Genomic DNA, 71,729 nt, shown 5'->3' with positions numbered 1-71,729 from the left:
AGCTGAGTGAGATGATTCCTGCCCTGGGGAACCTGAATTCCTTAGGATAATGGATAATTATCCTTGCTGGAAGTTGTTCACATCTCTGGGCATAGGTCTTGTAGTGGGTTCTCAATGTGTAGCTGGAGTTACAGGGTTTGCAGCTTTTTATTTTCATACTCTCATCCATTACTCAGGAATTCCTGCTCATCATAGAATGGTTTGGGTTGGAAACCTTAAAGCTCATCCAGTTCCAACCCCCTGCCATGAGCAGGGACACCTTCCACTAGACCAGGTTGCTCCAAACCCCATCCAACCTGACCTTGAACACTGCCAGGGATGGGGCAGCCACAGCTTCTCTGGGCACCCTGTGCCAGCAGCTGGGACTCACAGGAGTGCCAAGCATGAGATGAGTGGCACTGGGTGAATCCAGCAAGCGATGGGATAAAGCACAGGATACCAGGAGGTTCAGCCAGCGTGGCACTGAACTGCCACCCTAAACCTTGGTGGCAGAGCCTGCTTCTGAAATACTCTTTCACAGTAGACGCCAGGATTGCTCACAGTGAGATTTTAGTAAGCACACACATTTAGATACCCATATGTGGAAGAAACAAATGTGTCTTTGGACCTGCTCTATCCACGTCATTCACTGGTCCTTTTTTGACATTCTCCACCTCATTTTTTTCAGGTTTCCTATGCTTTTAGAAAGCTTTTCCTTACATCAGATGACTTTTTCCACTTCCTTGTATAAATTTCACCCTTGTCTCTAGTCTTGAAGTATTTATAGCTCAATGGCACACATAACCATTAGGCATACCATAATTTCTCTTTGAATGCTTTCCATATCTCTCCTGTGTGCTTTTCCACCCACACGTGTTCCATTGCCTTATCCTGAAGGATGTCTTTATTGCTCCTTTATACCTTTGGTTTCTCTATTGGGTTTTTTTCATGCCTTTCTTTTTGACGGGTTGGGTGTTATTGCACATCACACAGCTGGAAAAAATGTTCCCTTCAGACTCTTTCATTGAACCAAATGCTATTCATCCGATATGCACACAGACTGAAAATCAATCCTGAGTAAAAGAGCAACCTACTTGCTGCAGGGAGCCTATTTTGGAAGAAGTTTTGGGACAAAGGCCTCAGATTGGCCTCCGGAGAGGACTTAACCCACAAAAGAGCCCCACTGGCCCAGCACAGTCATGACCTCTAGGGTTGTAATTGTATACAGATATTGTTGTTGTTGTCACTTTCTTTCCTGTGGTTTTTTTGCTGAAATCCTATTTCTTTTTGTCATTGTTTTTTTTTGATGGAAAAGTTAGAATAATGGTGATTCAAATTGTGCTGGTTTTATTTAGCCCTGTAAGGTAATACAAAGTGAATAGCTATATGTGGCAAGCATGTAGCTTTCTTGTCGTGATGGACTAATAGGGAGTCATGCTTCAAAGGACAAAGCTGGGAAGGTAAGCTCCCAGCACTGAAAGCAATGACTCTGAACAAGACTTTAAGAGTCACAGTTAAGTAGTTACAGTACTGTAGTTAGAAGGAATACAATTGGGGATATTAAGTTGTATTACTTGTGTTATTTGGTGCTCATGACAATGCTGATGCAAGCCTGCCGTTAATTCAGGAAGGATGATGAAGAGCTGCAGAGGACCAAAAGTGACAGAGGAACTGGAAAACGTGTATCCTGATGAAAGACTCCATGACTTCCAACAGGTTGGCTTAGCAAAGAAAAGGTTTAGGGCTGACTTAACTGCAGCCTGGAAGGAGTGAATATTCCCAGGAAAGAGCACTTATTCATAGGGAGTTCTCCTATTTATCAGTGTTGAAATCTGTTTAGCATTTATGCAAATCAAACCATAACTAATTAACCCCTGCACTCTTATGTGCTTAATTATTTTTCCCACTTCATTTAAGAGAGGGAAGGGGAACCTTTAGGCTTCTCAAAACTTTGCAGCTAGTTTGGGGCATGAGCAGAACTTGGAAGATCTCTCCATCACTACTTCTTTCCCCTTTCTAATTAATCAGCTATTACCAATGCAACCTATTATATAACCCAGGCCATATAAGCTATAACAAACCCCAAGAATACACCCGACTGCATTCCCGTTTGGCGCTGCTATCAGCCAGCCAGGAGCACATCCTGCCTTTAATTATACTGAAAAGGTCTCAGTGATTTGGTGTCCTACATCAGTATTAGGAAGTTTGGGTATCGAATTGCTATAAATCAAGAGCTTTGCTGCTCTCACAACAAGCCCTGTGTGAGCCTGACTTTCTCAAAGAGCTTAATTAAAGAGTGCTTATTGTCAGCTCACCCCTGTAGCCCATTAGTGCTCCACTGAGATTTCTGTTCTCCAACATCACTGTGAAAAGTGGGACAGCCATTGCTTCTTAGGAAGCTCTGTGTTCATAATCACTTCCTCACATGTCAATACGGTCCTGGTGATCTTATAGTCATGTTGCAATTAGCTGGTGATAGGTGTGAACAGGGCATATCTGAATAACTGTTTATGGGGATCCTATTGGCTAGACAGTTACTCAACACAATCATAGTTTTCCTCTTAGCTTGTACTTTCTCTGCCTGTACCTCAGTGTGCTTGGAAAAGCGAAATTAATGTGTGACATTTCAAAAACACCCATTTTCTTTCCTCAGAAGCGCAAACATCCCTGCCCTCTGATGAACTGCAGCCCCTTGTGATTTACAGAGAGTGAAAGGCTCCCATGTCATGGAGGCCCTTCTAAAGGTTATTCGCTTTTGGACTGAAATCTGTGTCATGGTAGAATTGCACTGCAGTGTGGTCAAATGAATTATTCAGACCATAACTTCTGCTGCTTGGTAGAACCAGCTTAAGTTTTTTGTGTGCACTTGGGCTCCCATCAGTCTCATCCATCTGGAACGGGAGATTTGTATATGCTTTAATATTGATATCAGACATCAGGCTGCACAGAGGAATGGGTGTGAATCGAGCAGTAATTTGATTCAGAACGGACTCTTCCCCACATCACACAGGCACAAATGGCCACCTCCCTTCATGCTGGGCTTGGGCAGTGTGTGGCAGGGCACATTCCACTTCTCTGCCTGGGGACTGCACAACCTGTGGCTCTTCTGGCTAACCCACATCTCAAAGGAGCTGAGAGGACTCATTGACTCAGGTTTGTCCATTAGTATTATTTCCCAATGCATTTATGTAGATGTCCTTCCTCCACGTTCCAACCCAGAGAAGTCAGAGGTGTTTGGAGGCTTTGAAAGACATTTTGGACAGCAAAAATGAGAGGAAATCTTGTGTGTCAGAAGTTACCCTTATTTTGCATGTCCTTCTTTGAACTTTTTCATCCTTTGTGATTGCAGCCATGAATCAATCTAGTATTAACTTTAATTAAACTCTGGCTAACTAAGTGTGCCAAGAAGATTAAGGAGCAAAGCATAGGCTGTCATTCTGCCAGTGGCTGTTCCCAGTGCAAAACTGACTTCAACAGAGCCATCTGACAGACAGGAAGATCTTTGCAGTGATACCACAAGGAAAAGACTCCTTTGACTTGTGTTCTTCACTATTAGAACAGTGCATATGAACCTCCTATGGGTACTTATGTCCTTAAAGCGCAGATTGCTTAAATCATATGCATCATTATTGTCTTCCTGATGCCCAGTTTCCCACATCAGGCCCAATGGAGCAGAACCATGCCTTCAATATCTGCAAAATCAGGTGGCTTTCTGATGTGAAGCCAACTGATTGCTTCCCTGCCAGTCTGTGGCAGTCTTAGGTGTTCCCAAAGCTGGGAGCTTGACGGCTTTGGGAGCCAGCTCAGGTGATGGAGCAAGGGAAGTGCCATCCCCAGTGAGAGACACGTGCCTATGGTAATCAATGCCTGAGCAGGGCAGCCTGGGGAGGCAGAGTTCTCACCCAGTGAGAGCCAGGGAGCAGGTTTGACTCATGAGGTACATTGAGATGGTGTCCAGTGAATGAAGGGAGCAGCTTTTGAGCAACCAGTATAATGAGTGATGAAAATGTAATTGACAGCTAGTTTGGGTATAGTAGCATATTTAGGGAAACAGGCAGACAAACCAAACAAGCCCATTTTATCAGGTGAAATCTTACCCTATTTCGCTGCTACCAGAGGAAAAGATGCTCTCCTGATCTAGCTGAGTTTTTAAATGCAGTGGTTTGATGTAGCACCATGGTATATTTGGGCTGTGTATGGGTAACACACACACGTTGTTGCCATGGGGGACCAGTATCATTGTTCTTCCCGTTCTTTATCTAAAACTTAATTTTGTTGGTGGTGAAAATGCATTTAATAAGAAAACCAGAAGTATTACCAGATGGGTGTGGAACATATTGAAGCATGTGAGGAAATAAAGAGCAAAGAAAGGACACAGTCACTGCAAGGAGTACAGATCAAAATCCAACCTGTTCCAGCAGCTCTACTTTTCTTATTCAGAAACTATGATCTTCCAAGCATGGAATACAAAGGTAGCTTTCTTGGGTTCACTCTAATAGCTATGGTAGTGGAGACTGCATCTTCCTTTATTTTTGAGCCTTTTATTGCAAGTGGATGACTGTTTCATAGAGGCTGAAATCCAGAGGTGATGCAGGCTAGTGCTGTGTGCTTGATTGCCCTCCTGACCGATATATTTTGTGAATGCTATTGTTGAGCGTGTGTCATAGGTACGCCTGTGCCACATCTGGAGTTATTATCAATAGAAGAAAAGCCTGCTAGTGCTGCTGGGTTATATAAAATGGAAAAAGCTTGAAACGCATAGGGCGGTAGCACTGCCATTATCTTTTTAGCTTTATGCTTGTGTGAAGTAGAGATTTAAGATTGCACTTATATCAAAGGGCTCTAGGTATGAATTGAGGATACTGGGTTGAACTTCAGATTGAAGAACATTTAAGTTGCTGAATTTCTGTCTGAAAAGCAACTAATAAAATAAATGTAAGTAATTATGCGTTGACTGTAAAGTCTGAATTGTTTGAACAAGAAGCAATCATTTAGCTCAACAGTAAGTGTGTTAATAATGGAAGCTTAAACAGCTTAAATGCAGTGAGGCTTTTTTAGTTTTAACTAAACTTGACCTGTTTCTAATCCATCTCCAACTGGTATTTGGCAGCAATAACAATATAATAATAATAATAATAACAATAATAATGTCCTTGATATGTGTTATAGGCCTGCTAGATTTTGCCACAATTCACCCTAAAAGTCTTTTCTTTGTCCTGCACCTATGAGAGCAGAGATCATGTAATTTGTGTTAATTCTAGGCTAGTGACAGTTCTTATTCCTAGTGTATTCCAAAAGAGTTTTACTGAGGAGAAGACTTAGAAATAGTAGCTCCCATCTTCACAATGCCTTATCAGTGTTAGTAGGGGCTTCCCCATACAAGAATACCTAACTAGCTCTTATAAAATAAATGGTAATGGTGTATTGAATTCTGAATACCTTTGCAATGAACACATTGTCTTCAGTGTTGTAGTTACCTTGTGAAGGTCTTTTCTACATACCAATTTCAGGATTGGGTCTATTAGTTTTATTCTGGAATGGAGTGGATCAAATAACTGGAAAGTATGTGCTCTATTCTGATATATGGTATTTAACCTTCTCTAGTATCCTCTGTACTTTATCACTGTTCATCTGATGCAATTAGGTCTCAACTTGTTCTTCTAGAGATGGATAATGACAGGCTGCTCAAGACTGCTGCATTAGACTTCTCAGTATAGACTATGTCCCAAATTGAAGGATATTGATTAATTTTGACAGTGTCTGAAATATGCTCCTGCATTAGCAATGAACTGCATACCTGGTAAACCCATGGTGCTGTAGCAACATCTAGAAGTCAGTTCTTTAAGGATAAAGAGTGAGAACAAACCTCCATTTGGCATAGTGGTAACAACATGTAGTAGTGGTATAATACATGAGAAACCATTTAAGATACTGATAGACACGCACCAGCATCCTGGCAACATGCAAGGCAATGTGCTGCACCCAGTGTATCTGCTGGTATGAGCCTCAGGGGTCTCTCTTGTCCTTAGCACGAGTCTTCTACAATCTCCAGAGCACTCTCTATTGCATGCAGTATTTCACACGTTGCTTACATAGTTCCCTCAAATGAAACAATCAGCTTGGAGGTATCACCTTTCACTGCAAACGGGCAGATTTCCACCTGAAAACCTGACTGAACAAGTTTTAAACTCCTGGGCTATACCTCTTCCTTTTCCCCAAAAAGACTGAATGCTCTGCTCCATTTGCTGACCATTGAATCTGAAATGAAGATCTAAGAGCCTGAGTATAGTAAATGTCATGGTACTTCTTATCAATGCATATCCAAAGCTACTTCTTCATCTCCACTGTAGCCAGATTGTCTATAATAGTAAGCAGGAAAAGAATTTTGCTCCTTATTTACTAAAATAATGCTGGCAAGAAAATTGTGTTTTGCACAATTTCTCAGTCTAAAGCACTTCTAGGCTAAATATATTCTTCTAAGATACGTGCTTTGGGCATCTGTTTTCATGCTGTGTTCTCTCTGCAAGTGGCACAGAAGATGTCTTTCTTTGCCATCACTGTGTGCAGTGTGGGTAGATCTGAGAAGAGAATTATGCCTGAAGATTTCTGTTGTCTTTTTGTTCAGTCGAAGGATATAGCTCTAATTTCTCCCATTTGTAAATAGCACACAAAGTGCAGTCATATGCCTGGCTGGAGATCTCAGTTTTACCTCCCAAGCTATTCTAAAAATACAGCTCAGGCCTTGCAGTCCCTAAAAGTTAAATCCAGTGCTCCAGCATGCAGGGTAACCTAAAAGAGTGTGCTTCATAGCACACAGTTATCGCCCTGCACTTGTTAGGCAAGAGAATCAGTATTGACAAAGGCTTAGTTCCCTTTAAAATGTTGTCCATTATGTGGTTTATGAAGACATGTGAGCAAAGGTCTCTTCTACTACCATTCTGAGAGGTTCTTTAGGATATATGAACAAATTCTCTCCCTTCTCTTTGTAAAGGAAGGGATGCCTTTTCACTCCCTCTGGGAAGTATAAGCAGCACTAGTTTTATGATAAAAAATACTGCCTTGTTGTTCAGTTTGGTTTTAACAAGTGTCAGTCTTATATAAAGATTAATGTCTCACCTTTACTATTTAACAGTGCATGTTACCCCAAAAAGCTCTCCAAGGCTCCTCTTTCCAGTCTCATCAAATCAGCCATCACAAGGAGGCAGTGAGCTGCTCACAAGAGGTTTTGCTCTGTCAGAAACTCTGTATTTGTTCTTAGCATTGCAATTGGGCTGTTGTCTGTTAGATGAATCTAAGTGTTCATTTGCTTACAGTTGTCCAAATGAGGAAGGGTCATGATACAGAGCCATTAAGTGTCTTTGTAGGTGTGAGCAGTAGAAAGGCTACGTAAAGGGGAAACTGATTCTTTTAAGGATGACAAGTAAGCACTATCTCAGATGCCTTGGCTCTGTCAGTCAGCCTCAAGAGGAATAGTCTGTCCTTTAGATATCCACATTTCTAGCACCCATTTTATAGGATGCAAATGCTTTTGCCTCCTCATTTATTGCACTATCTCTTAATGCTGCAGCCTTTGTGAAGTGGTGAAGCTGTGCATTCAAACCACTGCTTCAGCCTGGTCAAAGGAAAGCTTGTATTCCTCGTGGTGCAAATGGCCTGAAGTTCACTCTCGAGATGACTTGGTTTAGGAAAGATCCATGTTCAAGAGTGGGTTTCACATTCTGATCTAGAGAAGCAGTTCTAATACAAGCAAATAGACCATCCTTTGTTGTTCTTAGTGATGGTGCCTGGGTCCAAACTAAGGTGCCTGGGTCCAAAAATCTGAGCAATAAAACCCAAACTATCCTCACAGAGAACAGAAGTTCTTCCATCTCCGTCTCTTCCCCAGGCTGTCAGCACACGCTTAGACTTACCTGGGTTGGTCACAGCCAGCTTGCCCTCATTCAAGCCCTGCTCCTGGCAAGACAGTAGGTAAGCTGATCAACTGCTCCAGACAACTCCAGCAGCTGAAACCTGAAATAGAAACACACAGCTGAATGGTGGCCATCCTCTTCAAGATCCCCAGTGTCCTCATGGAGGGGGAGGAAGACACCTTCCTCAGAGATCATTTCATTGCTCTCTGGCCCCACTATGCTTTGGTCAGTGATAGCAGGAGTGCCTGATGTCCACATGGACAGCTGGTTTTGCCTGTGGCAAGCAGGAAATGACTAATCAATTGTTTCAGCCCCTCAAGCTGTAGGTTCTCCTTTTACCTATTGAAACCTATTGAAGAGTTGAGGTTTGTCCGTTCCCAGCACAGGCTGTGACTGGTTGTGGTGAATGAAAGCTCATTTTGGAAGAGGAGGACTGATCTGACTTGTGTGGAATGAAGAGATGCTCTGCCTGCTCTCAGGGGCTGTGGTGAAACACTGAGAGGTGTGATGGGATGGACAGGAGCTGCACGAGGCTGCATTCTACATTATCCTACTGGAAGGGCAGGTGTTGAGGACTGACTGTAGCACCTATGCTGGGGCTCACCTGAGAGCCCCCAGAAATAATGGGGTGGTGAGATGCAGATAGCTATGCTTGCTGGTGGTTTACAAAAGGCATGTGCAAAGCCTGTTCCATTGTCATCTTTAATAGGGAGCAAAGGTAACCTGATGCCTAGAATGAAATCTAGATTTTCAGTTAAAGTATTCACTGGGGCTTCTTATCACTTTAAGTATTTCAACCTGTCTGCAGGTTTTTGTACTACCTCTCATACCTCAAACATCCCAAGAGGCTTGTTCCATCTGATAAGGCTTTGCCCACAAGAAGCTACATATTTATTTACTGAAAGGAAGACAGCCAGAACGGTTTCCAAGCAGACACAAATGTGTGCAGAATTAAGCAGAGACTATTACAATAGATTGTGTAATAGGATGATTGATGGACAGGTAACATTTAGTCAACTGCCTGACATTTAGTCAACTTGGAGAGTTGGAATGGAGTGCACTTTACCCCAGCACTTTCTGAGATACTGAAATCACAGAGGCTGCTCCTGCCAAGTTTATGGATCCCCAAAGTTACTTCTTTCATCTCTCCTCTTTACCACAAAACTGATCTGCCCAGGGAATATAAATCTTGGTCTTCCTAACAGAACATGCACAGATGGTGGGCAGTCACTATTTAAAGTGCTCAGTATGGAGATGGAAAAACCCCAGCCCTTCAATTTGAACTAAGGCCTGAAGCCACCAATCAGGCAAAACTCTTTCTTGGTCATCAAGACCAAGACTGTGTTCAAATGAAACATCTATGGGATCTGTATTTGTCTGTTCCTCAGCTGGGGCAGCACATGAACAGCATTTCATAAGAGGCTGTTAAAGGATATGCCATTTCCTTGCGGTATATATTGGACTCCACGTCTTAAAAAACAACATAGAATGAAAAAAGAAAGAATTGGGGAAATAAACTATTGCCTCCATACACGAATGGAAAATAATTCAATTATGAAACTGCTGTGCAGCACTGCCAAGAGGGCAAACAAATGAGAACTTAAGCAAAGGGAGAAACTGTCAGTCTTTCAGTGCATAACCATTTTGTTCTGAACAGCAGCAATTATGGAAATGTGCAGAAGACTGTTTCACTGATGATAAATCTGCAGTGTGTCAAGCAATATTTGAAGATCCGTATTTAATTACTGTGACTACATAAATTAAACAGTGGAAAAAGGTTGTCAATGCTGGGTTTTAAAGCAGGGAAGTAGATCCATTGCCAAAAGCAACATGGTTAACATCAGTAACTGAAGGAGAGAATTTCCCTCTAGGCTAGACCTTGTGATAAAGGAGAGATGTCATTTATTATGCACCTTTGAACATGTCTGTCGAGGTTAAGAGGTAAATACCCAGAATGATGATAGTCTGGGTTGGTAACGGTTTCTCAGCCACATATTTACTCTGAGTACAGTCTTTGTATTCCAGGTTACTCATAACTCTTGATCACAATTTACTGGATTGGGATTTTTTTTCCCTCTAGAAATCATCTTAAGGCAAATAACTTGAGAAAACTCCATGCTCCATTAATGGCCAAGGCAGGACAGAGCTTCCATGAGACCATGTTGTAAAGTGTAACCCAGCCATCTAACCGGTCATTCACCCTATGCCCACAGGCTGTGGCTGTTGGGTAGAGGTGGGTTGCTGCCCAGTGAGCATCACACAATTTGACACAGGGAAGCCTGTTTGCCAAAGCAAAGCATGGGCTTGGTTGCCCAGGATAAACAAAACAAGAACAGCATAAGCTTTTATTTCAGCGTGCACAACTTAGACCAGCAGCAGCATGCATAACCCCTCCATGTGAATGGGGAAGGATGCTCTTGTCACCCTGACATGCATGAGGGCAAATGCCAGTCCTGATACTGCTGTGCTCTGTGGCCTTATGTGATATTTTTTGCCTGTATTGCTCATCTGTAAAACAATCAGAGTATTCTTTCTGCAAGAATTACCTTTGCAAAGTACTTTCAGATGTAATACCAAAAGGGCTGTGTAAATACCAAGTAATAAGTAATACTGGACAGCAGGCAACATCACAATGTAAAATGAAGGATTATTAATCATTGTGCCTGAAAACCCCACACTGCATTTCTCTCAAGGACACAGGATTTTGTAGGATATATGAATGGGAGCAGTTCCTTAAGAAGATGCTCTCTGTGAAGTTGATTGTGTGCCAAGCTCTGCTGCAGTTGTCATGGTGAGTATTCATATTTCCCATAGCAACAGAACCAGTAAATAACTGCATAAAAAGCTGTATTAAGTGACCAGGGCACAAGTTAATTCTCTTATCGGCATCCTTAACTTGAGCACTCTTTTGCAGATGAAACACTCCACTGAGAAGCAAGTTTTTCCTTTGGTTTGTGACATGTTTCCTCTTCATAGTTTCACTATGATTCACCCACTGGTTGCTACACCGGTGACACTGTCTGCACCATGTACGTACTACTCCATGGTGGCTGAATTAGCTGAAGATGATGACAGTGCAGCAGAGCCACAGTAAGTGCTGGTTTTGGAGCACTTTGTGCAAGTGCTGTCTAGTGTAGGTCACCCGAAGTTCTGCAAGTGAAAGGACTGAAGCTCTACAGGAAACAATGCACTGCTTGGTTGGTTCTTATTATTTTTAGTTTTGGAGTATTTTTATCTTGTTCTTCCTCAGTTGAAATTATTTGTTACTTTACAAAACAGCACCAGCAGTGTTAAGAGCGGGCAGATGTATTAAATGGACAAGGAAAGGATGAAAACTGGGGGGAACTAGGAGATGTCACTATAATAGCAATGATGCTCCAAAGCAGGACAGGCTTTTGCTTTAGTGACAAGAGATTTGCTGTAAGCCAGCGTTTTCCAAAGCAGTGGTTTGCAGTGCTCTGAGAAGCCCTGGGCTCTGCTCTGCAGAACTGTGTCTGTATGCTCTAAGTGCAGAATTGGGTACAAAGGTGGATAGTGTCCGTGAAAAGACACTGCAACTTCACAGTGGTTGGTTAGTACAAAACAACTGGGAACCAGTTTTCAGGAGGGGATCCAACCCATTTCCTATATCTGCAAAATGCCCTGAGTTTCATGACAATCATATTCATTAGACAGCTCCTCTCTCCAGTCCCAGTCCTTCATTCACAAGCCCTGACTGTTGCCAAAACTGTTGTTGATATTCCTTGTTAGATGAGTAAATTACAACTGTTTTGCATATCCATTTTCCAGAGACACACAAAAATGTGATCAGTCACTTACAGCTGCCCAATAGGAATTGATTTCAACAGGTCAGTCAGGGGCTTGTTTCCACTTATTACGACTGACTTTTACAACACTGCTTGTAGACAGTATCTGTCACATAATACTATTTCCCAGCATCATAGTTAATTCATTGATGGTGTTCAGCACTTCCCCTGTGCCCAGAAAAGCCATGTGCATTTCTGTGAGTAGAGAGTGCAGTAACATCCCACGCAGTTCTGAATGTTTTTGACACATTTCTGTATCATTTAGTGGTGAAGCATGAGATAAAGTCTTGCATTTTAACTTGCTTTTGTTTAGGTATGAGCACAGAGCACAGCATCAGCCACATGTGATGCTTTCTATCCATCCTGCTCCCAGAGTATAACCTCTGTTAAACATCAGGCCACTTGTTTTATGCATTCATTAATATTTAGAATGTTTCTGTGTCTTTAAAAAAGGCAGAAGAAGAACAGTGGAAGTTACCCAAGAACCCTATTGACCTGGGTACACTTGGGATCAAGGACACACATTTTCTTCCTGGTGTATCCTAAAAGATCATTAAGGGAAGTGTCTGGAGAGCTGTGCTCCAGGCTCCTGTCCTTTTCAGTGTCTGGGTTGTGTTGTCAGTGGTCCCTTGCGACAATCAGGCTGCTCAATTCTTCCAAAGAACCATTGGCATAGCTTGTGCTTACGAAACTACCGCTTGACATTTACAATCTGGCTGACTGACAAACTACGCCTGGTCTTTCCTTGGTGGTTAAGTACGTGCGACTGTTTGTGGTGAGTGAGTTTGCCTGGTGTCAGATGCATACACAGATATATACGTATTGTTTTCTCAGTCTTTGCCAACCAGGGTGTGGTGGAAGGATGTCAACCCTGTGGTCTTTAAAAGCAAACGCTCTGTCTGCTTTCTATTGGGTTCTTCCATGATCGTCAGTAGTCTTGATTTTAATGTCTTCTTCTACAAGCTGCAGTGCTGGAAAGGACTGCACTGGTCACCGTGCCTTGGAGAGGAAGATTTTATCTTCCTGACAGAGTGAAATTGAGCGACAGCTTCTCTCACCACCCTGTTGCATGTGGTTTTGCACAGGGAGGTCTTCCCATTAGCAAGGCTGTACAGGAGCAAGCCATGCTGTGGAAACTGCAGTGCTCGGTGCCTGCAGGTCACAGCCATCCTAATGCCACTCTCCGTCCCAGTTACCCAGTTTCTGAAGGGGATTAGGATGTAGTTGGGAGCCCTCTGGCTGCAGACCAGCCCAGGTAGAGTGAAGGAGAGGAATGTTAGTAGCTGGGACACAGGTATGGATGGAGGCAGCTTCTGTCCCAGCATGGCCTGGTACACCCCACAACAGAGGTGTCCTCCATCACCAACATGTGTGGCTCAGGGGTCTGGTTAGACCCTGGGATATCGTGGAAAGATAAGTGACAAGGACAGCTTTCTGCTGTGTTTAGCTAGGAGCACATTGCTTCTTGCTTGGAGTCAGGCATTGCTGATGTTGCCATGATGTTGAAAACTCCATCAGATGACAATGTTAACATTACATTTGCTCTGGGTAAAGGCCAGAGAGGAAAAGTGAAGACTTTTCAGTGCAAGGAATAGCTGACCTGCAGAATTCCCAACTACTCTGTATGGGATCAAGTAACTAAGAATGGGCAAGTACCAGAGAGATTTGCAGGGTAACCACTTTGTATGAATGAAGCTTAGCATCAGCAGAAGTATTAATAGGAAATATCTATGTTTATCAATGTGGATTTAATATGCTAATTAGTAACAACTGTGATTTATTAGGAAGGATGCACTTGCAGATGATAGTAATTCTGCGCTGACTTGCTGTTCTTTGTACTTCAGCGATGGGTGATACTGCAGCTATTGCCATTTCCCAGTGTTCCCTCTGCCTATTTGTCCTCTGACTGCTGAATTCAGTGTGATTTTGGCCTTTAAAATAATTAAGTTTCTATTTTGTGTCTCAGTTCATGAGTCCACTCAATAGCTGATTATACTAATCAGAGGTGATTATTGCCTCTGCCCACTTAAACCATACTTAAATGCAGTGGCCTGAATTTGTTCTCAGCACAGTGTCCAGAAGATATGAAGCTAGCATCAAAGAAAATTAATCCATAGGTACATTATCCTATGGGATCAAGCTAAAACGTGGTCGAAGAGCTTTAGAGTCAGTGTGTGCTCTCAAGGAAGGATATGGGCAGAAGAAGGTAGCCTCATTTTTGTTTGTGCAAGGGTTTTTTCCCCACTTCTTTGAGTTAGCCAGAATAACAGAATCCTTACCAGAGAATACTTGATTGCAGTTAAGAGATAACACTTTTTCCTTTCTAAAAATCATAATTATTGTTGAAAGTATGAGCAGCTGCATTAAAAATATTCTTCCACAATTTTCCTGATCAGAGACCTGACTTGGGCACCTCTCAGCTTTTCAAGTAAATACATTTATCTGGCCATGCTCTTACTCCAGTACAAGGAAATACAAGGCCTTAGACACACACAGAATTTGGATACCAATCTTGCTTCTCCAACAACCACATTAAACCACTTTATGCAACACAAAGTGCTAGATGATGGATATTAAAATACTCCAGTTGGTTCTCAAAAGCTTAGGTGGAATTTTGTCCTAAATTGTGATTAACTCATTTATATTCCTAATCCTTTTTGAGCAGTTTCATAAAGACTCGAAGTGGCACTCAGAGATGTTGGGTAGAACAGCAAGTAGCTCCTTCCAGCCCACAGGGATGCAAGATTTTATGCTAAGTGGGAAATTCTGTTCACACTGGAGTAAATGTGGTTTTTGCTCTGCCTCTAATGGAGTTTCTATTCCTTTTTCTGCACTTAAATGAGAATGGGATTTTACCCATCTTCTCACATGTCTTTTTAAAGGGGAAAATGATGGTCAAACTCTGTAAGCCCAGAGAACAGGATGAGCCTCCAGAGGGAGAAGGACTCTAATAGCTAACAGGTATTGCTTGAACCAGAGATGTAAGCGGCTGCAGTTCTTTTACAGGGGGCAGAGTTGTGCCTGGTCAAAATGCAGCTCCTTCTCCCCAGCCACATGCATAGGGGTTGTTTGGGATGAGAAGCTCAGAATACCACAGAAAGGAAAATGCACTGCTATTTCTGAGAGTTTTCAGTAAAACTTTAGAATTCAAACATAGGGATGGATAAGACATTGCAGGGACAGATTTCACATAGGCAAACTCTCGGGCAGTATATTCTATGTTGCAAGCAAATATGGCTAAAATATTTAAGAAACCTCAACTATATTTTTTACATTAAATACAATAATTATTTATTCATTTCCCAACTTTGATTCTGTTAAACAACCAAAATATTAATTCAGAGGCAAGGATTTAAGTCAGAGCAAATTCTGTCCTTGGAGAAGATCTGAGTGAGTCCTGTGGTGTTAAGCACACACCCCTACAGTGCTTGGGTGTGAAAGTAAATTGTGTGTTTCAATCAGCCTGTCCCTTCTTAGTGTTTCCATGCATTAACCTAAGCCTCTGCCCCAACATTTTCAGTGCCAGGATCAAGGACCTATGGAGATCTCCACACTGAGGTCTGAAAGGGTAGCAAGCAAAGGGATGAGAACACCAGTAGGTTGTGATGGCAGTGTGTGTTCATTCCTCTGCTGCACCAAGGCTACAGCACAAGACTGAAAGTCTCTTGGCTGATATAAACATGCAAGATAAGCACATAGACTAGAACACAGAGCTGAAATAGCCCTGTTTATCAGGCACAATTAAAGTGAATAGAGGATGACTAATGCAGAGGTAGTTTAAAATCTTTACTTGACACAGTGTCAAGGCAACCCCATTGTGCAATCCCACCAGCACAATCAATGCTGCGTCACTGCCATGGGCAGCATTGAGAATGGGGCTCCCACTGCCTCTCCTGCACACCTCCATGGTGGGAGCTGGGTGGGCTCCACCACTGCAACCCTCCTCTTGCTGCCACATCCTGGAGCCATGGTGGGATGCACAGGACCAGTAAAGGTGGGTTTCCCACTTTGTTGTTTCTAGCTGGGGAAGGGTCTGGAGCATGAGTCTGATGAGGACTGAGGGGAACTGGGGTTGTTTTGCATGGAGAAGAGGAGGCTCAGGGGGACTTTATAACTCTACAACTGCCTGAAAGGAAGTTCCAGTGAGGTGGGAGTCAGTCTCTTCTCCAGAGAGACAAGTGAGAGGCACTGGAATGGGTTGCCCAGGGAGGTTGTGAATGCTCCATCCCTGGCAGTGTTCAAGGCCAGGTTGGATGAAGCCTTGGGTGATATGGTTTAGTGTGAGGTGTCCCTGCCCATGGCAGGGGGGTTGGAACTGGATGATCTTAAGGTCATTTCCAACCCTAACTCTTCTATGATTCTATGACAAGCTGTAACAGCCTCAAGCTGTGCAGGGGAGGTTTACACAATATACTAGGAAACAGTTCTTCCCCAAAAGGTGGTCAGGCACTGGAACAGGCTGCCCAGGGCAGTGGTGGAGTCACCAACCCTGGAAGTATACAAAAACCCTGTAGATGAGGACCTTAGTGACATGGTTTAGTGGTAGGCTTGGCAGTCATGGGGTAATGGTTGCACTTGGTCCTAAAGGCCTTTTCCAACCTAGCTGATTCTATGCTTCTCTTTCCTTTTGCTTTGTTAAACCAAGCCTCACAGTTCCTGCTGTGTGAAAAGCAAGAAGGTGATGTTGAATTCGAGACGAGGCTGAGGTGTCTGAGCCTGTACTGGGGCCAGTTCATGGCTTTGCACTGCACAATGCAAACATTTCCTGGCTATAAATGTTTGCAGTATGTCATTTAAAGGCTAGTTTGGAGAATCCTTTCCTCTGGATGAAAGCATGCACATGGGAGTGTGATTCTGCAAGATACAGCCTAAGCTATCCCTCTATTTCTCCATTTAATCCTGCTACTCTTTAATGGTGCCTGCCAGGCTGCAGGATTCTCCAGTCCACTGGGTGAGCGCAGTAGGGACAGGCTGTTTCAGATAGATATATATAGATCTATATAGAGATAGTGTTATATTCTTTGCTGTTCTTATTTTCTGGCTCAAACCAGTTCTCTCTTGGGTTTATTGCTTCTGGCATGTCTTTGCAGCACAGCATTGTTAAAAGCTAATAACATAAACAAATCTGAGGCTATGCCAACCATTGCCAAGTACAGCCAAAGCTGCCCAAGGCCGCAGCTTGCTGAGCAATGTGTGAATGTTGTTGTGCCAGAAGTGTCTGTATCTCCATTCTTTCTTAACTTTTGGAAGGATCTGAGTGGAGACTTTGTTCTTCCAAAGGAGATAATGAAAGCAACTTACATGGAAACCCTTCCAGCATTGCTATAGGAGGAATAACCCCTGGTGTCTGCACCTGCCAGGCATTTCTGAGTGTTTTGCTTTATTAGAAGAGGGTGCTGATGCTGTTTGCTGTGCCTGACATTGGGACAAGGGGTGGCTGTGGAAGTGTCCCAGGTGCCACCCGGCTTGGCAGTGCCAGAAGACCCAGCCAGCTGCCATCACAACCTGGGGCAATGGCTGGGGCACTTGGTGCTTCTAGGGCAACCTAGCCCAGTCCCTCTCAAGTCACATCCTGCCTGTGCTGCCCACAGCACCCATCTGTGGGTGCTGGATCTGAAGGGTCTCAGCTGCAGAGTGTGCTGTTACCTTTATTCCTGATCTAATCCCCCCAATGTGTACCTGCAGGCTCACTACACGGTCAATGGCATCCTCTCAGTGACTCGGGTGACAGGGCTGCACTGTGGGCTGCAGAGACCCACCTGAACTCAAGTGGAAACAACAGAAATGCTGCATTTGATCCCTGTTTGTACCTTGCCTGAAAGAGGGCAAGAAGGACTTTCCCAACATGAATGAGGGTAGGGCTGCTGTGTTTCATGCCTGCAATACGTGCTCGAAGTGGGGAAATGGGATTTGCCACTTGTGGCAGTCAGCTCAACCATGCTGTTTGCTTTCTCTCCAGTAAGAAAGAAAGAAAGAAGTACTAACTGCATGCAAAGGTACCTTTCTCTTGTCTTCGTCAGTAACAGCTGATGTTCCTTAGGGTTATTGCTGTAACAGCATCACTTCCCTTTCCTCAGTGGCATCAGGTTTATATTAAAAACCTCATAGAAAAGCCTTTTGTCCTCTGTCCCCTTTTTGGTTCTGCTTTTGTTCTCTGTGCTGTGCTTTGTGGCACTGGCTGAGGGCTGGGAGAGGAACAGGAATTTTGGCTGAGCAGGTATACCAGCTGTGGGAGATGCTGTGCTCCCAGAAGGAGCAGATCTCCCAGCACAGGTTGAGGAGCCGCTTTCCAAGAGGAGTTGAGGAGGACAAAAATATCACCCTCTAAAATAATACCCACTAATCATTACCCCCTTCCCCTTGGCAGTACCTTGAGGAGAGGAAGGAGGAGGCTAGAGACCAGCTTGATGCCACAGCTTTTGGTATCTATTGCTTCCAGAACCCCGGGAAGTATGAATTGCACCTTCAGCCATCAGCAGTACCTGATGGAAGGGTGACCCTGTGTCCACCCGGAGCTGGGCATGTTGTGGTGGGAACTGGGAACAGAGCAACCCACTGGCCCTGGAGAGGAGGGAACATGATTACAGTAGGGAAAGGGAAGAAAAAATGAAGTCGTGTGAGGAAGGAAACAGCAAATGTTAAAGCAGTGACTCATGGCATGGGATGACTAATCCCGGCAACGCACTGCTCATGTCGGGCATGGAATTTGTGCCGAGCGCCTCGTGGGGAGAGCAGAAAGGTTGTGGTACCTTACCGGGGCAGGGAGAGAACGGGGGCACTGGGGCCTGACTACGGGGCAACCGGGAGTGTGCCCCGCTCCGTAGAGAGCCCGGACAAAGCTGGGGAGGTGCGGGACATGACAGCCGGTTCCGTTGGGTTCCGTTGGGCTCCGCGGCCGGGGCTCGGTGCCGGTGCCCATGACCTACTTTGGTCTGTCCCCTCCCGGCGGATGGCACCGCAGCTCCCTGCGCTACCTGCGCTGCGCGGGTGCGCGTCCTGCGCCGGTTCTGCGCGCGTTCTGCGCGCCCTCCGCCCACTCCCTGATCCCGTTCCCTTCCCAGCTCCGACGGGGCGGGGGGAGCGATGCTCGGGGTGCGCTGCAGGCGGCCGGCGGCTGCCGGTGTCGGCGGGGGGGGTGGGAGGAGCGCGCCTGTGCAGTGCCGGGAGGACGGGCTCAGCCGCCGCTCGTTACACAACCGGCCGCTGCCAGAGCCGAGTTCCACAAGTCCCGCACCCGCTCCAGCCCGAGCTCCTGCCATGCCTCCTGTGGGCAGCGGGACCCCGGGGCTGGAGGTACCCCCGGCGGCCGGGGGGGCACGGAGCTGTGGATGGGCATGGCACTGAGAGCGGCTCCGGGACGCGCATCCTCCCAGGCGGTACGTACGGCTCCGCGGAGCCTCGCGGAGTTTATTGGGGTGGGGATCCTCATTGGCAGTCCGAGGGGAGCCCCCGCTGCAGGGTCGGGGTGCGGCACCCGTCCATTCGCACTACCCTCGCCCAGCACCTGCGGTGCGGTCCCGGTTAAGTTCTGGAGGGGGAAACGTGCGGCAGCGACTTGAGTCTTATGATCCCCCCCCAAAACGAACCCGGTCGGTGCAGAGCCAGGCGAGGACCGGCACCGGCACGCCCCGGCCCCGTGGGTACGGACTAGCTCGGGAATAGCCGGTAACTGGGCACAGCTGAGGGCTGTAGGGTGCTTGGGTGGGGGGAACCCGATTTTCTGTAGGCTAACATGGGCCTGAGCGCCGTTGTTTCGTTCTGGATGGAAGTTCTGTGGTTCTGGGAATGCATTTGGCTGAGAACGCGGCGAGGAGAAACCTCCACACGTAGCATCTCAAATCCAGGTTGCAAAGTTACTTCTGCCACCGCGGTTATTGTGTCATTTGATTTTACAGACCGTTTACATTATAAGCGGGGAATTACGGAGGCGTTGAAAGTCCCTCGTCTGTTTCAGTTGTGTGTTTGAGAATGGGAACTCCAAGACTTGGTTCTTAATGGCAGAAACTGCAGACTGATTGATCTGGGTAGCTGGCACTGGAAGCACGGGTCAAAGCTGAGCCCTGCGTGATTCATAACCGAGGTGTTATAAAAACTTGGCTTTGTGAAATGCCACAGTCCTTAAAAGCAGGAGGCTCCTGAGCCATCCGCAGAGCCAGTCTCTCTCCAATGGATTTTGGGGTCCAGCACAGCAGTCCTTTGTGGGGGAGCAGAACCAGCACCTGAGTGCTAACTGATCCCTGCATGAAGTTGTCTTCTTCAGCAGGGAGTGGAACCTGGAGCTGGCATAGCTGAAATCAAAGCTGTGAAGATGTCCCATGCTCTGCTTGCTGTGAGGTGCAGTACCACCAGGGAAGACAGTGTTATTTATTAACCCAAGTTTATTTTGTCGTGTGCAGTGAAAGCAGCAGTGCTGATTTAACTGATAAGATGTTCTGGTGTATAGATGGGGAAATGTCATTTTTAGGCAGAATGATGGTGCTCCCCTTATGCTGGATTGCTGCTCCCTAATCCCTAGCTCTGGAAATGGGTGTTTGCCTTAAAGAGACAGCTAGCTTTTCATGGTTTTGATACATAGGTTTTACACTCCTCATAGGTTCTTTGAAGCAGCAGACAATGCCAGGAGTATGCAATGTAAACCCCTTCTACTGAACAGACTCCAGTGTGTGCTGTTTGGGTTGTAATTTTGTGTCATTTTTACAAGGTTCCTATGCTGAAGTGCCTCACCATAGTTATCCAGTCAGAAAAATACATTTGGATTTGGGGTTTTCTAGATGTTGTAGGTTTAAAAAGGTAATTTTCCTGTAATGTGTTAATCAGAGTAAAGCAGAGTGTCAGTGATGCACTGTGGAGGAGCACAGCACCCTGTGCACTGATGCACCGCACAACAGCACTAGTAGGGGCTCTGTGGCTAATGAAGTTCTGACAGGCAGTGAGCATGGGTGAGGAGAGGAGGCTCAAGAGCACAGCCTAAAGTGGAAGTTTGTGTGAAAGGGCTAAATATGTTTGCTATTGAATCTCTAGGTTTTATGTGGAAGATGTACTAGGAAAAAAGCAAATAGCTTTAGAAGTGGTTGCTTGTTGCTCATTTATTCTGTTCATTCAGAGCTGTGGATTAGTCACTTGAGCTAGAGGGAAAAGTGAAATTGGTTTGAGATTGATAAGTTACAAACTTCAGTGAAATTTGGCATGTGATGGTATGTGATGGTTCCTGTGCTTTAGCCACTCAGACTATGTCTGTGTTAAATTATTTTGCTAGTTTAAGACATGCTCAAAAATAGCTCAGGGTTAAAGATTAAAATTAGCAAATGAGTAGTTCGTAATTAAAGTCTCATGGTGTTGGGAGCAGCATTAACATGTCAGAGATACTAATGTTGAATCCAGCTTCTGCTCATTAGTGATATCAAAAATTGGTAACTCAATAGAGCCACCAATCTAATAGATACTTAGGTTTATTTAATTGGAGCTCAGGCTCATCTATGCACAGAAGTTGCATTGGTTTGCCCTAAATTATGCAACCTCCCAAGATTCACATGTAATAATAAAAAGGTTTTACTGCCAACATAGCTCAGTCCTTCAGGACTGGGGGGGAATAAGCTGTGTGCCTATACCAGAACAACTGAATGCAGGCTTGTTCTGGAACAGTTATGGATGCTAGTGGCTTTAACCAAAATAGCACAGACCAGCCTTTGCTGGTAGAACTAAATGGTACACCATTGTATCACTTCAGTTCCAAATATCTGTTAACAAAATCAGGGAGGTGCAAAACCTGCATTTATTTGTTTCAACATGGATGACACCATTCTTCTCTGACATCACTTTGCTCATCTAAGGCCAGGCTCTGCTTGGTGTGCCACACATCATCCCGCGCCCATTGGCACAGCCACAGCTGATGGGGCTCACCTGCTGCAGCCATGTCATGTCTGTCCTGTTCTGATGCCCAGGATAAGCTGTTTCCCTTCGTTTCCTTACTTCTCTGCTACTTTTGGTGCACAATTCAGATTCAGTCAAACTGCAAAGGTGTGTACAATGAGGGACTTTGACCTACTTCATATTCCATTATTGGCTTTGGCCTTGTCTACATGGGGAGATTATGCCAATTTAGTTTAAGTCTGTTTTTAAAGTGATTTGATTAACCTGGTGTGACCTCATGTAAAGACATTCTTATTTTGGTTCAAATGAACTTATTTGGGTTCAACCAAACCCTGCACTTAGTCAATGTACACAGAACTGAAATTAGATGTACCTAAACTGAAAGGAGAACTGATGTCTCTAAACAGTGACACAACTTTCTCATGAAAGCAGAACCTTCTGTAGAATCTGGAACAGAGTCTAATTACTAACAAACCTGCAGAAGACTGAAAACTATTCATAGCAAAGGTTAAAAACATCCCAAAAAAACTAAGAAAACAAGCAAAACATAAATATCTTAGGAGGACAAATGAGAAGTGCCAATAATCCCAGTCCTGGAATACTGAAAGCACAAGGCTTGCAGGGATTGCAGAAGGCTCTCCCAGGGCTCTTCAGCTGCAGAAGAGGGAAGCATTTGTGTCCTGTACATGGAGTCCCAGTGAAGCTGAAAAATAAAGAGGCAATGCAGGGAACTATAGGCCCTGCTGGTTTGAATGCAGTAGTACAGTGTCTCATGATGTATTTCGTAAGGAAGAATAATTAGACATGGAAATAATGAGGAAGCAGGCTAAATTACAAGGAGATTTTTATCAAAGATGGATTGTGCTGGACTAATCTACCATCTTTTTTTTGTATAGCAGATTATTTAGGTGGGGTAGGGCAGGAATGTAATTTATCTAAAGCCAAGCATTTGATACCAGGACATTACTGCTTAAAATAAAGATGGTGATTCAATACAAGAATTGAAAGGTGAAAAAGGAGCTGGCTAAGGAAGAAATACAACAGTGGCATGTAAATACAATTGTCTGAATGGAGAGAGGTATTCAAAGAAAGTCATTGGGATGGAAACGGATTAGTGCTGGTTCTCCCTTAGGACCAGGCTCTGCTGAATGGAGCCACTCTGACCTGTGGGTAGGGTCTGGGTGTGTGCCCAGGAGCTATGCAGGGTGACACAAAGGTGGGAGGTATTGTCAGTAAGGAGGAGGATCAGGTATCATACAAAAGGAATTTAGATGACTTTGTTGATCGGAGCGATAGAAGTAAAATGACATTTAATAGTGCTGAGTGCAAAGTCATGCAGAGTTTTAATCATGGAGACCAGTAACAAGAACTTCCTGTATGAAATAGGTGCTTGTCAACTGACAGAAGGGAGAGATTGGATGCACTAGCTGGTCAGGAGACACCTGCAAGCAAGCAGTGAGATACAGCTGTGAAGGAGACCAATGACATCCTTGGATATCAAAGGAAAACAATATGACAGATTCAGGGAAGTGTGGTATCATTGTAGAAATCATCATAGAGAGTGTTAGCACAAGGGCTTTCTGTTGCTCATGGGGTAGCCCATTGGCATGTTCCATAGCTCTGGACATGCCAGCCAAGCAAATGCTAAAATTACAGCAGTAGGAGGGCTAGAGGTGTGGGTATACAAATGGATCTTCTATTGTATGAAGTGAGGTTAAAGAGCTTAATTTGTTTAGCTCTGGCCAGATGAATAAATGAAAGAACAGGTTACAGTGGGTGTTTTTACACACAGTCAGGACTAAACAGCAAGAAGGCAGAAAAACTAAGTCAAAAGATAGCATCTGCACAAAATCAAATGGTCTAAAAGTCAGCCATGAATAAAGTTGGATGGGAAATGAGAAGAAAGCTTCTAGCTACCTAAGGATTGGAGTTGTGTAATAGTCTTTCAATTAGGGTGGTTTTGAGATAGATCTTGATAATCTCATGAAAGAGATTGTACAGTTGAATTAAAGTTCCTGGAGATAGGAAGTGAAGTTTGCAGAGTTAGTTCTTTGGTCTCCAGTATAGTCATATTTTTAATGTAAGGTTGAAAGGAGAGTGGACCTGGTTTTGTTTGCCCTATTAACCCCATGCATCAAGGCTTCTGTTGGTTTCTTGGGAACCAAGGCAAGAATGGGTTTTCCCTGTTGCTGCACATTTGGATCTCTTTCTCTCCAGTCTCTGCCTTCCTCTCAAGCACTAGACACTGGAAGTGTGCTCTGCAGAGACTCCTTGGAGCATTAGATGGGCACATTGCCTGCAGTTTTTTCTGGTATGCTCCCTGGTTTAACCTGTTAGTCAGATTTGGGGCTGGAGACACATTTTTCCTTCAGGTTGTGTTGCCAGTAACCATCCTGCACTTCATGGTGTGTTTTCTGGGATCTGTTGCTACCGTTGTTTCATGAACTGTGTGTGGATACAAGGATGTGCAGTAGTAAGAGTGTTCTTTATCTGCCCTTTTCTGTGTCACAACACAGTTTAATCTTTCATGCTTCTGATGTGTATCATAAGTTTGTTGTGCAATGTGAGGACACCTTCTGGGGCTCCTGGTGCATCTCAGCAGGTTGAAGAGATGTCACGAAGTAATAGTGTCATTAATAGTGTCATTTTCCAAGACTGGAGTGTTGGGGTTGGTGTTCCCTTTAGACCTGATACAAAACTGGGCTTAAAATCAGCTCTGCTTAGGTACTGTTCAGAGCAAATTGTGCAGGGTAACCCCTAGAAGACAGAAGTGATTGCTGACCATTAAGGATGGATTAGTAACTTTAAAACCTATATATGGTTTTGATGATCATAACAATGATGTTGTTATAGGAAAGTTGAATGTAAAATGTGCATCTTACTGCAAAAAAGAGATAAGGAAAAGAAATGACAGAAAGCAAGCAGGCAGGCAAAAGGGAAACCAGCTCAAGTTAGCCTGAAGCAGAAATCACATACCTGCTAAGCTGCCTGTACAGAGAAATTGATATATGGAAAAATGACAGTGCAGATGAGGATAATATTGAGATGGTAGTGAGGAAGCGTGTTAACCAAACTCCATGGAGCTGTTGGAACGCATCGAATCATGAGACTGCCACTTGTATTCTTAGGCAAACACAATTGTATAATTGATTAATTCCCCATCATTTCTCTAGTGCATAACGTGCATAACACTGCAGTAACCAGGAGGTTCGTTAAACATTACAGAGAACCCTGTAAAATATATCTTTGCTTAGGAGGAAGGGAGGGAAAGAGGGAGGCAATAACTCTGGAGGACTGATACATGCAACAAACACACGAGCAGTTGGAAGTGGCCTCCTGTCGCTGGTGGCTGATGAGCATAGGGTGGTTTGTTAGTGATGTGCATGTTCTGGATGTGTTTGAAGAGGTATCAGTGGCTGGTAACTGCCTTGAACACTAGTGCTGCCTGAGCTTTGTGGAGCACATGGAATGGAAACAGCTATGCCACCCTCCCACTGGGTCCCTAAGAGCAGGCAGGGAGAGCAAAGGGCTTAGTGTTTCCTGTGTCACTGCTTACATGGCATGGAGGGCTGTGCCATGGTGCACGTCACCCTCCATCAGCTTCTGGGAGCTCAGTCCTGCAGGGCTGCTTCTCAAAGACCTGTTGCATGGAACAGAAACATGTGGAATCTTACATTGAGTATCCTGGGCTTTGCTGATAGCTGTGTTGTACCTGCAGTTGGCACCTGCACTGTGCCCTGGCTCTGGGCAGGGATTTAAACTCCTCTGTTCCCAACAGCACTGTCATGTCTCAGCAAATACGACACTGGGTCTCTGTCCCCTACAATTAGTGTTCCCTCTCACCTATAGTTAATCTACATATCAGTATGAGGCACTTTGTTGGATGCCAGCTATAGGCAGATTGATTAATTGGTTGACTAATAGATAAACACAAAGATATTCGTAGGTGTGTTTATTCTTGTTTACAAACTGCCCAAGCTTAGGCAAGATTTGTGAGTATGTAGCAATGGCAGGAATCATAGCCATAAAAGTGCTAATCTCTCTTGCTTCATCTGTTCAGCCCACAAACACACACATACACACACGCTTACATTAAATTAATAAGGTTTGTTTGTTCTCTTCTGGGCTCAGCCTACTTTAATGTTGTTTTAACACCTAGTAGTGTGGCATGTTGCTTCAGAACAATAAAGTTTTGACCATAAGCAACATACTAAGTAAACATGTTTTTGGTGAATAAATGAACAATAGATGAGCTGCCAATAGCTCCCATTGCCATTAATTATTTTGCATAGACATGACAACACGATAGGAAGGTTTTCAAGCAATGCAGAGGCTTTATCTGAAGGGGATGAGATGAAGCCCTGATGAAGGCAAAGGTTCAGCTTCCATTATTTTCTGCACAGTGAGGACCTCTTAGTGCCAAACAGAAGAGCCAAGCAGGAAAATAAATGTCCCTGGGAGTCAGCCCTTGGGTTTAGGCTGTTTAAGGCTCTACTGCACAAACATGTTTTTATGTACAGAGGAGGATGCTGTGTCCACTGTTGGATTGTCACAGCAAAAGCAGCAATTAGAGAGGCTGTAATAGCTGGGGAGGGTTACACCCCTTGCTGAGGAAGTTTGGCTGTAAACCTGTTTGTCCTGTTTCTGAGTGAAATGTTCGCTGGCACAATTTACAGTGAATTCAAAATACTCATTCTGATCAAACTGTTTCCAATCAGACTCTAGTAAGTGATGTATTAAGTATGTGTGTTTAAAAGGCAGGGCTTTGGCTGACTCCTGATATACTGGTATATTTACTAAAGATGAATATCAACAGTTTGCTTTTACTCTCAAGTAGGATAATTTGAATGGCTTCATTTTGGGGCAGGCTTTTAATGGAAGGGGCGCAGTAGGAAGTATTAATAAAACAAACTCGTTGTGCTAATCTCAACACCTACGTTTTCTATGTAATCTTGGTTATTGCAGAGGGCTGAGCCTTGCCATTAGCAAAGACGATGTGTCAACATAGAAAAAGTGAGTTACTTTCTTTTCTTTCAGTCCTGAGCACTGGGGTTAGCCTCCCGTATGGCAGTGGTGATATGGAGCTGTGTGATTGCAGAGGGAGTATGCATACTGTCCCTTAGGTGCCAGCCCTGGGACAGACAACTCTCATTGCTCATTCTGCTGGATCATGGACTTTTGTGAAGCTAAATCACTTTCTTATCTGGGGTATCTTCACCTCTCTTGAGACTTGGCTCTACAACTCTAAGACCTCCTGCTGCCTGTGTTTCACCAGGCCTGGAAGAGAGGTTCCATATCTGGGGAAGTTTGCACTATTTGGGGATCTTAGCTGAAAACTTTGTTGCGTGGGGAAATTGTCTCCAATTCAATTTTGCTGCTTTCTGGATGTAACTCAGAGTTTGGAATGAGAGAGTCCCACAGAAAGGTTGTTACAGTAGGAAAGTGTATATGATATATATCTACTAGGACTATTCTGCAATAGTCCTGATATACTGTCTGGGAAAGGCAAAGATCCATTGTCTGAAATGGGACTAAAACTGTCACTGAAGCATTTGGAAACAAGAAATGAGGCTGAACCAGGACTTTGTTTTATCCTGGGCACGTATTTCAAATCTGGAGCTGAATTCCTCATCTTGGATATATTCACAGTTAGAAAGGCAGCTAGGAGAGCTATCAAGATCTAGAGTGTTAGACTGGTTAGTTTGTTGGTAATAGGCTATTGTGACTAGAGCAGAATATCTGTTTTTGCCTGAGGGATAGAAAAAAAGACTAGTGCAAAGAAAAACAGCTTCTGTGTTTTGGTTATTTTGGAAGTAAAGCATATGAATATTAATAAGTGATCCAGCTGGAATAGCATCTTTCTTTAAAACTGTCCTTAGGGATAGTGTATTACATTAACATGGATTTGATTGCATGGTAAGTAAAATTTTATCAATGTAAGTCATCATCTTATTTCCAAAGCTGCGGTGCTATGAGGAAACTATTCTGGGATTTTCTAACATAGTCCAGTTTGAATTGTTTGAATAAGAAGAGATATCAGTGAATAAATCAGATAATGAGCTGCTTTACATAGAAGGCATAATGCCTGTTTATGATGTATAGAAGTCCTATGAGAGATGAATTGTCAGTTTAATCTTCTTTGGATTCTGTTTGAAATCTACTTTTATGAAGCTGTTCTGACTGTTCCAGAGATTACTGTTCAGACACTTACATAGATGTTGTTTATATTTAATATACATCTCTACAAGGTCCTTAGCAGGCAAATATACATTTTCTTCAGTTTCTTTTTATTTGGTTCCTTGCCTTTGGAGTAAAATTTGTAGTGCTCATAGGTGTTGCCAACAGTTTTCTTCTGATCTTCCTGTTCTTGTGAGAGCCTGGGAAGCAGTGTTAACTCCATGGATGCACGGTACTGGAAGGAGCAGTAGTACAAATCATCTCTTTTGTTGTCGGTATCTTTGACACACCATTGCAGAGCTTTGCAGTTGACCTGAGAGAGACAAAGATTTCTCCCTTGCAGAGATGAAGAGGATGGAGTTTGGAGCCATTGCAATAAATACTTATTATTTATAAGTATTATTCTATAAAATAAATACTTATTGCAATGCCTTGTTTTTGTAAGTTCTATGATAGGTTTTTCTGTGGAAAAGAGGATTGCTGGGTGAATAAAATCAGATTAACTCAACATTAGATTTGTCCCTCTAACAGTGCATTTTGATTGACTGTTTACCCATAAACCAGCTATTTTTTGAGCAATTTTTATTCATTTTTGTGTCTTTTCGAGCATGAATATCACGGTTTACTAGGGAATCGTCTCAATCAGCTTTACTAGCAGCTGGTTTTCCTCCCAGCTTTGCAACACTTGCAGCAGCTTCGATCGAAAAGCCATGATGTTGAAACGTTGCTGGAAGGATGAGATGCGATGCCAGAGTCTGGTGGAGCAGGATCGCTGCTCTGCATAGAGGAAGCAAACACCTGTGAGATATTAAAAACCTTTGACAGGGATAGTAAGATAATTCTTGGGGTAATTTCATGTCAAGGTCTGCTCTGTCCCATGCCAGGCTTCCTAAACCCTAGGTCATGAGGTGGAGAAAATCATGGGTGGTTTGTGTCATCCTTCACTGTAGAAACAGAACTTCCCAATTGCAGTCAATCGCCACCAGACCCAAGCTTGTTGTCACCCTCCGATTAAGGATGACTGTTTCTGAGACATTAACATTCATGTCAGGCCTCGATAAGGATCAGAACAGGCTTAAATCATCATCAGGAACAGATGTGAGATACCTAATCAGTTATTTCCCAAGGAAAATGAGTTTGATTGCATGAATAGTTGTAAACATTTCATTCAGAGATTCAGCTACTATGGCAATGGTAAACAAGCTTCTGAGGCTAAGGAGAAGCATTTGGTCGTCCTCTACCTGATTTCTTATTTGTTTAACCTTTTGTATAGAAGAAAGTAGCTTAGGTACTTGATTGGCCTTTGTGACAGCACTGATCATAACCAGGGGCTCACTCTGAAGTGACCAAAACCTGCTTAACCCTAGTAAATACAGCAGCTTCATCCTGGTTTACAACATGCATCATCTGTCCACAAAGCTGCAGATTTTGCCACTGGGACACGATCATGGCATAGGAATTAATATTGGCTTTGGTAGCAAGATGACAACAGCAAAATGTCCATCCTGTACCTTGGTTTTTAGGATACATGCACAACAGCAGTGCATGAAAGGAGAGGTTAGGAGTGCTGATGATATTCCTCTCTCGAACATGGTGTGAAATCCTGAGGAAGCTGGGACTGCCAGCTAAAGGTCATGGGCATTTTTAACTCACGCTGCTGGCTTCATGCTACTGCGTAGATGTTCGTCAGGGAACTTGCTGGCCTTGGTGGTATTACGTAGTCATCACAAAAGAAAGCTCTGTTTTTACCCATGTCTGTTTTATGAATGTACATTACACTATGGCTCTTTCCATCAGCTGGTTTTAAGGTGTGTTTTCTTAGCCAGCTTAATTTTTTGTGTTAAATACAGTTATGGATGATTTTACTATATGGGTACATGGCTTCAGGTGCTTTGGTCACAAAAGCCCTAGGTAATAAATTCACGCTTATCCTGATTCTGGAAAGCACAACTAAATCCCACTATTTTCACCCAAGAACTACACAGATGGTTAAAAAAGAGGCATATGCCAGTGGATCTGAGTAAATGAAGGGCTGAACTCTTCAATGCTCTTTTCACTCCATTCCAGGTAAGATATGATCTCACACTGCACCCTTGTCAGCTGGCCTAGACTCTTACTTGAAAACAAGGGACCACAGAAATCTATATGTAGAGATCTACTGTCCTTGTCAGCCACATCCATACAGCCAGCGTTGCTCAGCAGAATGGCAGTATCCATTGCTGCTGCCATCAACTTACTTAGTAGAGGAGAGTTATCCTTTGGGAGAGATGGGCCCATGTATTTACTGGTTGCACTGAAGTCTTGATTTTGGCTCATACTAGGAGGATTCTTAGTACATGCATGCGAAATTGTAATCCATCAACAGCATTTAGATGTCCAGAAAAGAACTTATATCCTGAATTTCAGGGGTGTCCATCCTTGTAGAACATGGCCAGTTAGCTGTCCTGTGTTGTTCTTCTGCTATCAGTTGGTGACAAAGGACGGTGCACTTTGCAGCACTGGGCAGAGAAGCTAAAGAGACCAGAGCCTCTTAGAGAGCATCACGCTGTTGGATCCATTCCCTTTCCCCTCAGTGCCTGTGTTTACTCAAATCTGTTTATATGAACATTATCTGTGAGGAAAACATCTTTTCTGGCCTTAAATAGTTAAAAAACTCAACCAAACCTTCAAGAGAATCCCTGAAGCAAGTGGACATTCAGTCACACTGAGTCATATTTTGTTATTATGGCTGATTATCCATCCGGCCATGCAAATATACTGCAAGAGGGGAAAAAAAGGATGTGTGTGAACAGCTTATCTAAGACAAAATGAGGCCTTTGTTCACAATATGTGAAACAATAATAACCTAGTACAAAACTGTTCCACTGACTGACATATTTGCAGTCTAAGACCGATAACAAAGTAATAAGAGGGATTTGTGGAGGTTTATCTTCTCTTTTCTTCTTTCTGAAGGAAAGTTTTGCTTTTTCATTATATTTCTAGTGGATATCAATGGTACCCTGCAGAACGGTGAACATGTTTGCAGCTAATTGTTTAAATATGCTTTTATTCCTGAAGCTCTCAAAACAAATAGCCGTCTTCTGAGGAGCTAGTGGAGAAGCAATGGGGGCAAGATAGTGCAAAAGAGAATAGTGGATGTCAAGTTAAAAGTGCCTCACAGAAGAGAAAGAGAAGTCTGTGTGCTGGGTGTTCTAAGGAAGGAAAGAAAACCACTGATGTTATTAACAATACTGGTAATGTAAGTGGCAGCAATCCTTCTTAAGAAAAATGAGTAAGCTTCAGTAGTTCAAATCCATCCTTGGTGTAACAGCAATGGAATTACACTTGGATCAACATCTTTTCTGATGTGTAAGTCTCCTAGTGTTACTTAATGCAAATACTGCATTGAATGACTTTGTCCAAAATGCATTTGCTGACTATATTTATCATCTGTCTTTGTAATAAACAAGAAGAGACATCTGTGGAGGAGGTAGCCACAGAAAATACTTCGCATCACAGTGTCCAAGTTGTGCCGTTATGAGCTATTCTCAGCTCAAAGAGCTGTTCTTTAGTGCAGCTAAAATACATATGTATATTTGGTATTTGGGACCCTTAGCAACTGTATTACATGTTTGTAATGTGGGAAGTAAAACACTGGGTGGAAAAGTGCCACTTCATGACAACTGTGAATGATTGGGGAAATTCTGAGTGATGAGTTTTCTCACGATAATGCTCAAGTCTAGCCCTTAATCATATACTTGAAACAAGTGGGCTCAGAGCTTATGAAAGGTGTTTACTTATTCAGCTTTAAGGCACAGGCCAAGAAATAACTTGATCGGATTAGCCGAGTTTGAATAGGAACCGTAGCAAATGAGTGAATCAAATGAGTGTGAACAATGCTGCTGTGCTCCCTATTAGAAAAATACCTGCCAGCTGCCGTTGTGGAGTGTAATCCTGCAGGATGCTGACGCCTCCGGTTTCCATTGCCGGAGGGAGCTGGACCAGGGCACTTGAGGCATGCAGCTCCCATCACTCACCTTAGTCAAACAATGGCTTTTCTCAGAAATCCTTTTCCCTGTTATATAAAGGCTGATTCTTTTCTACCTCCTCTTTCTTGTAAGGCTCTTGGCGCTTACAGGGACTGGTGCATTGCTGGTTATTCTCAGCTGCAAGATTACAGAGATGGCAGCGTAAGGTCAGTGGGGCATGAACATGGCTCAGCTGGAGAGCAGATGTGAGCAGATCATTTAAGGAAAGCAGCTGAAATTCTCAGAGCCAAATGAGGATAAGACAGATTTCAAAATGCAAGGGCTTCATTTAAATTCCTTTTGACTTATGTGCACGTTATACCTGGAATACTTCAGAATTAAATGCACCAAGAAGGTAAAGAAGTTTCTTACGCTTGAGCTTGGACTCATGAAGCCAAAGACGTAAAATGAGGTCAGTTAGCTCAGCTACAGTGAATCCTTTGATATTCACTTCACGGATAAGTAGATAAAACTTTAAGCTTGCATGGGAGACTTTGAATTTTAACTACTAAAGCTCTTCTTCATTTTCTCACAGGTCTGTTACATAGACTGGCCATAAGGAAGCGTTTCTTTACTGAGAGGGTGGTCAAACACTTCCACAGGCTTCCTAGAGAGGTGGTTGATGTCCCAGGCCTGTCAGTGTTTAAGACACATCTGGACAATGCTTTTAATACCATGTTTTAATTGTATTTTCAGCCCTGAAGTGGTCCAGCACTTGGCCTAGATGATCACTGTAGCTCCCTTCCAACTGAAATACCCTATTCCATAAGGCAGTTCAGCTGTTCAGAGAGCTTGTGCTGTTCCACTTCTGCTGCAATACCACTGCAGGTCTCCTCAATGTGTTTTCTTCTTTCTTCTTCTCTCTGGTATGGGGCTGCTTTCAATCCGGTTCAGACCTATCTCTAATCCTTATGTTGTAGTATTTCCTTTTTTTGAATAGCTTCCTTATGTATTGAGTTCCAGAAATTCCAGGCTGGTGATACACATGGCAAACAGATTGCAACAGAGAGCAGATTAAATTACTCAGGTCTAGAATTACTGAGGCAGAATTTAGTTTTCTTCATATTGTTTTAAATAGAAGAATCTGCCTTATTTTTATTTTTATATTTATATGAAGACATTTGAGATCAAATGACTCTGAGCTGCCCTTCCATTGGTCAGTCAGTGCTCCCTTGAGTTAAAAAACAATGAACTGGGGTTTTTCCCCCTCCTTCATTTGAAACTCAGTTCTTATCAGTGCTGTGTATTTAAGGGAGTTCTTAGACTATAGTCTTAGATGCTTCAGGAAGCTTATTGTAGGAGGGAAGACTTGACTGAATGCCAATAGACAGAGCTAATCATTGGGACATCTGGATTCACTTCTTAACCCTTCTGTGTGACCTTGGGTCAACGAGTTAGGTGGAGCTTTACCAAAATGGACATTATCTGTAGATGTTTATGCTGGGTTTCAGCATGGCTGAAGATTAGGCTGTGAATTTAAAATTCAGCTTCCCAAATTCAGGGCACTTGTAAAATGAGAGTAAAATGTGTGCCCCTGTTTCCTCACTTGTACAACAGGGATGGATAGCTGTTTATGGAGTGTAACAAGGCTTCCTGATGTAAAAGCATTTGAGGAGAGAAGGGATGACAGTGAGCTGCTTGCAAAGCGTCAGGAAAGTAGACATTGTGCAGCAGAAATCAAAGGATGCTGAACCAGAAACCTTCTAAGTCCTCCCACTCTACCAGCCAAAGGGCTCCCCGGATTGTGTAGAGGACCAAGCAGATCTAAGGAAGCACAGACATCACAGAGCCAAGGATAGCCTGGTGTCTGCAGACTGTCTGCACAGCTCCAGTCCACCCAGCTGCCTTCCCATGTGTTGTCCAACAGCAGCAGAGGAGCAATTGAGTTGCCATTTGTTGGAGTGGGGATCCAGGGACGTAGCATTGAGTGTGGAGAGGGCAGTATGGGTGTAGCAAGCCACATACTTCCAGGAGGCTGATCTGTGTGACATACAGTCAGACTGTGCACCTCTGGATGTAGGGGCAGTCCTACTGTGCAGGTGTGGATCAGCTATGCTAAATGTCTGGTCAGGTGATGGAAGAGTCCTGATTGCATCAGGCTGCTTCCATTAACCAGCTTAGGGAGTTGGTAGACTCCTCTGGCTTTCATGGGTGACAGGAGTGTGCATCACTTTCACAGGCACATACTGACTCCAAGATGGACTGTGTTTGCTGTTGGGCTTTGAAGTGAGCTGATGTACGTGTATAGGGCAATGGGCCAAGTCATACACAGCATTTTTCTCCTTACTGGAGCAGATCAGCTAGGAAGTGTGGTCCTGGAACCTCCTTCTGACCCAGTTGAAGGCCCTGCTTTTACTGTGCAAGGCCTTACATTTGGTTTTGCATTGTGAGTTCATGCTCTAGCACAAGCAAACACAAAGCACAAGTGCTCTTCTCCTCATCAGTACCTTTCTCAAGCACTGAAATATGTTTTATAATCAAGACTGAGAAAGGCAAAGAAGAAACAAATAGAAGAATATTGTTTGAGGAGAAAAAGAGCTAAGGACATGAATGCTACTATTGCTTCTTTCAATGAACTGGTAGTTACTGTGATGCTCTTTTGCTGAGAAAATTAGAGAAGAAGGTATTTAGTTTAAGTAGCTGATTTTCTTTCTTGTCTAACAGTTACATTTATTCTGTGCACAGGGAGAGCACAGGACATAAAAGTAGGTAGTTTAATGGCACTTTATGTAGCTGTCTGCTTGGGATGAGTTTCATCTGTAGTAGCACAGAAGCTAATGTTGTCAAGTCAGCAGAGAGTGTTGGTTCCTTTTACAAGTGTTCCAAGCTGTTTGCTCTGATAGTGTTGAAGCTACTTGATTGAAACCCTGGAATTAGCCAGAATTTCAGCAGTGGGGTTATGATCAGTTGCTGTCCCTATTGTTTAAGCTGCAGAATCAATAGCTCTGGGAGGTGTTTTTCACTTGTTAAGCCACTCTTTTCATTGCTGAAGTTTATTGAGTTAACCTTCCCACACACACACACCCCATCCTTTGTGATTTGCCAGAGAAGTGAATATGATAGAAAGTGGCCTGAGGCATGAGAGAGGGAGCTCTGCTCACCTTCCCTTCACATGCATCCAGCAGGAACAGTTCCTTAACTTCCATCAGCAGGAGGTGAGTGGTGCAAGAGTCATCCTGACTGTCACCACTGCTTTCCTTGGTAGACATTGCTCTCAGTGTTTCTTTGCGAAGATAGTTTATGTATGTGTGTCTGTGCACTCAACAACACACATGCATTTGCACCATCAGGATCAGCCATAAGCAGAGCTTTGAGAGTGTTCTTTCTTTTTGGCAATGTTTGAGAATGTCGGGTTGAAAAGACTTCTGACTGTTAGATTTCAGTCCTGCTGCCTCCTCTGTGTGCCTTTCCTGGTCACAGTCCCACAGCTCAGCTTGTGCTTGAAGTATTAACTGAGAGCAACAGCCTTTGCACCCACCTACATGGGGGAAAACCACGTTATTATTTGAGGATGTTTGTTGGCTCTACATCTGACAGTCAGGTGCTGATAGGTTAGATACCATCATTTCACACTGCAACACACGTTACCTGCCCTGTAGTAACTCAACAGCTACAAGTGAACACATGTAGTCATCCAAAACTGCAGAAGTCTGCAGCGTTATTTGCATGTGCAGTTTTATCCTACCCTGCTTGTGCCAGAAATAGGGTTTTGTACTGCTGAGGGTTGTGAATCAGCAGTTCCGCCTTTTGCCATGTTTTGGGAATTTTAAGGGGCTATTAGACAGATTGATAGAATTAATTAAATGCCTGCCCATGTAACAGAGACCCTGGGGACATTTAAATCATATTCTACACTGTTGTGTCTTTACCCTTGCAAGGTTCAGTGATTTGCTGGAACAGAACAAACTCAGCCAGCTATTTTCTCCAGCATCTGACAAAAATCCTAGAGAACAAAATGTTCCAGTAATCATCTTTTCAAGTGTCTGATAGTTTTTAATCCTTTTTCTCTGCCAGAAAACAGCAAATGCTGGTTAAAAAAACCCCAAAAATAAAGCGACACAACAACCCAACAAGAAAACCAACACACCACTGTTCCTTCCTGGTTCTTTCCTATTTCATTTCTGGGCTGAATCACAGTGTGCTGATACAGCCTTTTCAGTGGTGTAATTTTATTCCATAATCCATTTTCTTTGGGTATCTCTTAGCTTCTGTCTTGAAGCTGTTAACTGCTATAGCGAATGCAGTCATAAATCACTCACAGGTAATAAGATGAATTTAGAGCTCAATAAACCAGGGGTGAGTATGCTGTAGGTAAGTGAGTGCATCGCAATCCAATAGTTACAATAGTGGCACAAAAAGTCCACTTCTGACAGATTAACAGAAAAGGGCTGTTTGGTTCATTCACTCACCACTGTTATCCATGTTCCAATACACAGATGCTGTGTGAAAATAGAGGTACAGTCAGGCCCCAGAGAGTGCAGGAGTGTGTTAGCTGACACAGACAAGTGTGCTGTGCTGGACCATTTTCCTCAGCAGAGATGCAGGATGGTGTGTCTGTAAGAGATGCACAGCTCCACCACTGAACTGGGGGGCATCCCAGTTCTTTCAGGGGGTCGAAAACTGAGATTAGGAACTATGAGGCAGGATAGGACCTAGTGCTCCCAGGCCTGGACCAATAGGGTGTGGGAGCCATCTGTGTTGAAGACACTCATCTGGTCCCCACCAGCATGATCCTTAAGATAGTGTGTCCTCAAGATAGAGTTTGGCAGTCATGCATGCTTCAGGTGTGCACAAGCCAAGAGTCCCCACAAGTAAATGGCTGATTGATTGTCAATACTGAGATCATTAACAGGTTTTTTCACTTTGAGAAAGGGAAAGTGAAGAGCACATAGAAAACAAAGCAATGGAAAGGTGAAGGCAGATGACATAAGAAACAACAAGGTGGAAAGAAACCACATTCAAGAAAGATCCAGTTCTCTGAACTGCAAACCAATGGATGTTAAGTGAGGGGAATAAGTCAAAGAAGAGCAGGAAGGAGTGAACAACAGAAGGCAAGCCAGGGCAAGGAAAGGAGAGGGTGAAACGCGAGCAGAAAAAGACTAAGAAAGGAGATGCAACTCTTTTGTATCTCTTTCAGTCTTTGCATTTCTGTGCCATGGTTTCATGCTGAGCTATGCTGCAGTGGTGGCTGCTCAGTGTAAGAGAAGGACTTTTGCAGTGGAGGGCTGTGGGAGCTGCTCCTGTGGCTCTCCTCCATGCTCTGGGTGAATGGGTGGCACAGCACAGGCAGCAGGACGTCAGTGCTCCTGTGCCTGAACAGAGGTGGTGATCCCTTCTGTGCTAAACAGCCCCAAGGGTGCAGTGGCACTGGTTGGTTTTTCAAATGTCATTTCCATTAGCATCTTGTAATTGAATCAGTAGCACTTTACTGAAGAGGTTAAATTCTGCCTTTTAAAAGTTACATCAGTGTTTAGCTGTCAACCAGAGCCATGCTCTCCTATTGCCTCAAGAAGAATGGAACATCCGCATATTGACATATAAACCCTATTGCTGGGGAATGCATTAACTCTCTTATTTATTACTGCTTTGTGCCACAAAGTCCTGTGTTTTGTAATTGAGGGCTCTCTGATGAATTCGTTGCATGTAAAATCTGTTCCATAATGAAATGATTTTCTGCAGTGTAGATGTGAAGACTCTAACTGCTTTACACTGCTCAAATGCCAAATGTTAGGGAAATCTAAATACAAGCACAACAAAGTTTTCATGCATAGAGAATAGTTTTGATTAGACCAGTAGATAGAGTTGGGAAAACCAATCAAGTCAGCTACATTCAGGGACCCTTTTTAGGTGACCAATGAAAGCTGTATTTGTTGCTGGCCACAAAGAATTGTACAGCGTTACATTCATAGAGTGATCTTTGCCTTGCTGTCAGTGACATAACCAAATACTTAAAGCTATAATGAAGCATTCATAGGAACTGTTGGTTTCAAGGGATAATTCTCACTAATGTGATGCTACATTAAGAATTATCCTAAGGTAATATTAATATTATAATGATTTTCAGCAAGCCAATAAATAAACATTGTCTTTAGTCAAAAGCTGCAGTTACAAATTGCTCCTCAAGTCAGACAATTCTGGGGGAAAAAAGAGTAATAACTTCCCTTTCTTATTCTCTCTTCAGTAAAAAATGTGCCAGGATATTGCAGGTAGCAGTATTACTATTAGCTGTGTGTCTGAGAAGTCCATTTGTCTTGTTAAGGCTGTCATACTGTATTACCCTTTCTGTAACCCTGGAAACAACTTCAAACCTGTGATATTTGAAAGTCTGAAGTGTAGCTTGCCCCTAAAATGCTAAGAGTGTTTTTTGAGACTTCCTGTACCAGGGAAGAAAAAGTCTTTTCCCATCGCACAGGGCATTAAGCAATGATGGATGTGCATTTGTTTGTGAGTAAGCTGATCCTCATGTAGGTGGGGTGAAAAACAGTGCACAGCACTGACAAGTGTCCTCTCTCTTCACCTGCCCATGGAGTTCAGGAATCCTTCTGTCCAAGTGTTGCACGAGAGGATTTTCAGGAGGCAATAAATAAGTTTTGATCCCCCTGGTTAATACAGTTAAGGTCAAAGAGGTTTCATCTGGAGCTATTTAAAGTACTGTTAACATGCAGACACACTGCTGTCAGTAGTGCTAAGTGCCTTATCTGGCTGAGGAGTGTATACAACCCTTATGAAAGTATTCTTAAGTATTCTAGTTACTATATTTAGCTCTGGCTCATAACAAGACAAAAAGCACTTAGCTAAATGTAGTCCTGAAGTGCTTAATCCAGTTAAGAATATTTTGTCCTTAGGTGTCTCCTACTAAGACTTTTTGTAGCTCACCATCCTGCTGCATCATGCAAAAAGCTTCTCTGTGTGTTTGAGCCTGTGAACTGTTTTATAGCCATTTATTCCATTAAAGCCTCAAAGTCTGCTTTTGACTCAGGATATCTCTCATGTTTATTAAGGGTGTCCTACTAGGACAGACCCTGGATGCCTTATTTCTCTGCCCCTTGTACTTCACGTCAACCATACTGCAGCGGGATGTGATAGCTGCTGCTAGAGACTGGAGAACCTGGTCTTCATTTCCCAGTTTAGACTGGGTGAGCATTAGCTAGCCTGCTGCTTCTCAGTGATCAAACAGCTTACTTCAGCTTACTGTTATTGAAACTGGCTGGGAAGGCAGCTGCCTGTACAAGGCAGGAAACCTGTCAGGCTTCCTTGGGGTTTTCAGTTGTCAGACAACCTATGGGCAACACAGTGTGAGGGTTTCTGTGTAATACTTTGCACTCAGGGCTCGGGAAGGATTCTTTTGTTTGGTGGAAGGTTTGCAGCTTAAGCCCATATAGAAAAACTGTGATAGATCTGTTTGTGTATTCACACGCTTTTATAATTTAGCACATTGCTTTAAAAGGGTTTTCCTTATACCCACATATCTCTGAAATTGTACAATTTATGGAAACATCTGTATGGGTCATTCTTCTAGAGGAGAAACAACTGGATGATTTTGATAAGCACTGACATGAGCAGCAGTGACTAAGATAAACACCTTGTTTCTATGACAGCTCAATAGGGTAGCAAATAAGATCACATGCTCCTTTTGAACTGGGATAAAAGCTTGCAGTTGGAGCAGCGTTTGATGGATGTGAGAACAGGAGCACAGCGGATCCACCGTGTTTAAACTTGCTACCCAGATGTTGTTTTCAGTTGCAGCTTCACTGAAGACATCAGTTGGGTGAGATTTTCCCTCAAGTTCACATTCCCGACTGCATTTCTTACTGATTGTCTTACCACTGGAACACATTAGGTATTTTATATGTTACTCTAGTACTTCTTGTGTGTCTGAGATTCAAACCTCTTACAGGTAACTACCATGTCACTGTCTGTAATGACAAGATTACACTTCATCTGAGCCTTTATTTTTTGGGGGGGCAAATGGACAGCATGATTTCATTCAGCTGCAATGAGCAGGAGTGAGCAGGAATTGGGCCTGTTGTCTCACATTACTCACATAAACCCTACAAAGCACTCTCACCGTATCACTGCTGGGTATCTATGTTGTTCGTGGTTTTTAGTGGCTGCCCCACAATGTCAGCCCCTACCCTGTCCTAACTGCCCTTTCCCACATGTATGCCCAAAGTGTGTCTCTTGCCATGCTTCTTCAGCCACCTTCTTGTGTTTCATAGAATCCTAGAATGGTTTGGGTTGGAAGGGACCTTAAGGATCATCCAGTTCCACCCCCCTGCCATGTGCAGGCACGCCTTCCATTAGACCAGGTTGCTCCAAGCCCTGTCCACCTTGGCCTGGAGCAACAAATAGCTGTTTTCTTCCCTTTGAGGCATTTTCAGTAGCTGGAGAAATGAACAAGCTCTTGCTAAGTGCTTTAGATGATCAGAAGTGTGATGATGTTTTTTTCTCATTCACAATGGTAACAAATATGTAATTCTCATGGTTGGAGTGAGAGCTTTGCGGTGTTTTGAGCTGATGTTGGAACTAATAGTAACAGGAGAAATAGTCATGAACCTGGGCTCAAAACAGGGAGGGCACTAAACACTTGTTAAGTTTGGAAGCCCAGCACTCGGCTGTTGTTGAAGATATTACTGTCAGCCATGGACACTCTGGTTTCATTTGTGTCTTTCCTGAGGATGATGCTCATCTGAAGCCAAACAAGTTTCAACAGTGATGGTTTCAGAGAGATGAGCACTGCGATGTGGGTATAATCAGTTCAGGGTGTTCATTAATAACTGCTTAAAGCACAAACAAGAAGGAGAGGCGTGTGTCCTGTAAGTAGTAAACCTTAATGGGAGGCCTTAAGTCTATCCACAGTCTATCATCTTGAAGGAGGAAATGCGAGATAAATGTTTCATACTTGATGGTTTTCATAGCACACATGCCCAGTAAACTGTCATATTTTGGAAGGATCCCAATCAGTCCTTAGTGGCCCCAGGTCAGTAGGACCATTCCTCCACCCTACATGGCTTATGGGGCACAAGAAGTCAAACTGGCTTTCCCAGGCTTCTTCTGCAGCAGCAGGCATGGAAACAGAGCAAGGACCCTCAGAACATGATCCAGCTCCCAATCTGGGAGGCTTTTCGGAGCATTCACCCTTTATACTTGAGCATGTTTCTAATGTACAGTGGTAGACTTTTTCCAGCTTGAAGCGGTTGGTTCTCTCTAGGCTAAGTCTTGCATGCAGCAGTGTTTTAACTGGATTTGCTTTTCTTTCCAGGGTTAATTTTTCTCCGTCTCTATTTACATGGTGATAAGAAGTGCTAACCCCACTCCGTCAGTCTGGACTGATGAACCTGAGGAACAGAACTGGTAATTCCTAATTTGGCTTGTCGTTTTCAGTGACTCAGGCAATGAGTGAGAACCATTCCCCCCCCCATGGAATGCTTCCTCTGAGTTGTGGGTGGCTTTATAGCCACCAAGTTGTTTGAGCTTGGAGAAGTCTTAAAGCAGGGAAAGATGTTTGGATGTGCACATTTAAATATGTCCCTTGGGGTGGTTTTGCCAGTGAAAGAGCTACCTGGAGACGGAGGCATATTGGTGCTGATGATCAGGTGCAGTGTTCCTCTTTGGAGGTGTCTGAAGGGGGTGCAACCCAGCAGAGCTGACCTGGGCAACATGTCATGGAGTGATGGCAGCTGTCTTGCCTGCATCTGCCTGACTTCCTATCCCTTGGACTTAGCCCATCTGGGTCACAGAAAGCAAGTCACCAATGAAGAAGTTACCCTCATATTGGATATTCCATCATTTCCCGGGGCTTGAGAGTACTGTGTCCTTCCTGGGAGTTGTTGCCCACTGTTCACCTTACCTGTGCTGCAGGAACAGATGAAGAAGATAAAGAGAGCAGCCCACAATGACTGTTGTGGTGCAGGAACCCAGGTCACATTCCTTTCTTCCCCTGGTTAGTGCCAGGTGACTTGTTGACAAGTTTCAACTTCAGGTCTTGGATATGAATCCCAGTGGTTGAACACAGCTCAGATGTGGTGAAGTCCACCAGTGCAAGCAGCAGTCATTGGCTGCGGGGTGCTTTGGATGAACCTGTCTATCACATCATGGCTTAGATGTCCTTATTGTAGTCTGCTGTTGCCTAATACTAATCCTTTTGGGGATTAGCACAGTTTCCTTATTCCTCCTATGCCCTTCCACTGAGAAAGGTATCTCAGATGCTTTTCAAGTACTGCAGTACTTGAAATCAACCAGCAGCCTGTTTGACTTGCCAAAATAGGACCAGGCAGTGCTGCCTGGTACAGACATCAGAGTCAAATCAGCTCTCACACTTGCAGGGGAGATGCTTATTCCTGTGCAAAGCTCAATGCTTCCTCAGGGTTCCTCTTCATCTGGCAGCAGGGAGTGCAAAGGCAATCTGAGTGGTTGCTGGTTTTTAGCTCTTTCCCTCTAAAGTCGCTTGTATTTTAGCTGTGTGTTTGGGGGTACAGCAATGGTTTCACTTCTCAAGACTCAGTAGCTGGCAGAAGCAAGAAACTACATAACAAGATTGGAGTTTGGGAAAGGGAAGATTGAAACGTTTAGTAGGTCATAAAGTACAAACCAGTAAGCTCCATATTCTGACATCTGCAAAAAGATCAGGGAACATGTCTCAGTAAGTACTTCTGTCCTTTCCTTCCAGAGCTCTGTGTTGTGTAAACGAACTGATGGATGAAGATGAGAAGGACAGGGCAAAGAGGTATGAAGGGGATGCATAGAGCACAAAGCTCCTCCCAGGGAGAACTGTAAATGCTGTATTGTCCAGTGCTTGAAAAACTACTTGGGACTACTGATGTCAGAGGCAAAACCCCCATACAGTTTATAGGCTGCATATAGCAGACCACAAACAACATAATAAAGTCATCATCTCCAGGCTCCTCATAGTGTTTCTGGCCACCCCTGTGATGGCTTAATCAGCTGAGTGTTCTTTATAGTACATAGTTGTGCCCTCAGAATCTCATGGTATCCCATGGCTATTTATTATCTTGATGCAGGATTCCTGACCTCTGGTTTTATTGGCATCATGCAGTGCTGCCCACCTGGGGCAGAGTTACCTGTGAAACTTAGAGAGCAGTCCTGCTTTAGCACAAGAATGAGTTAGTCTCCCTTCAGAGAAGCACTTGGCTGAGTTCTAATTAGTCATTGTATATGAGTACCAAAACAGAGATGGCTGTGAGCATAAATTCTGGATCTTAGAACCTCTGAATGCCAACCTGACTATGAATGGAAATGCTTTCTGCATACCACACTTAGTCTAGATCACAAGAAGCATGTATCATCATGAATACACTTCTATTCATGTAAGAAAATGAATTCCTACTGGAAGAGGTTGTTAGAAAACAGGGTTATCTCAGATATAAGCATTGGAAAAAAAATGGAAGAAACTGAGTGGATTTGCTTTCCTCTTTATTGTTTTTAATGGAAGAGAAACCCCTAATAAAACATTCTTAAATTGTATTAATGCAAGCTGTGGTTTCTGCAGCCAGATCCTAACATTCCTGGTTTCATATATCATAGCAGCAGATTCTTAAAACCAGATAGAATGGCATGTGCTTGACTTTGTTCTGCAGTCAAGTTGTCTCTGCACAGTACTGTCTCTTGATAAGCTACTTCTGCAAGTACAAATCAGGGAGTAAGGAATCATTCACATTTTGACCTTTATACCTTATATAGTGTGTACTCACTGCAAAACAAAAGCTCATAAAAATGAGGTTGGCAACACATGAGCACAGAGGTGCCAGGACTTCTCTTACTGGAAGTATTTTGCCCATAACACCTTCACCTCATTACCCTGCTTTTGAAACAATGTAAGGATGCAGTCTTGCTCAAGTGAATAGAAATCATATTGATGGTGAGTTCAGTCCTGCTGCAAGGCCCTGAGCATTTAATGCCCAAGCCTAACTTTAAACTTTAAATGAGCAGTCCCAATGGAGTTTACATCCTTGTATTTAAATGTTTTGCTGGGGCAGGGCCATTTGCCTCTCCCTGGGTCGAGCTGTATGTCCTTCATTTGACTTGGCAGCATTTGTGTTTCTATCACCCAGGGCATCACGCAACAAATCTGAAAAGAAGAGGAGAGACCAGTTCAATGTCCTCATTAAAGAGCTTTGCACGATGCTGCAGGGCCATGGCCACCCTCTCAAGATGGACAAGTCCACAATACTGCAGAGGACCATTGACTTCTTACAGAAGCAGAAAGGTACTGGAGGGCACAGGCTTGCTTCTGATTCCACTTAGATGAAAACTCCTTTTCCCCAAGCATCTAAGACCTCCAGAGAGGACATGAACTTAAGTGCAGGGCAGAATAAGGCACAACAGTTGGCCTCAGGAAATGAGCTAGGTTTGAATACAGCAATGATGAGTTAAGCATAGATAGGCTTGAAAAGATGCTTTTTAATGTAGGGACATTGCCTTGTTTCCCTCGCTGGCCTCTGCATCCCCTGGCACGCTTTGTACACTCTCAAACAGAGCATGAGGGAAGAAGAGCAGAGGAACAGCACACACTACAAAAGCAAGGGGAAAGGAGGCTCTGTGCCCTCTTACCTGATCTCCTTAGGTAGAAGATGTCTGGGTGCAGCCTGTCCTACTGCTTGGACACTTCTGGACACCCAGTGATGCTCAGCTACTCTGAAATTAACCCACTGACCTTAAATTTGAAGGATTTCTTCCTTTTCTTGACTTCTAATGCATTTGTATCACATTGGCATGGAAAAAGACTGTTGCACACAGGAAGGCTTTGTGCCGAGAACGATCTGAGGATGATTCCTCTGAAAACCTCTTAAAAGAAACCTAGTGTTACTTGATACAAAAAGAAACCCAAGTAGCATGAGTCATGTTGCTTTTTTGATGTTTTCTCTTTAAGAAATCACAGCACAGACAGAAGCCTGTGAGATCAGACAAGACTGGAAGCCTTCATTTCTTAGCAACGAGGAGTTTACCCAGTTGATGTTAGAGGTAAGAAGAAATTAAAGCCGCATAGATTAGTGAGAAGTAATCAGGTCAGTGGAGTAGTTCAGAGACATAGAGCTCCTTTTACCTTTTCAGGTCCCAGTGGTAATATTACTGATTTCTACTCTGCTGGCACATATAATGCAGACCTGTCAGACCAATGTTGTGCTAAATGATTTGCAGACACAGAGTTAAAAATATGATTGCTTCCCCTTAAAATAAACAGCTTTTCATTTAGGAATTAAGACCAATGTGGCCCAGATTTGGCCTGGTGAGAGAGGAAAAAGCAAATTGCCCTTCTCAGAAGAGCCACAAGAGCTAATAGTTCTAGCACAAACTTGAAAGGACCTAAAGAAAGCAGAGCAGCTCTCTCCCTCCACATCCCATTAGCCAGGCAGCATTCACTTTGCTGCCTTTGATGCTGCTAGCTGTGCGGTGCTGTACTTGTGATGTGAATGCTGTATCTCTTGATTGAGCTGCCTTAAAGAGCATCCAAGAGAACAGCTCTGACACTCTCACTTCTAAAATGCTTAGCTGATCTAGAAACACCCTGTGAGCCTACCTTAAGGATGCGGCTTTGAGTCTGGGCTGTGTGCTCCTCCAGCGAGGACATCTCCTACCCTGCGTGGGCAGCTGTTGTTCATTGCCCCACCAAAATAAGGGTGTATTCTGGGCTGAGCTGGGAGGTGCTGCAGTCTTAGTTAGTCCTTTTCATCAGGATGTCATGACTCACCTCCCTGGAAAAGTCTGTTCATTCTTTCTGGGAATTTCTCTCACCAAACAAGCTAGCTTGTTCCAGCTGAATCAAAACAACCCCCATCACCACCCCTTAGAAGTAGCAGGGTAGGGAGAGCCCTTTAATAACTTAATAACTTGGCTTGCTGGACTGTATTAGACCATTGTTCAGCTTACTTAAATCAGTGTTTTTTTCAAGAGAGGGCTTCTTTTCAGCACAAGCAGAGTACTACTGAGGTGAGGAAGGTGGTGAATGCTCTATTTTTGCCTCCCTGTAGCTTAGCCGCAGAGCAGCCTAAGAGTGTCTTTAGAAGAGTTGACTTTGTGCATGGTGTTGAGCAGAGGTTAAACCTCCCAAATCTTGGTACATGTTAAAGAATAGGGACAGACACTAGATGTAAGAAGGTGATGGGAAAAATAGGGCGAACACCCAAAGAGGAATGCACATGCAGTGACTTAAAAGGGACAGAGAACTTTGACTCCAGGAAAGAAACCATTGTGGATAAGAAAGGGAAAACAAAACAAACTTTAAAGCTGTTGTGTCACTCCCTAACAAATGAGTGCTTTAAGCAAAATAGAGCAGGCTTTAGATCTTATCCAAATTGTCCATAAATTACTAAAAATACAGTATTGTATATTTTTTCTGTCTCTGCTTATCCATCCATCCATGCATCCACCCACAATACTGGGTTTGTCGTGATGATATCTAACATCTCCTTATGGTTAACTATTGTGTAATCCAAAATACATAATGAAGGGACTGAAGTCACTGTGATTATGTGGGTGTAGAAATTCTGGCCACCATTGTCTTGCTTCATGTTAACTGAATAGTCACTGGGTGAAAAGTACAAGTCAATTTAATATTAATGAGCAAATAAGAATATAAGAATGTTGAATTAGTGTGTGTGAGTTTTACTTTTCCACGTTGAACAATCGATTCTGTAACTGATTTACGTTAGTTTTAGGCTGTTAGAAGCATCACCAAAGAATAAATTGTATTTTAAGTTGTTCCCTTGCAGAATTCTTTATATTTTGTTTTCTTTTTTGCTTGCCTTTCTCATTAGGCACTAGACGGTTTTCTCATTGCTCTCACCACAGATGGGATTATTATTTACGTATCTGATAGTGTTTCATCTCTGCTTGGACACTTACCGGTAAGTTCTTGTGTTGAAGAACCATTCCCCTGATTAATGCAGCCCTGTCAGTGCACCAACAAACCCTTAAGGTGTTTCTCAAGCTCCTGTGAGCAACAGAGTCACTTTTCAGGGTTAGCTATGCCAAGCCTATGCAAAGCCACAGTACTCGCAGCTCAGCATTCGGCTGCACATCTGAAGCACGGTCTGGATGGTGTTTGTCCCACCAGCTCTATGGAAAACCTCATGTTTATGGAATCTGTGCGTGCAGAAGCTCTTCTCAGATAACTTAAAGGTTATTTCAGGACTGATTCTCTGCTCTTCCAATGACATTGGGGTTTTCTACTTTGAGCCCATGGTCTTTAGTCACAAGTACGTGGCCTCAGAGTTTTCTAGAACTCGTAGAATCAGTTGGCTGTTGGGTGTAGACATTTCTGCTGGCCCCTCAAAAACAGTTGTTATCTTTTCTGGTGCCAAGTGATGCTACATGAGGGCACATCTGAGCACACAGTTAACCCAGCTGAATGTCCCGGTGCACAAAGAAACAGATATGTGATGAAATTCTAGTAGAACCCCTTTATTCAGGATGTGTGGGCTGCTCAGCACTGAGACACTTTGCAGGTCAAGCTGACTTTACCAGATGTTCAGCCTAGAAGACATCTGGAAGATGTGAGAAGGAGGTCTCCCACTTCTGTATCATGCTATCAAAGGGAAATGCTTCACATTTCATTTTGATGTGGTATTTGTCATCGTGCTCTATTCCCATGGTACGAGGATTCTTTTCTAGCTTGCATCTGGCTCAACAGAAGGGCAGCCTCTGGGATCATTATAGCATAGATATAGGGATAGATAGATAGATAGATAGATAGATAGATAACAACCCTGGGTAAAATAACCTCAGTGTTACAGTCTGCCCTAGATCCACCTGCAGATTGACTGGGCTTCCTTGTCTTAAACAGCCACACTAGGCAGGCAGCGCCTGTGCTGCGCTGTGGGATGAAAAGGCATGTGCTTCTGTCAGGCTGTACTGCTGAACATGACAAAGCATCCTTTTGTATCAGTCAGATTTGGTGGACCAAAATATATTAAACTTCCTGCCTGAGCGGGAGCAGAGCGAGGTGTACAAGCTCCTTTCTCCACATGTGCTCATGACAGATCCTGTTGCAGCTGATTTTCTGAACGGTAAGCACAGCTCTTGTCTGTCTGTTAGTCCCAACCCCAGAATGTCCCTTTCCCCCAGAAAACACCCCCAGCATGAGAGCAGGCACCAGCATCTTTCTAACACCCATGATTCACAAGCCTATATGGGGGTCCCCCTTTCCCCATGGGTTCTCTGTGGCCAGGCAGTGCTAGCCTCCCCTCTTTGCTGCCCTGGAAGCATCATGGATACTTTCTCCTACTACTGTAGGAGAAAGGGTGAGAATAGATTTCTTTAAGCAGAACCAGCTATCATTGCTCCTGGTAGTTATACATTTACTTACGGGTCTCAAGAGCATCCCAGCAGGGTGTGCTCAGATACCCCAGCAGCAGGGCTGGTGTAAGCACCTAGATAGGTTTCATATATGGAGTGTGCTAAAGTGCAGATTTCTAGTAACATTGTGTATTTCTTTCTCTCGTTTCAGCAGAGAAACAAATAGAGTTTTGTTGTCATTTAGCAAGAGGCAGCTTAGATCCAAATGAACCCCTGATGTATGAATATGTGAAATTTGTAGTGGATTTTAAGTATTTTACTCATGGTAAGTTCCTGCTCCAGCCTACATCTACCTCTCTCTCTTTCCTTTAAACTGTACATTAATCTGCAGCCTCCTAGAGGCTTTGTTTCAACTGAAAATGCCCCACGATCAGCAGGGATGCAATGAGCTGTGGGTATGTTGGAGATGTTTGCCATACAAAAGTGGTGGGGAGGCTGTTGGTCAGAAGAGCAAACTCTTTTGCATGCTGTGCTTCAAAAAGTGATACCAGACTGATCCTACCTCCGTTTGACCCACTGCCAATTGTAAAGCAGCCTACTCATTCAAATAACCAGTAAAATGTTCTATTCTGATTCACTTGTGGCTGTCAAATGAGGCTTTTTAAAGATTAAATAGTCAGAAAAACCTGTAGAATCTTGAATCATGCAAATGCTGAGCTGGAGAAAGGCTGACAAGGAGACTGTAGCTGCACACTTAGCTGCTCAGAACCATCTTCTGATGCTTCCCTGCAAGCCAGGGGTAGGTGGTTACCACTGTGTAACTTGGAGCCTAAAGGGTCGGTGCTTCAAATAACATCAATGTGTATCAGTGTGGCATCGCTTTGTGGGTAGGAGGAGTCTGTTGCCTGGGTTTCATCAGTCATTGTACCTGCCTTAACATGAAAAGAAAGCTCTCCTTCCTCTTCTTAAATAAATTGTCTGGTTGTGTCTAGTGCCTACACCCTCCTGTAATGGCTTTGAGTCAGCTATTGCACGAGCTTTCAGGTCAGCCACAGAGGAGCAGATTTGCCTCGTAGCAACTGTTCGTCTTGTCACACCGCAGTTCTTAAAGGTGAGAGCTCTGACTGCATTGTCCCTTTCATGTGGGGATGGGCTGGTGCTGGAACCATGAGCAGATGTGTTGTGGCATCCTCTCAAGAGTACGCTCCACAGCATAGCTTGTGTGTGCAGAGGGCTGGTAAATGAGAGAGGACCCCACTGTATGTGGGGTGGGAGACAATGCAAGTGTGTGTTTTGGAATGACAAGACATAAAGCAGGGGGCTGATAACAACCATAGGTGCTTCTTGCTCAAAAGGGCATTAGCCAGCTCAGTTTAAAGCTAAACCTGGTGCTGTCATCCATATTCAGATACCAGTATTTACAAAAAGTGGGGAATTTTGCCTTCAAAAGATGAGGCCTTTGGACTATTTATCCTAACTCTGAAATTCAGCCCAGGGTAAATTATTCAACCACCTTTCATCAGTTTGTGCATCTATAAAACAAGGCTTATACATTCCTAAGGGGAAAATAAGTCAAGTGCTTTAAAAACACTGTACTTTGCTAGGGTTTGTTTTAGCAATAAGATGCTTCCTTGGTCTTGCTGGAGGTCTTTTGTCATGTCGCAGGATTAAATGTTTGAATGTGACTGTTTTACAGGAGCTCTGCAATGTTGAAGAGCCATGTGAAGAATTTACATCGAGGCATAGTTTGGAATGGAAGTTTTTATTCTTGGACCACAGGTAAGAGATTTAATCACTGATGAATAAACAAACTATGGTTTAAAACAGAAAACTTTGCCTGAGATTCCAAGTAGAATATAACTAACTAGAAAAGCAACTGAGTAAGTAACAATATCTTGAACTTCCTTATTAGCATCCTTAAGTGCTTTGCTCTTTTCCATGTTTTAGACAGGTAATAAACCATATAAAAAGGTGGGAAAAAGTCTAACTTCTCCAAGATACTAAGTCATTGAAGCTGAGCAGTGTGGGCCCTGTTCCCTGTATTGGTTTGGCTCCTCTGTTTTCCAGCTACAGCTTCCAGGAATCCTAAACATTTGCTTTGTCAATAAGCTTTTATTTCCATCTTCATAAATGACCAAGGAGGTTATAAAGACAAATAAAACCCAGTGAATTAGAAGATTTAATTGCAGATTTGGTTTTGACAGATTAAACTGATGCATATGCAGTTTGTGACAGCCCTGGGTATGAGCAGTGAGCCCAGACCCAAGAATGAGCAGGGGATCATGTGGGTTGTCTCCTTTAATCAGTGATTCAAGCCTCTCTCAGTGCAGTCTGCAGGATGCTGTGAAATGTTGTTGGGTGTTTTGCTGTTTCTTGCTTACTTGTGTCAGCTCACATTGCCTGACGCTGAGGTGTGCCATGAGGAGGGGCAGAGGGTACCTAGCATGAGTTGGAATCAGGACCTTGGTTATCCTGATGACAATATAGATTACAGATAGCTAATGCAGAAAGCACTCCACAGATTTGGATAAACATTAGAGAATTAGGAAGAATCTGCATTCTGGGTCTACATGTAAGTATGTGTAGAGGAAGAAAACCTGTCAGCTTTGGTAGTGATCTGTTTCTCTTCTGCACTGTGGTCCTCTCCTTATTTTCCCTTCATTTATTACAAGACTGCATGCAAAAGGCTCTCTTAAGGCTGTGCATTCCCATTTGCAGAGAGAGTTGCAGGTTTCAAGGCTGGAACTTTAAGCTAACAACACACTTCTGAACTGTTCCATAAGCAAGGCAGCTCCTTGTCAGACATGTGGTTGCTTTCTCATTTAAAGCATTCTGGCAATAGACAGGAAAGCATAATTCTTTCCTGATCAGCTTGAATGTTCATCTGATGTGCATCTGAAAGACATTACTGTCCTGAGTATAAGCATGTCATTAAAGATAGGAGAGACACTGGCCCATTCTACCAAAGAGACAGCAAGAAAGGACACTTTAACAAATATACATATTATCATCATTAACAGAAATCTGGGTCACATGAGGAAAAGGAACATAGTACTCTGAACAGTTATCTGAATAAATAGAGCTGTATTGTGAAGGAGACCACTGTGTTCTAAGCACACTGTGTTTCAAGGGACTTGCCCTCCCAGACCATGAACGTCTGGCTTTTCCAGGACCCCTTGTACTGGGACTGTGGAGCTGCAGCTCAGACCTCGATCCCCCTGGGGCTGCTGTGGAGCAGATCCCTGATGTCCTTCCCTGTTTCCCATTTAGTGCCAGACTCCCACAGCTGTGGGGAAGATGGAGCTTGTAGACCTGCCTGGGCTCTCTTTAGTTGAATAATCCATGCCCACTGTGTCTCTCAAGAGTATGAATGTGGAGCTCAGCCAAGACAGAGGAATTTCCCACATTAACATCCAGAAGGCTGAGGACTGATTCATCCAAATCCAAATGTACTTACAGTTAAATAACTTGTTGGTCCTATTCTTAGCCACTTTAGGGCATCCACCTTCCTCAAGAGGGTCACTCAATGCACCAAGAGGATGCCAGAGGAGAGGTGCATTTGATAGGCAGGGACACCTTCAGTCTGCCCTGGTTTTGAATCGTTAACCACTTTGCTAACACACCAGAACCTGACAGGGGAGCCTCATGCTGTCAGCACAGTCAGCAGCCAAAGCAGATAGGTAGAACCAAACGACTCCTGCCTCACCAAGTGTGCTGCTTGAATTGGTGCAAGCAGCAGTGTACCTGAGAACTGAGGAACTGCTGATATAGGGAATAGTGGCAAAAATAGTGGTTTTCTGCTCACATTTCAGTATTGTTTCATAGTGATGAGCTAGCAGACTCCAGTAAAGGCTGTGCACAAGCTCAGTGTTGTTAGGACACCTGCTTAAAACCAAAGTAAATCTCTTGCCTAGAAAATGGAAAAGCTAGAACTGACAGCAGAATAGTGAGGGAACTCATTGTACTCTATCTGAATACTCCATCAATTCCTTCTCTACCTGCATAGAAATAACAGTCCTCAAGATCAGCCCCATGCCTATTCTTACCTTTTACTGCCAGCACAAAACCATTTTTGCCGGTTATAATTTCCCAAGCTTTTCCATGGGAACAATTACTTTTCCCCAAGCTGGCCCTTCATTGCAGCTTGCTTTCTTCTACAGTTACTACCCAGATGACATTTACGTTCAACCTACTGAATAACTTTACTCAAGCTCCAAGTTACTGTGCACATGAGCAGCAATAGCATTTCTCAAGCTGTGTGTCTCACAAGCATGCTTAATGAATTGAGTCACTTACATACGTACATGCCTTTCTTTACGCCCACATAATGAATAGACTGTGAAAGAGTAAACACACACCTTTTCATTTGCTCAGTTTTTACCTCCCCCTTGCTGTCTTTTTTTTGCTTGTATATGAAAATACATTGTCATGTATATGAAAACCCACTCCTGATTTCCCTGCTGAGTGAATAGATGAGGTGGGTTTGGTTGCTAGTGTCACAGAGTATATGCCAGGATGTCAAAGCGTCAGGTTTTGTGCTCACTCCCTGCCCTTTGCTTTCCTTCTAGGGCTCCACCTATTATAGGATATTTACCCTTTGAGGTTCTGGGAACATCAGGGTATGATTACTACCACGCAGATGACCTGGAGCTTCTTGCTAGGTGCCATGAACACTGTAAGTTCCTCTCCCTCTGTAGCGTGCCTGTCTTTGATCTCGTTTGTCATTTACGCAGAACCCTTTGCTGTCATCACAAAAGGCATCTTTATCTGGGGTGCTCGGGAATTCACTGTTCCTGTCACAGACTGTTGGAGCTGACGAGTGTGAATCCCTGCAGAAGTCACTCAGAGCAGGAACTGTGTGTGCAGGTTGCCCAGACTGGCAGATACTGTGTTTGAGCACAGGTTGTCTGAGAGTGAAATGAGGTTAATAAATGGGAAGTCAGGGTTAGGGTTAGGGCTTTCCACACTGCCCTCAGTTTGTGAGTGCAGCCTCAAACCCCAGCAGTTTTGTTGGTTGTCTCAGCTCTTAAATACACAAATGCTGGATACAGATTCCCTGTGGGTGAACTGTTGGTTGACCTGAAAGTAAAGCAGAAAAGTCTGGTTCAGGCTGCTGTGTGAACACCAGAGAATGACCAAAGTTCATCTTTGTGTAAGGTGAAGTGCCATGACTTACAGGAGCCCAGGAGGAGCCAGGCCAGAAGGAACACTTAGCCTGGGTACTGCAGCAGTGCAGCCTGTTGCTGAAGAACCATGTCCTGCTGACCGGCTGGAGTTGATGTGAAGGGCAAAAGGTGGTAGCAGACAGGTTCTGCTAGTAACCAGTGTGCTGTTTCTATCAGATGAGCTTGTGAGATACTTTATCACTGAGACTGTATTTTTCCATTTTATTACACCCACTTGATATTCAAATATCAAGCCAGAATTAGGTGGTTTGCATTGCCAAGCACTGAAATGAAACTACACACTTTGTAAAATGCACCTAGGTAACGAGGTATTCTGCTAAGAAACATTACTTACAGGTATCCTATTGGGCAAACTCTATGTGTTTGTGTCTCTGCTATCTGTTTGAAAGGATCTTTGTCAAAAGAAAACAAGGATGGAGAAAGTGGGATGCTGTAAGTGCTTTGAGATGCAGAGCAGTGTGATTGATGCAGGGACACTGAGGAACTCCACAGCCCCCCAGCATGCTGGAGTTAGAAAAGCTGCTTCATCTCTGAGTTGCAAACCACCCCCATCTCTACCACTTGCACATAAGATGCTAAAGGACCTAGTAGAGAATGGAGAAAATTACTACTTCTTTAAATGTCAAGTTTCCCCACTCCACTTCCCTGCCAGCTTTCATGCCCTGTTGAGGCAAAGCACTGGTACAGAATGGGTGATGGAAAGCGGATTGCATGGCTGAGAGCATACAGGAAGCTGTGAGAAGGGCCAGACACAGGTTGCATCAAGTGCAGCAAGTGTGTAGATGGGAATATTAAAGGAAAATGTTAATTGCTCTCAAGTACAGTACTTTTTAGTGCCATTAGCTTTAAAGACTGTTCAGACAGGAGTGAGTTACTTAACCAGATGATGTCCTTTTAGTAATAGGTGCTTGCAGTTTGATGTAGACACTAACTATATCGAGAGTGGGGTCCCATCATTCAGCAGAGACTCTTTTTAGGTATTTATTTCCTACATCTCTGCTAGCCATGGATCTCCTCTTACATACTAAAAGACTACTACAACACACCTGAAGGAAAGGTTCCTTTAATCTTACTGTGCAGGGGACAAAATAAGGTGCTGGCACAGTGACTTATAGAAGTTGCTTCAGGAAATCTCTGCCTGGACTGGGAGCTGAGTGACCCTATCAGTATGTTAGCTTCACTAAGTGCATCATATAAAGCCCATCACTGTTAATGGGACCACTAAAGGACTTAGTCCTGATATTTAACAAAGTAGAGGTGTGCATGTGAGTAAAAAATACTCAGGTTAGTGTGGCTTGATAAGTTCCTGTTTGTGAGGTTGACCACTCTGGGCAGGCATCTTGCCTACTGTGAAGTGAAATGGATTTGCTTAAACCACATTTTATTTCGCATTAATTATGGGTATTTTAGGTGAGCACATTTTGTTTTGCACTCTGAGCAACCTGGAAACAATTAATGTGGTTCTTTAATGTAGTTCTCATTATTTTCTAGTTGTATTACACCACTTGAAGTTTTTCTGGACATACTCTGGTGATATGTACCAAGTCTGGTAATGTTAGGTCATCTCTTGGAAGAAAGCTTTCAGTTAAACAGCTAAAACTCCACTATCTTGTTGTGTTATGCCATTATTATGATCCTGGCTTCAAGCCCCCAGTCTTTAAAATGCATTCTTATATACTTGTGAAAAGCCAATAATTTATTCAGTTAATGTTATTTATGCTTATTGCGAAGGTTCCCATCAATAAGTTATGAAAATACAGCTAGTTATAGAGTTATGCCAATTACTAGTTATTAGAACAATCTCAGAATAGCAGAGTTCACTTTTGGAAATCAGTAGCAGAAAAGAACCCAAATAAAACCTCAGTACATGGTTGTGTATCATCTGCTGTGTTTATAAAGGCATTTCAGTCCAGTAGCAGACTGCAGGAGGGGTATGGGACCAAATGGGTTTTCTAATGCACGATGAAATTCCTGTTTGCTATAGATTCCTTTCCTTTTTGTTTTAACAGTGATGCAGTTTGGAAAAGGAAAGTCCTGTTACTATCGGTTCCTGACCAAAGGCCAGCAGTGGATATGGCTGCAGACACACTACTACATCACCTACCACCAATGGAATTCTAAACCCGAGTTCATCGTTTGCACTCACCTCGTAGTTAGGTAGGAGCAGGAACCAGACACTTCACAGTGTCCCATGTGCTCCTGCATTACTTTTTCTAGTTCTGTTTTGTGTTAGCCAAATATTTGCTGTGCATATTGTCACACTAAGGTGGTATGTAAATCATAGAATCATAGAATAGTTAGGGTTGGAAAGGATCTCAAGATCATCTAGTTCCAACCCCCCTGCCATGGGCAGGGACACCTCACACTAAACCATATCACCCAAGGCTTCATCCAACCTGGCCTTGAACACTGCCAGGGATGGAGCATTCACAACCTCCCTGGGCAGCCCATTCCAGTACCTCAGCACCCTCACAGGAAAGAATTTCTTCCTTATATCCAATCTAAACCTCTGCTGTTTAAGTTTTAACCCATTACCCCTTGTTCTATCACTACAGTCCCTAATGAATAGTCCCTCCCCAGCATCCCTGTAGGCCCCCTTCAGATACTGGAAGGCTGCTATGAGGTCTCCATGCAGCCTTCTCTTCTCCAGGCTGAACAGCCCCAACTTTCTCAGCCTGTCTTCATATGGGAGGTGCTCCAGCCCCTGATTATCCTATAAAATCCATAAAGCTATTACGACAGGGGACATGTGTTTTTATTACTCCTTTATTCTTTTTTGGCAACCAGGCCAAAAACCTGGAAGCTTTGGCCAAGTCTATCAGTGAGTCATATTTCCCTTTTATCCCTAGCCATGACATGGCCATAGGAGGAATTAAAGCTGTTAAGAATTAGGTGGCTTAATGGCCATGAATGGGACCATACATCTCCTACAAAACCTTTTGATCAGAGCTTTATGATTCTATGATTGAAACTCTCTGCTGTTTGGTAGCTTTATTCCTCACCTGAAACTCAGCCCTAGATCCCCCCCTAGTGGGAAGCTGTGTGTGTTCGACTGCAAACCTGAGCTGGAAGGCGATGTGTGTGTGGGATGCTCTGTGATGTGTGCCTTCTGTAGGGGAATCTGCTTGGTTACCACTGTCATCTCAAAAAGGATTGTGTTAAGAGTGGGAATGTATTTACTGAAGGGCTGGAAAAAATAGTGGCATACTGGTTTGTTCTGTTAACTTGAGTAAACATATTGCTCACTGCATCTTTACTGTCAGGAATCACTTTGTGAATCTTTCTCTGGTCCCTCCTTTTCTTGTCAGTCATCTGATGTGCTGATATGAACATGTCAAGTGCTATCATGATAGAACCATAGAATGGTTTGGGTTGGAAGGGACCTTAAAGCTCATGTTGTTCCCACCCCTGCCACAAGCAGGACACCTTCCACTAGACCAGTTTGCTCCAAACCCCATCCAACCTGGCCTTGAACAGTGCCAGGGATGGGGCAGCCACAGCTTCTCTGGGCTTCACTGCTTCAAGTGCCTCTCTACACTCTACTACAGTTCTGTGTCATATAGTTAAGATTTGGAATATATTATTGAAGCACACAAATTAAAACATGCTCTCAGGAGAATTCATTGCCTACAATGGTATAAGTGAGTTCAGCAACTTCTGCCTCCACTGAAGGTTATGGCTCATTAATATTTTAGCATCCTAAATTCTGGCACCTTTCCATGCTCATGATCCACATGCACTTACAAAGTGTTTAAAACATCCTCTCCAGTTTATCCCAGTGGTGAATCACACGACATTGTTTACTCCAAGTATTTCATTGTATAACAGAAAACATTCCAAAGGAAGAAAATGCACATTTTTAGATCCACATTCCTGGGCATTCCTGCCCCTGGGAAGCTGTTGGTTTGCATTCAGAGCTTCCATAGGACCATAGGATGTTAAGATATCCATTTTCTAATGCTGCAGGTTAGAAAATAAATGTATCTTTGCTATGGCAGTTTACCTGCACAGAAGCTGTGGGGTTATTTTTGTGCCTGATGATGGAAAATGGGAATCTCCTTTATCAGGAAAATGGTACTGAAGACAAACCACCCATTCTGCCTTCAGTAACCAAGTGCACTTTGCTTTCACATTAGTTTTCCTTGAAGGCATCTGGTGCTAAGATTTGGGTGTCTACTTTTGTGCTTGGAATGATTAGTGCAATTAACCATATAGGTTCTTCAGTCCTGGGTGCAGTGGGACTGGGACACTCCCCTGTTGGCTTTAATCAGTGGATATTCAGCATGTGTTAGTTACAGACTGCAAGGCTGTACGATGATGTTCCTCTAAGCACCTTGTGTATGAGCGAGGGGGGTCTGCGTGCACTGTGAAAGCTCCATGGTGATCTGTATGGCAGGATACTTACTGTAAAATAGATGATATCCGGATGGAAAAAACAAAGGATTTTAATTTCTATTTACTCTTTTTCCAGTTACGCAGAAGTTCGAGCTGAAAGAAGGCGAGATCTTGGCCTTGAGGAGTCATCAGTTGAGCTGGCGTCCTCTTCTCTGAAGGTACAATGTCCCTTCACAGTTGAAGGAGTAGGTGTTTAAACCAAACTGAGTAATCATTTACTGGCCATAGAAAATACCTGTTCTTTCTTCTCCGAAGTCATCAGCTGGGTTATGACTGAGGCAGACCCTGAGAAGGTTTCTATTGCACGTCTCTAAACTGACCATCTTGACTCAGGCATCTAACTGCAAATTCAGCTGTTCTGCTGTTCATTATCTTTCTGAGGCTGTTACACACACAGAAGTTAAATCACCTCAGTTCAGAAGCAGGAAAGCAGAGCTGGAGGAGGCTGGATCACTGTACCTGTCACCATTCACAAGGCACAGAGCATCTGGGCGCAGGGCAGCACCACAGGGCACTTGCTTTGTTAATGCCAACTCACCACTGATAATCAGGTGAAGACTGGAAGTGAAGAGAAAACATTTAGTGTAGATTTCAGCTGTGTTTACACCATTGGGCAGGATCACATCAAATGTGGGATTGTGACCACAGCAATAAACTCCCATGGCTAGCATCAGACTGGCATCCCAATACACCTGCCCAGTTCACAAGGGCATTTTCATTACTTTTATGTTCTTCCTCTCAGTAGTTTACAGAGACCAGTAAATGCATTTTCAAATGGATTAATGTGCAATTATAATTCCCTGAGCCTCATTGCTCTTCTGACATCATTTTACAGAACTCTTATGGGATGTATAGGGGAAGCTGTCCCAGAGACCTTTTGCACTTGAGCAAGGACCATCTTGCAAACAGCTGCATCCCTGCCACAACAGCACACTTCCATATCTTCTTCCCCTTTCTATGTGATGGCTGAGATACTTTTCTGCAGACCTGAAGCTGCATCTTTTGATGTATGGCAGGTGGAGGAGAGGCACAGTGATTGCTCCCACTGCTTCCAGCATGGAGTGGGAGCTCTCAGTGTGCCGTGGGCAAGAAAACAGAGATCCCTGAAGAAATGGGGCAGAAAGAAGCCAGCTATAAAAGGCTTTAGGGTGAACACTGAGAGGCAGACTGAATACTGCTCAGTGATTTGGTGATGGGGTGCTGCAGTGCTGACCTTCTGCACACCCAGGCTGTTGTATCCTATGCAAACAAGTGAGGTGGAAGACCCCTCCAGCACTGACCATCTCACTGCTTGTGCTTCACCCCTACAGAGCCACAGCAGTTACCTGGACGTTGGGCAGTGCAGCAGCAGCCAGGATGCCAGCCGGGAAGGAGTGTCCCTGTCATCCCACAGCTCCCGGCGCTCCTCACACACTGCCCTTTCTGACTCCACATGTAGGTACCAGCACAGCCGGGGGAGGTCACCTCCAGAACACAGGGTTTGGCTTTGGGAATGGTCCAGTCAAGGCAGGAGTGGGGTGCTCAGTATGTCTGGGACCAATGTAGCTGGTTACACTGTGCTGTAACATGCTATGGTATGGCAGCGAGGTGACCACAGTGCCCATGCAGGGCCATGGGTAGAAGCCAACACAGGGCTTTTCTTGGCAGCATGGAAACATAAATGTTTTGGGTTGGAAGGGACCTTAAAGCTCATCCAGTTCCAACCCCTGCCATGAGCAGGGATACCTTCCACTAGACCAGGTTGCTCCAAACCCCATCCAACCTGGCCTTGAACACTGCCAGGGATGGGGCAGCAACAGCTGCTCTGTGTACCCTGTTCCAACACCTCAGCCCCCTCACAGGGAAGAACTTCTTCCTAATATCTAATCTGAGTCTCCCCTTTGGCAGTTTAGAGCCCCCTAACATCCTATAACTACATGTCCTTGTAAAAAGTCCCTCTCCAGATTTCCTATAGGCCTGTTTAGGTACTGGAAGGATGCTATAAAGCCACAGCGCCTAGCCAAGGGAAGAGTGGGAAAGCTCATTTCAAGGCACTCATTGAGGGAAGGCTAAAATGTGGTGTTAGCATCAGCAGGAAACCTGTTGAGTCAGTCAGAGGGGCAGTTTGGGACCCAGTTTGGAAGCTTTGCACTGCTCATCTGTGTCCTTGGAGCTCAGGCTCAGCCAGGGTACCCAGGCACAGGTCTGCAGCATCATAACAAACTGTCTCTTTTCCAGCCACATCATCCATGCGACACACGGACACCAGCACTCCCACCCGCCTGTCAGTGCCAGGGGGACAGGCGGAGAAGGCAGCCCTGCGGGTGGCATCAGCTGGAAGCACTCAGGTCAGTGGTCTTGGCAAGAAAGAGCTGTTATCATGTCATAAGGAAGTGACACAATAGAAAAGCTTGTCCTCAGAGAGGCTGGATTCCCACCTCTAAGTGTGCTGGGCTGTGGGGAATGCTGCTGGCCAGCAGAGCCAGTGGAGAGCTGCTAGAGCCTCCTTTTGGGATTGGGTTTGCTCCTCCAGGTCAATCACCTTCTCACACCCTAAGTCCGCTTTTCGTGGGGTTTGTACCTGTGAAATGCCATATATCCAAAGTGGGATGCTGACACCGAGGAGGGCATGAGGGAGCTTAAATTCTCCCTTCAGACTCATCCTCACATCAACACATGGAGTCGTCCAAATCCCTCTTCCCATCACCAGTGTGAGCCGGTATTCCACTGGCTCTGCGTCAGAGCTGCTATGGACCTACAGTAAGGCAAGGTTTTCATTTCCAGGCCATAGCAACTCCTCCAGCCCCTGGTGAGCAGCTCCGTCAGGCGCCGGTGGCTCAGCTGGCAGCCCCCTCTCAACATGCTGTGATGGTATGTGGTTTGTTTCTATTGAACACTGGTGTGGTCGGTCAGTGGGGCAGACTTGGTGGCTCCAGTTCATGGCTCATACCCCCTTGTTGGCTCATCCCAATGTGGGGACAAGGTTTTAGTGCCCTTTCTGTTGCTGTTACTGGGATTTACCTGAAACCAATTATTACAACTGGAGACAGAGCAGGCAGGAGAGCCAAGGAACCAGCTTAGGAGGTTTGCACTTGTCAGAACCACTGGGGGCTGCTGGAGGCTCATCTCTGCATTGCTGACTACTAACTACAGGCTGATATGGTAACAAAGAGCTTTATTGCCCTGGTAGAGGAAGGGGATGTCATGGAAAGTTTGAGTTAGACCAGAAAAAGAAATACATGGGAGTCACAAACCATAATATGAGGCCCATTCTCACAGAGCTTTGAGGTCAATGGAGTGAACATTCATAATACATGGATAGAAGGTGGCCAGCATAGGTCTGAAGGATGGATCCCAGGGTGGGATTGCAACCAAACTTGGGCCTGGCATTTGTCAAATATCATTAGCAGCACAACTGAAAGCCACCCTGGAGGTCTGGGAAGGGTTTGCAGGCAGTGTCTACCACAGAACATAAGGGGTCCAAAATCAGCAGGGAGTCACCATAAAGGGACAAGGAAGTCCCACATATGGACCCTACATCTGTGCAGGGATTTAATAGGCCAAGGTCTGGAGTGAGGCAATGAGTATGAGCCAGTTGTGCTGCTGCTCTGGAAGAAAATGACACTTCAGTTAAATATGTAATTGCCATTTTTTGTATCTTATTTTCCATGGAAAAGCTGAAAATCAGTTGTTTTTCTGAAGCCCACATCACTATGAACATGAGTAGCAGGACTGGTTCCACCCCATGACCTTGTTCTCTGCTCCCTGCAGCCAGTGTACCATTTCCCAACCCAGCTGGGAATGATGCATCAGCTGAAAGAGCAGCTGGAGGAGAGGACTCGCATCCTGCAAGCTGACATCAAGACACAGCAAGAAGAGCTCCATGTCATCAAGGAGCAGCTCCAGCTCGTGCAGGATTCCAACCTGCAGGTACTCACTGCCCACACAGTTCTCAAACCCACAGACCATTTGCTTTTCCTTAGAGCAGATCAGTAACAATATTGTCAGTGGAAAACACATTTAGAGATGTGGATAAATTGCTAGTTTGGTCTCTGATGTGGGAGTAGTATCTCCTGAGAGATGAGTGGTGTCAGTTTCTGCTTAAGTACTGAGTAAGTTTCATGATTTAGGAAAAACTAATCTCAAGCTGATCCTAATGTCCTCCTGCACAAAGAGCTTGGAAGTTTGGTGGCTGGTTAATGGGGCTGGACCCCATTGCATTCCTGCAACAGGCATAATGAAGCTGGAATGGTTGTGGCTCTGAATAAGATTTAGGCACAAGCTAATGTTTGCTTTTCTGTTATTGATGGCTCATGTTACCCCTGGCTTTAGAGATGTTGGTGTCCCTCCCTATGGCAGGGGGATTGGAAGTAGAAGATCTTAAGTTCCTTTCCAAGCCTAACCATTCCGTGATGCTAAGATGCTGTGTTGCTGCTGCAGTGTTACATATGCTGATAGAGACAGTCTGGGAGCTGGATCCATCACCTCCCAGGCAGCACAACCACCATATGAGCTGCGACAACTCCATTGTGTGTCTCTCTCATTTGAAGATGCTGATGCAGCAGCCGATCCCCATAGTCTTGAACAACCTGCAGCACCCAAACCCAAGGAGGCTGCAGCCGGGGACACCCAGGCAGACCACAGCCAAGAAGTCACAGCAACAAGGCCTTACAGGGATGAAGCACTACTGCAGCACCCTCCTGCCCTCACCACGCCAGTTCCTCAGGGACCCCTGCGGCACAGCTGCCCAGGTTGCTTTCTTGTCTCCATATTACCCCCTTCCTGGCTCTTAGATACTTGTCTACTGTGCCCCCCATCCATGGGTCCATAGAGAGGACCAAACCACACATTTCCTCTGTGCTGGTTTTACTCTGGGAGATTTGGGCTCTGATTTGCTTCTCTCTGTGACTGCAGCATGATGCTGGTTCATAGCCAGTGAGTGTAGTGACTTCATAACATGGGAAGTAGCTATAATTATAGAAGATTGATTTTCCTCTGCCCAAGAAGTCTTGGAAGGCAAGTTTGGAAACCCAGTTTGTCTTTACTAGATCTGAACCCACTGCGTAGATGGTCACAAGTCTTTGGGGAAGAGTTGAGGTGTCCAAAAGCAAAACCAGACCAAATCTACTGCTTTAAAGAGAAGATTAGATTCTTTGTTTGGGGTCTTCCTTGGAAGCTGCTATTTCAGCCTTCTATTAGGGAGCTGTGAAAGCTCACAAGGGTATCTATGTCTTCGTTTCAGGTACAGCAGCAGCACCTAGTGAGAGGAAACCAAACCCAGCAAACACGTGTGCCGGGGCAGACGAGCATCTCAGTGCCCCTCTACAACAACCCCGTGGTGTTATCACAAACACATCCCATTGCAGTGGCTGCACAGATGCCAGGTGACGGCAGCGAAAGGCAACTACAGTCTGACTACAGCCAGGACAGGAGCCTCAGGTGTGAGCACAGCCCTGCTGGGACCATCCTGATGGCAGGGACAGAAAGTGGCAGTACCTGGGCAGTGGGGAGGGCAGGCACATCTGGGTTTGGGGGTGATGGATTCTGGGTGCCATAGATGTGCCCTCCTGCAGACATGTGGGTTTGTATATACATATGTATATGGTTTGTATATACACACCATACTGTACCCTCAGGGGCTTGAAATCCTTCTCTATCCATATATCCATAAGCTGCCCATGTAGCTCAGTAACCTTTGGACACCTGCTGCCAGTGGGAATGAAAAGGGTAAAGATAGTAGGGACAGCTTTTCCCAAAGCTGTGTCTGCTTGCTCTGAAGTGTCTTTTCTCCAGCCAGGACAAAGCCATTTTTCCTTTATCCAATGCTGGAAACACTCTGTAAAACATACACAAGTGCCCAAACTATTCAACCACCTTTCAGGGAGGTATCTGCAGACACTGCCTTCAGGATCTGCCTGTTTCAGAATACTGTGTAAGGAAACAAACCCTGGAGGTTTAACCTTCTATAAAACATACCATTATTCACACATGAGAGATTTAGCAAGGTTCAGCTCATCTCTGTGAGTGCATCAGACAAGGTGATAATAGCATCCTATTTCATTAGCCTTTTTCTTCAAGGAGAATTGTCAGGTATTTGTTCCTATAGACAACCAGCCAGGTGTCTGTACCTCTCCCTTCCCTGACCATCCTGTTTCCTTCCACCGCAGGATGCTGTTGGACCAGTCTATCCAAGCCATGATGCCTGCCACCAATGGCAGTGGCCAGTCCATGCAGAGCAGTGCCAGCAGGCAGCAAGGAAAGTGAGTGAGTCCCTTGTTTTCATGCAGTGTTTTAGCAGGGCACCTTTAGCACTGAAAAGTATTTTGAAGAACTTGTACATGATCATGTAAATGCAAAGTTTTGGTGTTAAAAGAAGCAAAAAGCTCATCTTTTTAAGAGAAAAGTAATGAGAGTATTTTTAATTACAAAGGACTATGTGATAACTAAAATGCTTTGTAAAAAGGGATGGAGTGTTAAGCATTTTCTAGCTTAGATATATAGCCTTAAAATACCTTAATGTTCTGCAGTTCCAGTCCATGCTTGATGAAGAGGGGGAAACCTATGGCCTGCTATCACTGCTCTGGTTGGGTTCTTGCAGCCTAGGGTTCCCCAGGGCCTGAGCCACGTTCTCATGTCTGATTGTCCTCCTTGTGGCAGATTCGTTGCAGAGCAGCAGATCCTGCCTCCCACAGTGCAGATGCAGCCGGTTACCTGTAGCAGTGTCCGACCTCCAGCCCCATCGCCTGTTTTCTCCCCATCCCTGATGATCCCACATGCCAGCTTCACATCCCACCAGGCAAACACACCGGTTCATCTCCACCAGTGGCCACAGCAGCAGGTTCAGCAGCACCGTCTCTACCTTCAGGTAATGGAGCTGGGTGCAGAGGGATGGCTTTTGGGGTTGGGTTAGGGTTTTGTTTTGAAGGAGGGGGGCTTCCCTTGCTAACCAGACCTGGTCAGTGCACTTCCACATCCTTCATTCCCATTGCATCTGTGTGTACACAAGTGCTCAGCCTTTCCAGGCTGCCTCTGCACCCGTTCAAGGCCACATTTCCCAACAAACTCATTTATCACTTAGTGTACAGAAGAAATACCCATTCACACACAGTGTGAATCCTGCTGTAGATGTGAGCCATGATGAAGGATAAGCTCCTTTGAAACCATGCCTCCTGCTGTTATGTCTCAGCATAACAGGGGTTTTGTCAGCTGCCATCACTGCTTTCTTTTAATACACGGGTGTTTTACAACACAAATCTCTGGAGCAGGTGATTTTGATTTCCCAAAGCACAGCTTCATCAGTGCATGGCAAACTAATGCTGCCAAGAAGAGGGTTTGTTGAGTGCACTGCAATGCATTCTGCAACACTTGCCTGGTTGGTGGAGTAAGTGATGGTCTTTCAGGTAAAGATGACTGATAGAAAACAAAGGAGGAGCTGATAGTAGCTGTGCAGCAGGACTGGATTTAGTCATTGACACATGCAAATGTGGGCATGAGCCATCCTAGCTTTGGGTACACTGAAGTCCTGAGGACTAGTGATATGGGCAGCAGAATGGTGATGCTGGGGAAGATAAAGCTCCAGGGCAACAGAAAACCAGGCTTTGGTGCCACAGTGCCTCTAAGTGGGAGTTTGGGGTACCAGCCATGGGACCATGGACAAGGTCACTTTACAGCCTCTTAACTGGTTGCCTGAAGATCCTTCCTATGGAAGATGGAAGTTGCATGTCCTGCAGATTTCTGCCTCATGTTCAAGTAGCCTTTTAAGTTCTCCATTGCTGCTGGGCTGGTTGGTAGGATAGATCTGTCCTGCTTCCACTCTGTATGCTTCAGGCATTGTTAGTCATGCTGATAGCACCAGCATCCCAAGCTGCTTGTCCAGAACACATACCCTTAATGGGTAGAGGTTACCTTTAGGACTCACATGCTGGTTATGAGCCTTAGCATCAGCCCCACAGCAAGACTGAGAGTGGATGGGTGATAGGGCATGTCTGACCTGCCCCGTTTGTGTCTCCTGCAGATGCAAGGTCCTGAGCTGGTGCCTGGGGGTGCACAGCGCATTCTGCAGCCACCCCACACACCACAGCAGAACCCCCTGAGCTACTTCCTGCACCCACAGCAGCAGAGCCGCCACACACAGGGCCAAGCCTCTGACCTGCCTGAGATGCAGCTGCCCTGAGCACCAGGTGGGATGCAGGGAGCATCCTTGGCTGCAGCCACCGCACCATGGAGCGCATGGAAGGAGCACTGTGGGAGCAATAGGATGGGTGAGGCCGGGCCCCGCAGGGAAGGTGGTGGCTGGAGGAACCAGTCCCCACCAGGGATGGATGGCTCCGGGCACCTCATCTGTTGGGATTCGTACATGATGCTGCTCCGGCAGCCATATGTGCCCAGCACTGCAGAATGACTGGAAGGCAATGGCTTTCTGGCTGCAGAGAGGTTATTATTGGGTCGCCATGAAGATTGCTTTGCAATGGAGAAAACCCTTTTCCATTCAGGACTTCAATGCTGAAAGTCACTGTGAATTTAAGCCCAGCATTTGGAGCACATACACAGACTGCAGCGGTCTGCAGGATGCCATGGGATTACCATGTATATAACTCGTTTCGCTGTAGTAGGTCCATTGTGGATTTTCCTCCCCTTTTTCTATACCTCAGTCCTGCAAGGTTTTGTTTTCCAGGAGATTGGATAATGCTGCTAATTTACGTAACACCACTTTTGCCTGAATTTCTTACTGTTGTTATACCAGCTCACACCGCAGCTAGTAAGATACTTGTCATGTTTTATGTTGGTTAATGAGTGCAGATAGATTTATATGGTTTTTACTCCCTGTAGCCACGTATTTTTCAGGTTACAAAGAATCCTTGTTCTTTTATTGCTTTGTTTCTAGTGATGCAGTTGTATATGTTTCTATACATGAAAACAAGCAAGCATAGAACAGCCTGTGAGGGCAAACTTTGTGGTTTTGCTCGATCATGTTCCCATTTGGCCAACCTGAATGAATCCCAAGGACACAAGAGATGTTCCAAGTCCATAGAGTCAGCAATAAATGGTATTTTTGTAAATCGTCACTTTAAAACTATAAGTTTATATTTATGAATTGAAGAAGACAACAGCAGTTTATTCCTCAGTGGCTGTGTGGTTTAGTGTCCCTACTCTTTGTGTCTTTCCAAAGGCAGAATGAAAGTGTACGTATCTGAGGTGTTCATAGCTGAATACTTTGGGCACTGTTAGCCCACACCTAAGAGATAGATAGATTACTATGAGCTTTGCAAGAAACTGGCTAGTTAGGACCAGGTTTAGCTAACAGCTAAGCTCCATCTGGCAGTCAGAGCAAGGTTTGGGGTCGGGTGAGTTTGTAACTTGTGGAATCCAAGCAAAGCGTGCTTTTTTCCCCCCTTTTTTTGGTGTGTGTTTGCTTGTTTTGGGGTCATTTGTTTGGTTTGTGTTAATTTGGTTGGGGTTTTGGCATTTGTTTGCTTTTTATCTTGTGCAAGCTGCTTTCTTGGCACCCCCACTGCAGCTGGTCACTGGTACTTACTGATAGAGCAGCCTTTGGCACAAGCAGCCCAAGCAGTAGGGAGGAAGTGGGAACGTTAGCATAGCTAACAGTGACAGCTCAACCCTTGGCTCTTAAAGCTCAAGTCCTGGGGAGAACCAAGGGTCCTTCGTGCCCCAGCATCATGTAGGGGCTGCAGCAAGGGCCAGCACGCAGCCTTTGAGGTAGGAGAGTATTTATCTTTATTCTTAAAGCACTGTTACTTTTAGGGTCCCCCCTCCCATCCTAGGACAGTAAAACTGCTCATGGGCTTAGGGCAGGAGGAGTTGTTATACTGGGGGGTTGTTTTGGGGTTTTTCCTTCCCTTTAGCCTTGGCACATAGTTAGTGGGGAAGCAAACACACACATTAGGGCTCCACTGTTGTGCACAATTAGTGGCCCAGTGTGGCTGGCAGGAGGGAAAGGCCATGCACTTGCCCATTAAACCTGCATTGCCCCAACACACTACCATGGCTGTTCCACAGCATCCCATCATGGTACAGGAGCCCAGACGTGGTAACTGCCCATCAAACAGAGGTGGTGGTGGTCTGGGGCTTGGTAGGGAGGTCGCCAAGGCAGAGTAGTTCACTGGCATTGGGGTGGCTTGGAAAGCAAGCCAACAAAAGCAGGTTGGGAAGGGGTTTGGGGGGGAGGTTTGTGTGCCGGATGGGGCAGTGCATGGACACAGCCCTTCTGATGGCAGTTCTGGGCTGCATAGGGAGGGAGGGGGGATGTGGGGTGTACTGCACCCCTGCTCGCAGCCTCCCAGCACAGAGCACAGGAGGTTTGCAAGGATGTTTACATGTTAGATTGGCCTTGCTGAAATAAGAGACCTAAAATGCACTTTATCATGTGTCCTTCCCCACCCCTATTCCCAGTGCCCACACCAGCCACTAGCCCAGCTGCTGGCCAGCAGTGGGTGGCTGCTTGGTCCCAGGCACTGCCTCTCGGGTAGAGCTGTGTTTTCCAAAGGACAAAACCCCATAGTCCCTTTTGGGGTTTGACTGGTCCCTGCTTGGTCTGCCTCCAGGCTGGGGGGAGGCTGAGGCAGGACCATGGGGTTTTTGCCTTCTATTGTCACTTATTCTCAAACAAATAGATGGATAAATCAATATCTTTATTCAGGTTGATTTGTATTTGTTTACCTCAGTGTTAGTGATGACCTGTGTTTTTGAGACCCATTTGGAATTGAGGGTTGCTGGTGTGTTTGGTGCTTACAAGCACACAATGTGTGACTTGTTGCTGATGAGCAGTGGGTAGGAGAGTGACTGATGCCACCTGTGTCAGGTTTGGGCTCCAGTGTCAGTGTCAACCTATTAGTCATTAATGTTCTGAGGCTTTCTAGTAGACAAGCACCTATATACTATATTTCTCTATATAGATATACAGATAGATGCATTTTTAATATACATGTTATGTGCATGTATGTGTATATCTATATAAAAATACATATGTATAGGCCACACAATTCCAGACCTCTGAAAACACAGGCAGCTTTAATAAATACAAAGTCTTGCACTTTTAGCATATTTGTACATATAAGCTAAAGCCTGGTGGGTATAATCAGGCTGGTTTGACAAACACAGTGAAAAGTTACTGTATATATTGTATATACTCCATATAAAAGAAAATAAGGAAAAAATCTTAGTATAAATCTTGGTTTATTTTATATGATGTCAAATATAGATACCTTTATAAATGTTACTATTAAAAGTATTTTGTAATGGGAAAAAAAGGAAGTGTCTTATGAAGATGAAAAGTAAAGATTTTATTCTTGTCTTGAACCTATGTCCTTGCACAGCTCCATTGAATGGGACCCCGTGCATTTTGATGAGCTTTAAACAGATTGTACATAGCATTTAAAAAAAAAGGAAAGAAAGAATAAAAAAGGAAGAAATAAAATAATACTGGTAAGAGCTCTTACAGTGTCCTGTTCTTATTCCCTGGGTCCATTGGGGAGCAGGAGCTGCAGGTGTATGAACAAGCGAAAGGATGGGGCTTAAGACAGAGGCTGGGATTTCAAGTGCCAGAAGCAATAGGACAATACATAAATTAGAAAGAGAAAAGTGTCAGAGTCAGTGTAGACATGCATCTATGCACTGTAAATGTTCTCATTTGGATGCAAATAATGAGTAACAGGACTCTTTCTGGGCTAACTCGCTGTCATGGCATCCTAGCATGGGTTTTTTGTTTAGCCCTTGCTTTGGAAAACACTGACTAAACTTTAACATGGCTTTAACATGACCAGTGCTCTCAAAGGAACGTCAGAAACAGCCCATCCTGACAAATAATAGTGCCTCAAATATAGACTTTTATTTGCTTAAGTGAAACCAATTTGTAACACCTCATTTGTCTTACAGTACTTCAACATACAATACATGGTATAAAAGCCAACCTGCCAACACAAACCTGTGTTGCCTTCTTGGTAAAGTGACAAAGCTTTAGCAAAGGAAAAGACAAAACAGCCTATTTTTCTGGAAACAAATTGGAATATTGTTTTTTGTTTTAGACCAACTACAATCACAATCAAGACCCCTGTATGGTACAAGTAGATGAGCAGGTTCTAACAAAAATCAACACACAGCTACTTTTTAGTCACTACAGCAGCAAACTCTTCTAAAAGTACATTATTTTCTAGCCATTAAGAGTGATGAACAAGGCTGTTGCTTTAGGAATGGATGGAAACACAGAGAGCTTAAAATCACATGGCAGTGACCACTTTAATGACCTGGGAAATGCTACTGGTTAAGTTACAAGCAGTTCTCCCCACCATGGTAGAAAGCACTCCTATTTTTATTACTATCAGTTGAGCTGTTCCCTTACCTCATGTGTGCAAGCCCTCAACAAAGAGGTCAAGCAGACTCTTGGACCACCAAGGGAACACTGCAGGTCTGCTGGTCACCCCCTGGGCTAACAATTCCATCTGACAAAAGGCACCTTACATGCACAGCAATGCTAGGAATGGCCTACTCAGTAGGATGCAGCATGAGCTAACAGCCACTGAGGAGGTTTGAGGGTAAAAACCCATGGCATAGCTGCCAAGTTGCACTGGTGATGCTGCACCAGGTAGTGCAATTTTAAACTGTATAAACAGCATCCCTAGTTTTAGCAATCTCTATCCTACCTACAACTATGTTGTACTGAATGCACATTCATTTATCACCTGTGACTGAACCTCCCAGAAAAACAAAGCAATTCCATGGAAATGGTTACAGAAAAAAGCAACACAGATACGTGAAATGACACATCAGTACTCACTTAACCACATTGCTTCCTGTTCGTGAATGAACTGCTTCAAAAAGCACTTCTAAAAGCTTCCAAGTTACAATCTGAATGGAAAGTCCCATCCCCCCGAGGAAATAGCTGAGTAATTCTGGGTCAGATGCTCTGCACCCACCAGACTCCCTGCTGGCACTTCTGCTTAACTCCTGCTACACTGTGCACACTGACAGAGGCCCCATGCAATGGGATGTGAAACTGGGCTCATCTTTGCATCACCAGGAACTTCAGATAGCCAAAGTACTGTATCACACAGGAATTGCTGTCCCTGATAGAAACTTAAGGGCTCTAAAGTCAAGGCATCACCCTTTAAAGCTTTTAAAGCCCTGACAGGGCTTTAAAAGTCAAGGCCTCACCCTCTGGGACTGAAGAGAGGGGAAAAAGCTACTATTGCTCTCACTTCTCCGATCCCAGCTAATCTGCAGATGTATTACAAGAACAATGTGAAGACATTAACCTTTTGGGGGAAAAATACACACAAATTTAACAGAAAATCCACACAGTTAAAAGTTAGTGTTCCCCTACATAACCTAACTTCTCACCTTAAATCTATTTATTCTTTAATACATATATGCTGGTAATCTCTCTTTATACATAGATGTGATAGCTGACAAGAGCTACTACACAAGTGGTAATGACCCTGCAGTCTCTGACTGACACTAATAGAAAACAGTATCTTAAAAAGGTGCTCAGTTCTGCACAACCAAACCAAGCCATGTCACAAGGCCACTGCATTTTCCAGGTTCCTTCAGTACAGTCTTATGTACTTAGAAACTCAACATCTTGGCTCTCAAGAAACATTACAGAGTGAGTTTCATATCTCTGTGCTCCCTTGCTCAGCAAATAGCTCACAGCTTTACTTGGAATTAACAATATCCCTCATAAACCTTCAGAAGCTTTTTGGATGGGCAGCTGCAGCTATCCTCATGGAGCTCCATTAATTTTGGCACAGCTATTTGCAAAAGAATTCACTGAACAAACCTTACCTGACTAGAACATCACCTGCTTTGTATATCTAAAACATTACGAATACAGTGAGTAAATACATTTTAAAAGTAACACAGTGTTGCCCTACTTTGCCTCAGAAACAAATCCATATGAATGGATAAATTAGTTTTTCTCTATTTTATGCATAAAAATACAAATCAGCATTATATTGTACCAAGTGTTAATTATTTTGTGAAGGCTTCTGAAAAAAGCTTCCTCATTTCTCGTACATATGATATAGTTTTTGGAGTTACTGTTCATTCAATAAAACTTTATTTTACATTAATACCTGAGAGTATGGGGGAGAGTAGAAGAAATAACTCACAAATTCATTGCTCCTGGTCAAAACTGTATTCTTTAGAAGCAGC

At 44.1% G+C, this 71,729-nt stretch overlaps 1 protein-coding gene across 4 annotated transcripts; it reads left to right on the top strand.

The window, feature by feature from the left end:
* The first annotated feature begins 18,400 nt into the window (after window positions 1–18,400).
* LOC101876892 (PAS domain containing repressor 1) lies at window positions 18,401–69,018 on the top strand. 4 transcript variants are annotated; one of them, XM_031048181.2, is made up of 22 exons: window positions 18,401–18,434; window positions 41,012–41,103; window positions 42,419–42,475; window positions 43,821–43,975; window positions 44,639–44,730; window positions 46,524–46,613; window positions 47,654–47,774; window positions 48,215–48,328; window positions 48,996–49,114; window positions 49,700–49,782; window positions 52,572–52,678; window positions 55,199–55,346; window positions 57,661–57,742; window positions 58,895–59,018; window positions 59,802–59,911; window positions 60,348–60,434; window positions 61,335–61,493; window positions 62,114–62,314; window positions 62,806–63,002; window positions 63,731–63,823; window positions 64,221–64,428; window positions 65,578–65,736. In XM_031048181.2, the coding sequence occupies exons 3-22, from the start codon at window positions 42,444–42,446 to the stop codon at window positions 65,734–65,736; spliced, it is 2,481 nt and encodes an 826-aa protein (XP_030904041.2). In that variant the 5' UTR covers window positions 18,401–18,434; window positions 41,012–41,103; window positions 42,419–42,443. The 4 variants fall into 4 exon arrangements, with proteins under 4 accessions (XP_030904041.2, XP_030904042.2, XP_030904043.2 ...); XM_031048182.2 differs by lacking the exon at window positions 18,401–18,434 and adding an exon at window positions 18,892–19,071 and having other exon boundaries at window positions 65,578–69,018; XM_031048183.2 differs by lacking the exon at window positions 18,401–18,434 and adding an exon at window positions 18,892–19,071 and having other exon boundaries at window positions 48,218–48,328.
* Window positions 69,019–71,729: the final 2,711 nt, after the last annotated feature.

The sequence above is a fragment of the Melopsittacus undulatus genome, chromosome 6 (genome assembly GCF_012275295.1).
Source record: "Melopsittacus undulatus isolate bMelUnd1 chromosome 6, bMelUnd1.mat.Z, whole genome shotgun sequence".
In the NCBI taxonomy this organism is placed as follows: domain Eukaryota; kingdom Metazoa; phylum Chordata; class Aves; order Psittaciformes; family Psittaculidae; genus Melopsittacus; species Melopsittacus undulatus.
This window is presented reverse-complemented; position numbering and strand designations above follow the sequence as displayed.

What these genes read in the sequence shown, in the direction of transcription:
- LOC101876892 (XM_031048182.2), top strand. Translation starts at nt 42,444, where the DNA reads ATGGATGAAGATGAGAAGGACAGGGCAAAGAG. An exon ending in CTTCTTACAGAAGCAGAAAG is followed by an intron (nt 43,976 to 44,638) that starts GTACTGGAGGGC and finishes TTTCTCTTTAAG; the next exon opens with AAATCACAGCACAGACAGAA. An exon ending in TGCTAGGTGCCATGAACACT is followed by an intron (nt 52,679 to 55,198) that starts GTAAGTTCCTCT and finishes TTGTTTTAACAG; the next exon opens with TGATGCAGTTTGGAAAAGGA.